Source organism: Kogia breviceps, chromosome 5, assembly GCF_026419965.1.
Source record: "Kogia breviceps isolate mKogBre1 chromosome 5, mKogBre1 haplotype 1, whole genome shotgun sequence".
In the NCBI taxonomy this organism is placed as follows: domain Eukaryota; kingdom Metazoa; phylum Chordata; class Mammalia; order Artiodactyla; family Physeteridae; genus Kogia; species Kogia breviceps.
The window spans coordinates 132,728,605-132,800,693 of NC_081314.1; positions in this window are offsets into that span (position 1 = coordinate 132,728,605).

Sequence of the window (72,089 nt, forward strand, 5' to 3'; positions counted from 1 at the left end):
CTACCTTTTTAAGAATTTGTCCATTTCTTCCAGGTTCATTTTATTGGCATAGAGTTGCTTGTAGTAGTCTATTAGGATACTTTGTATTTCTGCAGTGTTGGTTGTAACTTTTCCTTTTACATTTCAAATTTTATTGATTTGAGTTCTCACCCTCTTTTTTTTGATGAGTCTGGCTAATAGTTTATCAATTTTGTTTATCTTCTCAAAGAACCAGCTTTTAGTTTTATTGATCTTTGCTATTGTTTTCTTTTATTCTATTGCATTTATTTCTGCTTTGATCTTTATGATTTCTTTCCTTCTTCTAACTGTGGGTTTTGTTTGTTCTTTCTCTAGTTCCGTTAGGTGAAAAGTTAGATTGTTTATTTGAGATTTTTTTTGTTTGTTTCTTGAGGTAGGCTTGTATAGCTATACCTCTTAGAACTGATTTTCCTGCATCCCATAGGTTTTGGATCGTCGTGTTTTCATTGTCGTTTGTCTCTAGGTATTTTTTGATTTCCTCTTCGATTTCTTCAGTAATCTCTTGGTTATTTAGTAATGTATTGTTTAGCCTCCTTGTGTTTGTGTTTTTTACGTTTATTTCCCCTGTGATTCATTTCTAATCTCATAGCATTGTGGTAAGAAAAGATGCTTGATATGTTTTCAATTTTCTTAAATTTACTGTGGCTTGATTTGTGACCCAAGATGTGATCTATGCTGGAGAATATTCCATGCACACTTGAGAAGAAAGTGTAATCTGCTGTTTTGGGATGGAATGTCCTATAAATATCAGTTAAATCTACCTGGTCTGTTGTGTCATTTAAAGCTTCTGTTTCCTTATTTATTTTCATTTTGTATGATCTGTCCATTGGTGTAAGTGAGGTGTTAAAGTCACCCACTATTATTGTTTTACTGCTTATTTCCTCTTTTATAGCTGTCAGCAGTTGCCTTATGTATTGAGGTGCTCCTATGTTGAGTGCATATATATTTATAATTGTTATATCTTCTTCTTGGATTGATCCATTGATCATTATGTGGTGTCTTTCCTTGTCTCTTGTAACATCTTTATTTTAAAGTCTATTTTACCTGATATGAGTATTGCTACTCCAACTTTCTTTTGATTTCCATTTGCATGGAATATCTTTTTCCATCCCCTCACTTTTTCTTTTTTTTTTTTTTTTTTTTTTTTTTTTTTAGTGGTTCGTGACCCTTTCACTGTTGTGTCCTCTCCCTTTGCGGAACACAGGCTCCGGACGTGCAGGTTCAGCAGCCATGGCTCACGGGCCCAGCTATTCCGCGGCATGTGGGATCTTCCCAGACTGGGGCACGAACCTGTGTTCCCTGCATCGGCAGGTGGACTGTCAACCACTGTGCCACCAGGGAAGCCCCTATCCCCTCACTTTCAGTCTGTATGTGTCCCTAGGTCAGAAGTGGGTCTCTTGTAGACAGCATATAGATGGGTTTTGTTTTTGTGTCCATTTATAAAGCCTGTGTCTTTTGTTTGAGGCATTTAATCCATTCACGTTTAAGATAATTATTGATATGTATATTCCTATGACCATTTTTAAAATTGTTTTGGGTTTTTTTTGGTAGGTCCTTTTCTTCTCTTGTGTTTCCCACTTAGAGAAGTTCCTTTAGCATTTGTTGTAGCACTGGTTTGGTGGTGCTGAATTCTCTTAGCTTTTGCTTGTCTGTAAAGCTTTTGATTTCTCCATCAAATCTGAATGAGATCCTTGCTGGTAGAGTAATCTTGGTTGTAGGTTCTTCCCTAGCATCACTTTAAGTATATCATGTCACTCCCTTCTGGCTTGTAGAGTTTCTGCCGAGAAATCAGCTGTTAACCTTATGGGAGTTCCCTTGTATGTTGTTTGTCATTTTTCCCTTGCTGCTTTCAATAATTTTTCTTTGTCTTTAATTTTTGACAGCATGATTACTATGTGTCTTGGCATGTTTCTCCTTGGGTTTATCCTGTATGGGACTCTCAGTGTTTCCTGGACTTTGGTGGCTATTTTCTTTCCCATGTTAGGGAAGTTTTCAACTATAATATTTTCAAATATTTTCTTGGATCCCTTCTCTCTCTCTTCTCCTTCTGGTACCCCTAGAATGCGAATGTTGTTGCGTTTAATGTTGTCCCAGAGGTCTCTTAGGAGGTCTTCATTTCTTTTCATTCTTTTTTCTTTATTCTGTTCCTCAGCAGTGAATTACACCATTCTGTCTTCCAGGTCACTTATCCGTTCTTCTGCTTCAGTTATTCTGCTATTGATTCCTTCTAGTGTAGTTTTCATTTCAGTTATTGTATGGTTCATCTCAGTTTGTTTGTTCTTTAATTCTTCTAGGTCTTTGTTAAACATTGCTTGCATCTTCTCAATCTTTGCCTCCATTCTTTTCTGAGGTCCTGGATCATCTTCATTATCATTATTCTGAATTCTGTTTCTGGAAGGTTACCTAACTCCACTTCATTTAGCTATTTTTCTGGGGTTTTATCTTGTTCCTTCCTTCATCTGGTACATAGCCCTCTGCCTTTTCATCTTGTCTATCTTTCTGTGAATGTGGTTTTTGTTTCACAAGCTGCAGGATTGTAGTTCTTCCTGCTTCTGCTGTCTGCCCTCTGGTGGAAGAGGCTATCTAAGAGGCTTGTGCAGCTTTCCTGATGGGAGGGACAAATGGTGGGTAGAGCTGACTTTTGCTCTGGTGGACAGAGCTCAGTGAAACTTTAATCCACTTGACTGTTCATGGGTGGGGCTGGGTTCCCTCCCTGTTGGTTGTTTGGCCTGAGGCCTGAGGCCACCCAACACCAAAGAGCCTACCAGGGCTCTTTGGTGGGCCTAATGACAGACTCTGTGAGGGCTCACACCAAGGAGTACTTCCCAGAACTTCTGCTGCCAGTGTCCTTGTCCTCATGGTGAGCCACAGCCACCACCTGCCTCTGCAGGAGACCCTCCAACACTAGCAGATAGATCTGTTTCAGTCTTCCCTGAGGTCACTACTCCTTCCCCTGTGTCCTCATGTGCACAGTACTTTGTATGTTCCCTCCAAGAGTGGAGTCTCTGTTTCCCCCAGTTCTGTCAAAGTCCTGCAATAAATCCCATTAGCCTTCAAAGTCTGATTCTCTAGGAATTCCTCCTCCCCTTGCCAGACCACCCAGCACATGGTGTTCTATTATAGCAACTCACACTGACTAAAACAGCATATTCATTTTATTTGCCTATTTTTCTCTTGAATTCTTCTACTCTGTATTGTTTATTGGTAACAGCACTTTATATGGTAAGGTAATAAAGAATCTAATCCAGGTATTAAAGAAGCAAGTCTAGGTATTAACAAATCTCTACTCTCATTCAATTTTATACTTTTCCAATACACCAAGTGGTGTAGATGCTTCTGCAACTTACTTCAAAATAAAAGAGGGATGAGAAGGAGGGGAAGGGGAAGAAAACATCTCACGTGACAGGCAAAATTATAATCTGTCATTGTTACACTGAATGCAGTAGATATCTAAACGTCGAGTCTTTCTATCATGAAATGCTTTTTAAGTTACTCAGAGAAAAGTCTCTATTAGGCATTTCCAATAGCAGGTATCTAATGGGGGTAATGGCACCTCTTGGTCTCTGTTGACCCTTCACCTTGGTTTATACATTTAAAATTTTGCACCCAGCATGTGTCGTGCATGGGTAACTTTCTCCTAGAGGGAACTGTTATTGTATGGGTTTTATTTTACAACAGCTTAGAACGAAATACCTCCCACTGGATCCACAACTGAGCTATAGGACACATGCATCCTAGCCAGAAGCTCTATGCACTCCTATAGAAATGTACTGTCTTTTACTTTAAACTCCCATTGCACAGCAGCAAATCATGTACTAACAATCCCTACCTTCTTTAAATCAATGAGAATAGAACTTAAAGCCTTCTGCTCTAGTTATCTATTTTTGCATAATAAACTACTCCAAACTTGATGGCATTAAACAACATTTTTTTTTAATCCTCCCACATTCTGTAGTTCAGGAATTTGGAAAAACCGCCACTGGGATGACATTTCTCTACTCCACAATATCTGAGGCCATAAAGATAATGAATTGAATGGCTGGGGTGACTGGGGCCTAGTGTGGCTTGGGCTGCAGAATCTACTTCCCAGATCACTTTTTCACTCACATGTCTGTTTCCTTCCTGTGGCTGCTATAACAGTAAGGACTCAGGGCAGTTGAACCTCTTACATTACTGTTCCAAGGTCAAATATTCTTAGCAAACAAGGCATAATCTGGAGGGCATTTTTCTTTTTTTTTTTTTTTTTTTTCGGTACGCGGGCCTCTCACTGTTGTGGTCTCTCCCGTTGCGGAGCACAAGTTCTGGATATGCAGGTTCAGTGCCCATGGCTCACGGGTCCAGCCACTCTGCGGCATGTGGAATCTTCCCGGACCGGGACACGAACCTGTGTCCCCAGCATCGGCAGGCAGACTCTCAACCACTGCGCCACCAGGGAATTCCCAAGGAAGCCATTTTTCTTGATGCCACATTTTTAAAATATTCTGTCCTTGGTCCTTCTTGTTCTGTTGTGAGCTGCTGCCAAAGTTCTGAGATGTGAAGAATTCCATTTTAACACCCTGTAACAGTGTATTCTTTAAAGTGCTCTGTCTACAATTATCATCTACAAAATCAATATATGTATATTCAGTTATAATGGTTGATTGTTTATTCCACCCTTTATATATTCTCCACAACTCTGTTGTAGAGCAGAGTTTTCAACCTGGGCTGCCCACTGGAATCATCTGGGAGGATTTTAAAAATCCCAGTGCTCAGGACATACTGAACCCAGCCAATTAAATAAAAATCCTGGGGAATGGACTCTGGCACTGATATATTTTTTTAAGCTCCCTAAATGATTCAAATGTGTAGCCAAGATTGACAGCCAGTGCTATGGAGCCTGGCCATTCTCATCACTGTCCTTGGTGGTAATCCTCCTGGTTATATTCTCGTGTCTTCTAACTGAATCTCATACCCAGTCATATTGTTAGCTTTCAAAAAATAAATCTTTGGAATGTCAATCGTAATGCTTTAAATATATGAAATATTTTGGAGGAGAACTGTCACCTTTGCAAGATTAAAATGTTCCATCCAAGGACAGCCTATTTTTCTTTGCTTATTTTTGTATCTTTTTATGTTACTTTATTATGTTGAGTCTTTATTTAAATAATATTTATTATTAAGTTTACTCCCAGTTATTTAGTTTTAATATTTTTAGATGTTATAAATGGGATTTTCCCAATTTATGTTTTAATTGCTTGTTTGGGGTCTCTATTTAGACTATAGATTTTTAAACATTTTTGTATCCAAAAACAATTGTTAATTTTGTTATAGCTGACATTTCACTGATTATCTTGGCTTTTCCTTGTAAAAATTATATGGTCTGCAAATAGTTTAAAAAGTTATCTTGTTTCCAGTATTTATACTTTTTTAGGTTCTTACCTTATATCATTGGTTCAAAATATAAATGTTAAATACTCATGTCAAACATGGCAAATAACTTATCATTTAATGTGATGAATTTTGGAGTTAGCTTTTTAGGTGATATCTAAAAGAAGTTAGTTAAATGATAAGTTTACTGTAATAGTTGTGCTTTTCTGAACGATCTATAATTACTGGCTTCACCATTAACCTGATGAAGAGATTAGAGACAGGGAGACTTGGGACTGCCAAGAAAATAGCTACCAGAGTACGGAAGGTATGAAAACTTGGCAAATACTCAATGATAAAACAAATGGCATTGAGAATAAGTTGTCTGGAAATGTATTCCAAATCAGTTGAGGTATAACACAGATGAGTATGGAATAGATAAGTATCTAGAATCTTCTGGACACACTGCCTTATGCTGGTCATTTTCTGACTACTTTTACAAAAACAGATTGCTCAGGACAGAAATTTCCAAACTTGAGCACAAGCCACCATATGGAGGTCTTACTAAAATGTGTATTTCTGAGTCTTTATCCAAAAGTTTCTGATCTAGTAGGTTTGAATATTCCTCATGTGCAGGTCTTAGCCTTTAGTGCAAATGGTTGAGAAAAAGGGAACTGTTGGCAATTTCTCTATGACTGAGTGAAGCTCTGCTGTCATGCTGAGAATGTGTTGTTCTCTAGACTGTGAGTCCCAAAGTATATCCACATATACAAAATCCATTTTTACATATGTTCACAGACCTGTTTCCTTTTCCTCTCCTTCAGTTAAATTAGAATTAAACAATATATAATGAAATGATAATTTTCAGTGAAGGAATATAGAATCTACAGTTGGGGACATAAATGATGAAGAGTATAGAATTTATTTAAAGAGAACATGATTGGCAAACAGCCACCACCAAAATGTGTGTGTGTACATATATTAACTTTATTGTAATTAATAGGAAAACGTATTTTTCCATTCACTAGATGTACCTGGATTGAAAGTCTAATTTAAAAGTTTTTACTCATAGGAAAATTTTATCTATGAATCCAAATTGGCAAGTTGAATTGAGCAATGAAGTGTAGTTTAGAAAGAGCTGAGAGTGCACTGATGTTTATTTTCATTAGAAGATGACTATCAGGTCCCAAATTTTAATGTATGTTCTCTAATCTATTACTGTTCACACATAGTTTTTCTTAATCATCTATATAGTATCATCTGGTTCCCATTCGGCTAAAGATGTCTTGAAATATGTCACAGCTGTGTTAGAACTGCCAATGAAAAATTATATTTACTCTTTGAGTTTTAGCTCTTATATATGCTCTGACTTAAGTAAGGTTTACAAATATTCTGGAAGACAGATTTTACACTTTACTTCTTGAGCAGATAGTTAAGTAAGGTATTTTATTTCCTGCTGTTTATCAACAGCTTTCCATTATTTGTCCTTTACTGGCATATTTAGGAGATGAGTAGTTGGTAGATTGGAGTTACACTAGCATCATTGAAAAAATAAAAGTCAAACAACTTTAACTTGTTTCATATGAATTCCAACAGCAAAACTGGATATACATTTAGCAAACCTTCCAGTTTATATTGTTGAAATGCTTCTGAGCTCCTTTCTTTACCTTATTCTGCAGGAGGACACTCCTAAATTCCTGCTACAAGCATATATCTAGCAGTTTGTTCTGGCAATAATATTCATAACAGATTAAAAGAAACATTCAAATTAAGTTCTCATAAATATTACCTCAGAACTCATTCTGCTTTTATCCTTCAAATGAGTGACACTCAAGCCTTGCTAAAAGAAAGAAGGGATTTTTTACTTTTACAATCATGTTTAGTACAGAATGAATATGTATAATATGTATACTGAATGAATATATATATGTGTATATATATATATATATATATATATATATATATATATACACACACACACATTCTCTTTTGGCTCTTTCCAACATGCAATAAAAAGAATAAGAAAAAATAGGTAAAATTTTATTTTAAAAATGTGCAATTATCTAAACCCCAGTTACACATGTTTAGTGGTATTACACATGTTTAATAATACTACACATGTTTAAATGTCCCATATTTTAAAAGCAAACAAGGGCTTCCCTGGTAGCGCAGTGGTTGAGAATCCACCTGCTGATGCAGGGGATGGGTTTGTGCCCCAGTCCGGGAAGATCTCACACGCTGCAGAGCGGCTAGGCCCATGAGCCATGGTCACTGAGCTTGTGCGTCCGGAGCCTGTGCTCCGCAATGGGAGAGACCACAACAGTGAAAGGCCCGCGTACCACAAAAATAAATAAATAAATAAGTAAGCAAACAAAAATAAAAAGTAGGAAAGTAAACAAATTTAAAATGGCTTTCAAAAGCACTTCAGGTGTATTTCATTTACTGTTTAGATAATAGTCATTTAAGATTTTTATTTTTCTCTTCTGATATTATTTTTTTGCAAAAAGACCTTGTGTTGTATTACTTTATTTATGTACAGAGAAGAAATAGCATAAGCATAGGTGAGAGACTGATTTCTTGATGTTATAAATTGTTCTATAATTGCTATAGGTTTCATTTACCTTTCTTTAAATATATTTGACAATAGAGGAAGAACACATGTTCTTCCTCCATTGAAAGCAGACTATCCTTTCTTGCTTATAAAAATTAAACAAGAGGTCTTCCCTTGTGGCGCAGTGGTTGAAAATCTGCCTGCCAATGCAGGGGACACGGGTTCGTGCCCTGGTTTGGGAAGATCCCACATACTGCGGAGTGGCTAGGCCCGTGAGTCATGGCCACTGAGCCTGAGCGTCCGGAGCCTGTGCTCCGCAATGAGAGAGGCCGCAACAGTGAGAGGCCCACGTACCACAAAAGGAAAAAAAATAAAAATAAATTAAAATTAAACAAGAAAACACTTAGCTTCCATTTCTGAACCTGATTATTTCATCAATATAAATTGAAGAGTGACTTTGTAAACATTCATTCTGGTGTTGGATTTAATACATATCTACTTAAAACTTTTTTCTTTGCTTTACTTTTGGTATGTTGACATTCAATTCATTTACCAATTTAAATTTTGGAATCACTTAGTTACTTAGCATGTGATGTTTTTACATTTTTGCTGCGTGTGTGGGTGGGGGACACATGGACAATCAATAGTACTGCATTCTTTCTTATACACGTGCTTAATTTTATAAAATTAATTATGCAGTTTGCATTTTCAATCAACACTGCTTTCTATCCTTCTACCTCTTAGTAATAAATACAAGCATGAATATGGTTTATTCATTTTAACTACTGTAGCTTATTACGTTATATGATGAATCTTATTTTGAAGATGTGTTCTGGTGAGAATATATGGAAATTTATCCATGGAACACCCACACGATCATAATTCTAGGCCTTTTCATCTTCAGTAAACATTGCTGAATGACTATTCCATGTGGCTGTACAAATTTACACTTCCACTCCCTGGTTCCAAGTTATTTCTTTCCCTACCTCCTCTCAATCTGTGATATTAACAGATGGTAGTAATTTAAAAAATAAAGCAGATCAATATACTATAATGACTTGAGAAAAAGATCAGGATATACTTTATTTTTTTTAAATGGGATAGAACAAATGCAAAATTAGAATGTGCAATGTGGCTTGATTTTGGTCAAACTATATAATAAACTTGTACTAACAAATTACAAGATCTAAGGTGATGCATATAAAATGGCTAGAAGTATTACCTCAGGAACGTGAACTCGAAGTGCGAGAATGAAGGACTAAACTTTTACTGTTGATACTTTGTATTTGTTGAATTATTATAGCCAGCAAGTAATACTTAGTCATTACGAAGTAATTGTTTATTGTCAGTTAACAAATAAAGAAAAGAGAACATAAAGAACACTCTAATATCCTTGCACATGAAATATTCCCAAGGGCAGCCCATTAATTTCAAGAACAATCATGCTTTTAAGAGAATAGTGAGGGTTACCAGAGCCATAATGTACAGGTGTGTAAGTTGTACACTGTAAAATTCTTGGGACCCGATTCATGTAGTCTCCTTGAATGACACCTCCTAAAGCTGTGTAGTACATAACCAGTCTAGTGGTGAGTGACATTCCTAATAACAGAAAAAGACTCTGGAATATCCAAGAAATTTCACTTGCTACAGATAAAATTGGTAAAATAGTGTCAGAACTGAAGTTTCTGAGACACCAGGTCTGTCCTCATACTGGTTGAAATCTAGGGATGGTATTCCTGAAATTTAAAAAAAGTCACCAAATGGCATTCCAGTGATCAGTTGGGTGCCCTTCAGATTCTTATCCCAGCTATAGATTCACAGTCACGTTCCTCGGCCCTAAATGTCTGGGAAGCTACTGTCTGACAACTTGCTGTGGTTGTGGTATTATACTAGGTTCTATAGAGAATAAAATGCAACTTATAGAGCTGCATCTTTGGCAGAAATTGACGCTTTAATGGGAAAACGACCAATGGCCTTCATCAAGGGACTTCAGTTTGGATGGTTGGTGACCAGGCTTTTGTGCCTGGAGAGGCTATGCTTAGATTGGCTGTGTGGTTGTCAGATATTTTCACATATGCCTAAAAATTTTTTTTAATTAACTAAATTTTGATTGAAATCGTTTTGCTTTAGGTCTGGGATTAAATAGCCTTTCTATAAATGGAAGCTACATTATAAAGTGGTGGTGATAACTTCAAAGCATAAGACAATCTTTCAGTATTAAACATAGAATGTACTTTTTTAACATGAAAATTTGTCGGTTCTTTGTGAAAAGATCAAACCTCCTTTTTTGTCTTTACAAATGATAATGCAATATTAACACAAATTGTCTTATCATTGATATATATGGTATTTGCTTTTAAAATTTCTGTGAATGTTATATCAATCTTAAGCATCTTAAGTCTTACTAATTTTTAGACCATGAGTGATTTAACAAATACATTCTAAAATATATGATAACATGTCATTTATTTTTATTTTATTTCAAGTATTTATTTGTAGTGGCCTTAAATTTGGCAGAAACAATTAGTGAATAGTTATTTGCTAGTGGTAAGCACTGAGCTGTATATACACATACTTGTAATCTATACAGATTTTATGTAGGGAGAATAGAGAAAGCACATGAATATGTCTGTATTACATGAATTGCATTTACATAGTTAAAACATAATGTCATTTGCCAGAATCTTATTGATCATAGGCAGGTGGAACTTCCTTCATATTAAATTTAAGACAACACATGATATATGACTTTTTGTAGGGAAAGCTACTACCAAACAGGTAGGAGAAAAAAAAGAAACTTTTATTTAAGGTAAATTTCTTAAACAGTCTATTCAGGAATCTAGAAGAACAACCATTTACAGCAATATATTAGCTTCTAAATCTATTGTCATTCTTATGGTAATGCATGCATAATATCAGTGTGTGGGTATAAATGTAATATATATATGTTTAAATATATTCAGTACACAATGATCAATTTTACTATTTATGCAGTTTCTCCTAAGTTTGAGAGTTCAAAATGAAATTTAAACATATATATTTATATCTACATATATATTTTCTATATATATTTGCTAATGATTTGTAGTTTTTTTTACCCACTTTAATGTGATTTTAGTTTGAAACAAGATTACAACTGTTAGTTGCTTACAATGTGTAAAACACTAACCTAATGACATCTGTAGTTAATACATCTTCACCTGACATATGAGAGAAAAATTTTGAAAAGTTTACAAAGAACAAACTTGAGCACTTGACTGGTACTCTGAATGAACGATGGGAGGAAGAATGGTATTTGATAGTGATATAGAACCTAATCTTATCTAGAAGAAGGGAGTGAGTCTTAAATTTGACATCAAGGGGATTTGATATGTTGTGGAAAGGAAGTCAAAACCACTGATATGACTGAGATGATAAAACATGGGAAAAGGAAATGCTTTCCTTAGAGTCCTGCAAATGAGTTTTCAGTGGGTCATTAAATTGAGATTAGCCTTTCACAAAAGAGTTTCTATCACTGCCCACTCTGTCTGATCCTGTTATTAGTATCTCCATCACTAAATTTCAAAACATACATGTATGCCTGCATGTGATACCCTTAGAATCCTCCCAATAAATGCAGATTCCCATGAAAAGTAGCTCAGAAGGAATTAAAAGAATAGGCAATTCCTCACAAAACCAGTTGCCTGATTTTTGTTAGACCCACCCAGATTATTCTTAGGTCCTGGGAAGAAGGAGTGTTGCTCATTTTCATGGATAGAGTACATTGTAGTTTGTGTACATCACATGTTTCTCCTTGATTAAGAACGGTTAACATTCATTTGGAAAAAGTGACCTTGAGATTGATCACGTAGTTCAGTTGACTTCCTGATTGCTTTCAGCTTGTGTATAGCATAGTAGTCCAATTTCCTTTCATCTGGGTCAATTTATCTTCTTGAAACACAAAACAAATGGTTTTCTCCTAAAGCCTCAAAAGTGGTGTGCTAACATGTTTGCTTTCTGCTTTGCATCTGTAATTAATTTAAGCCACAGAAAATTATTATAGTGTTTATCTTATAAATGACGTTACTCAAGTGTTATCTCTATTTTTTAAAGAAAAGGAATTAAATCTATTTTAGTTGATCTGATGGCTTTCTTATTCTAAATCTCTGAAGTTTATGATGAATTACCAATTAAATTGAATTCTATAAATTAAATTATATCAATTCAATCCAAGTTTTGCTCCTCTCACATACTTTATCCAATTTAGCATTAAGTTGAATTTTGCTAATTTTTTCTATTTTATTTAAGCACCTAGTGTTAGTTAGGACAATAATTTAAGAACATTTTTCTGTTTATATTAATCCAATGTGTTACTTAATTTTATATGGATGTCCATAAACTATTTCTAAACATATTTCTTAATATTTTTGGAAATACTAAGTACCATATTGTTTTTCCTGTGGAAAATGTTTTCTCCTGGGAGATTTTACTTACTTTGAGAAATCTTCCAGATATTAAAAATGATGCAAACTCAAAGTAAATTCTGCTGTGATCTGAAATAGTTTTGGTCACTCATAATTACTTATATGTAGAAAGAGTATCATTAACTATAGTTTAAAAGTAAATTAAAATGAAAAAATATATATATTCACACTTTGTTCATTTCATCATCAGCCACACCTGTTTTTCTGCATCATTATCTAGAGCTGTCTCTTCACCATTTTACTTATGCCAGAGGATCTCAGATATTGTGATTCAGAATTCCATAGGGGCTTGCAAATGCATATTTCCAGGCCTGCTTTCAGATATTGGAAATCAGCAGCTCCAGGGTGTGTGTTGGAAATATGTCATTTTAATGAGTATTATGGATGATGTTAATGCAAATTGTATGCAGATTATACATGAGGGGTTACTAATAAGGGCCATTATTTTTTGGAGTATATCTTAGGTAGAATTATAACATAAATATAAGTTTATCACCCATTTCAATATAAGCTCCATGGGGTGTGTGATAGAGGAGAATTTTTATTCATGTTTGCTGCTCTATTCTCAAAACGTATGACCTCATCTATTTTAGGTCCTTAATAAATCATTGTTGAAAAACTAATTTGAGTGGCAAATAAAATATGACTATTTCTGTTTCTCACTCTGCTATTCACAACTGCTTAAGATAGTGTCCTACTTGTATAAACTCCATGAAGTAAAGTGACTTATTTGTAGAAAACCTCCCCAAACAGTTGCTTGATTTATGAATGTGTTTGTAACTATTGGATAACTATCTAAGCAGTGCTGTCACTAGTATCATGAGACCTCCGTGGCATAGTTAAAAATACTCTTTTGAAGTTCAAGCAAACTTGGATAGATCACTTTCTCACAGGGAAATAGTCCCAGACTTGTTTTTCTCCTGCATATCCTTCATTCATAGAATCTATGGAGGAGGAAGTACCTTTAAGGAGGTATAGTAAAAGACTGCTATAGATGGGAGGACCTTAAAGATGGTGGAGGAGTAAGATGTGGAGATCACCTTCCTCCCCACAAATACATCTACATGTGGAACAACTCCTACAGAACACCTATTAAATGCTAGCAGAAGACCTCAGACCTCCCAAAAGGCAAGAAAATCCTCACGTACCTGACCATGTGGCTGACAGGGTCTCAATGCTCTGGCCAGGTGTCAGGCCTGAGCCTCTGAGGTGGGAGAGCTGAGCTCAGGACATTGGACCACCAGAAAAACCCAGGTCCCATGTAATATCAATTGGTGAGATGTCTCCCAAAGATATTATCTCAACACTAAGACCCAGCTCCACTCAAAGACCAGCAAGCTCCAGTGCTGGACACCCCATTCCAAACATCTAGCAAGACAGGAACACAATACCACCCATTAGCAAAAAAGCTGCCTAAAATAATACTAAGTTCACAGACACCCGAAAACACACCACTAGACATGGTCCTGCCCACCAGAAAGACAAGATCCAGGCTCATCCACCAGAACAGAGGCAAAAGTCTCCTCCACCAGGAAGCGTAGACAATCCACTGAACCAACCTTACCCACTGGGAGCAGACACCAAAACAACTGGAACTATGAACCTGCAGCCTGTGAAAAAGACACTCCACACACAGTAAGTTAAGCAAAATGAGAAGACAGAGAAATATGCAGCAGATGAAGGAGGAAGGTAAAAATGCACAAGACCAAACAAATGAAGAGGAAATAGGCAGTCTACCAGAAAAAGAATTCAGAGTAATGATAGTAAAGATGATCCAAAATCTTGAAAACAGAATGGAGAAAATATAAGAAACATTTAACAAGAAACTAGAAGAACTAAAGAGCAAACAAACAATGATGAACAACACAATAAATGAAATTAAAAATTCTCTAGAAGGAACCAATAACAAAATAACTGAGGCAGAAGAAGGGATAAGTGACCTGGAAAGTAAAGCAGTGGAAATAATGAAAGAAGAGCAAAATAAAGAAAAAAGATTGAAAAGAATTGAGGACAGTCTCCGAGAACACTGGGACAACATTAAACATGCCAACATTCAAATTATAAGGGTTCCAGAAGAAGAGAAAAAGAAACTGACTGAGAAGATATTTGAAGAGATTATAGTTGAAAACCTCCCTAAAATGGGAAAGGAAAGAGTCAATCAAATCCAGGAAGTGCAGAGAGTCCTATACAGGATAAATCCAAGGAGAAACATGCCAAGATACATATTAATCAAACAATAAAAAATTAAATACAAAGAAAAATATTAAAAGCAGCAAGGGAAAAACAACAAATAACATACAAGGGAATCCCCTTGAGGTTGACAGATGATCTTCCAGAAGGAACTCTGCAAGCCAGAAGGGAGTTGAAGGACATATTGAAAGTGATAAAAGGGAAAACCTACAACTAAGATTACTCTACCCAGCAAGGATCTCATTCAGATTCCATGGATAAATTAAAACTTTTACAGAGAAGCAAAAGCTAAGAGAATTCAGCACCACCAAACCAACTACAACAAATGTTAAAGGAATTTCTTTAGGCAGGAAACACAAGAGAATAAAAAGACCTACAATAAGAATTCAAAACAATTAAGAAAATGGGAATAGGAACACAGATATCAATAACTACCTTAAATGTAAAAGGACTAAATACTCCAACCAAATGACATACACTGGCTGAATAGATAAAAAAACAAGATCCATATATATGTTGTCTACAAGAGACGCACTTCAGACCTAAGGACACATACAGACTGAAAATGAAGGGATGGAAAATGATATTCCATGCAATTGGAAATCAAAAGAAAGTTGGAGTAACAATTCTCATATCAGACAAAATAGACTTTAAAACAAAGACTATTACAAGACACAGAGGACACTACTTAATGATCAAGGGATCAATCCAAGAAGAAGAACATAACAGTTGTAAATATTTATGCACCCAATGTAGGAGCACATCAATACATAAAGCAAATGCTAACAGCCATAAAAGGGGAAATCGACAGTAACACAATAATGGTAGGGGACATAAACACCCCACTTTCACCAACAGAGAGATTAACCAAAATCAATACAGAAGCACAAGCTTTAAATGACACATTAAACAAGATGGATTTAATTGATATTTATAGGATATTCCATTCCAAAACAACAGAACGCACTTTCTTCTCAAGTGCTCATGGAACATTCTCCAGGATAGATTATACCTTGGGTCACAAATCAAGCCTTGCTAAATTAAAGAAAATTGAAATTGTATCAAGTATCTTTTCTGACCACAATTCTATGAGACTAGATATCAATTACAGGAAAAAAAATATGTAAAAAATACAAACACATGGAGGCTAAACAATGCACTACTTAATAACCAAGAGATCACTGAAGAAATCAAAGAGGAAATAAAAAAATACATTGAAAGACATGACAATGAAAACAGGATGACCCAAAACCTATGGGATGCAGCAAAAGCAATTCTAAGAGAGAAGTTTATAGCAATAGAGTCCTACCTCAAGAAACAAGAAACATCTCAAATAAACAACCTAACCTTACACCTAACACAATTAGAGAAAGAAGAACAAAAAATCCTAAAGTTAGCAGATGGAAAGGAATCATAAAAATCACATCAGAAAATGAAAAAGAAATGAAGAAAACAATAGCAAAGATCAATAAAACTAAAGGCTGGTTCTTTGAGAAGGTGAATAAAATTGATAAACCATTAGCCAGACTCATCAAGAAAAAAAGGGAGAAGACTCAAGTCACCAGAATTACAAATGAAAAAGGAAAAGTAACTGACACTGCAGAAATACAAAGGATCATGAGAGATTACTATAAGCAACTATATGCCAATAAAATGGACAACCTGGAAGAAATGGACAGATTCTTAGAAAAGCACAATTGTCCGAGACTGAACCAGGAAGAAATAGAAAATATAAACAGACCAATCACAAGCACTGAAATTGAAACTGTGATTAAAAATCTTCCAGGAAACAAAAGCCCAGGACCAGATGGCTTCAGAGCAAATTCTACCAAACATTTAGAGAAGAGCTAACACCTATCTTTCTCAAACTTTTCAAAAATACAGCAGAAGGAGGAACACTCCCAAACTCATTCTATTAAGCCCCCATAACCCTGATATCAAAACCAGACAAAGATGTCACAAAGAAAAAAACTAGAGGCCAATATCACTGATGAACATAGATGAAAAAATCCTCAACCAAATACTAGCAAACAAAATCCAAGAGCACATTAAAAGCATCATACCACATGATCAAGTGGGGTTTATCCCAGGAATGCAAGAATTCTTCAACATACACAAGTCAATCAATGTGATACAGTATATTGACAAATTGAAGTATAAAATCCATTTGATAAGTTCAATAGATGCAGAAAAAGCTTTCGACAAAATTCAACATCCATTTATGATAAAAACTATCCAGAAAGTATACATAACTTAGCTCAACAAACTAAAGTCAATATATGACAAACCCACAGCCAACATCATTCTCAATGGTGAAAACTTGAATCCATTTCTCCTAATATCAGGAAAAAGACAAGGTTGACTGCTCTTACCACAATTATTCAACATAGTTTTGAAAGTTTTTTTTTTTATCATCTTTATTGGAGTATAATTGCTTTACAATGGTGTGTTAGTTTCTGCTTTATAACAACGTGAATCAGTTATACATATACATATGTTCCCATATCTCTTCCCTCTTGTGTCTCCCTCCCTAACCCACCCCTCTAGGTGGGCAGAAACCACCTAGTTGATCTCCCTGTGCTATGCGGCTGCTTCCCACTAGCTTTCTATTTTACGTTTCCTAGTGTGTATATGTCCATGCTACTCTCACTTTGTCAAAGCTTACCTTTCCCCCTCCCGATATCTTCAAGTCCATGCTCTAGTAGATCTGTGTCTTTATTCCCATCTTACCCTTAGGTTCTTCATGACATTTTTTTTCTCTTAGATTCCATATATTTGTGTTAGCATACAGTATTTGTTTTTCTCCTTCTGACTTACTTCACTCTGTATGATAGACTCTAGGTCTATCCACCTCACTACAAATAACTCAGTTTCATTTCTTTTTATGGCTGAGTAATATTCCATTGTATATATGTGCCACATCTTCTTTATCCATTCATCTGTTGATGGACACTTAGGTTGCTTCCATGTCCTGGCTATTGTAAATAGAGCTGCAATGAACATTTTGGTACATGTGTCCTTTTGAATTATGGTTTTTTCAGGATATATGCCCAGTAGTGGGATTGCTGGGTCATATGGTAGTTCTTTTGCAGTTTTTTAAGGAACTTCCATACTGTTCTCCATAGTGGCTGTATCAATTTACATTCCCACCAACAATGAAAGAGGGTTCCCTTTTTTCCACACCCTCTCCAGCATTTATTGTTTCTAGATTGTTTGATGATGGCCATTCTGATTGGTGTGAGATGATATCTCATTGTAGTTTTGATTTACATTTCTCTAATGACTAATGATGTTGAGCATTCTTTCATGTGTTTGTTGGCAATCTGTATATCTTCTTTGGAGAAATGTCTATTTAGGTCTTCTGCCCACTTTTGGATTGGGTTGTTTTTTTCTTACTGATCTGCATGATTTGCTTGTAAATTTTGGAGATTAATCCTTTGTCAGTTGCTTCATTTGCAAATATTTTCTCTGATTCTGAGGGTTGTCTTTTGGTCTTGTTTATGGTTTCCTTTGCTCTGCAAAAGCTTTCAAGTTTCATTAGGTCCCATTTGTTTATTTTTGTTTTTATTTCCATTTCTCTAGGAGGTGGGTCAAAAAGGATCTTTCTGTGAAGTGTTAACCAAAGTAATCAGAAACAAAAAAAAAATAATAATAAAAGGAATCCAATTTGGAAAAGAAAAAGTAAAAGTGTTTGCAGATGACATGATACTATACATAGAGAATACTGAAGATTCTACTAGGAAACTATTAGTGTTAATCAATGAATTTGGTAAATTAGCAGGATATAAAATTAATGCACAGAAATTTCTTGCATTCCTAAACACTAATGATGACGTATCTGAAAGAAAAATTAAGGAAACACTCCCATTTACCATTGCAACAAAAAGAATAAAATACCTAGGAATAAACCTACCTAAGGAGTCTAAAGACCTGTATGCAGAAAACTATGACACTGATGAAAGACATTAAAGATGATACAAACATACGGAGAGATATACCATGTTCTTGGAAGAATCAACATTTTGAAGACGACTATACTACACAAAGCAATCTATGGAACCAATGCATTCCCTATCAAACGACCACTGACATTTTTCACTGACATAGAACAAAAAAAATCACAATTTGTATTGATACACAAAAGACCTTGAATAGCCAAAGCGATCCTGAGAAAGGAAAATGTAGCTGGAGGAATCAGGCTCCCGGACTTCAGACTATACTACAAAGCTACAGTAATCAAGACAATATGGTACTGACACAAAAATAGAAATATAGATCAGTGGACAGGATAGAAAGCCCAGAGATCAATCCATGCACATATGGTCATGGATTTTGATAAAGAAAGCAAGAATATACAATGGAGAAAAGACAGCCTCTTCAATAAGTGGTGCTGGGAAAACTGGACAGCTACATATAAAATAATAAAATTTGAACACTCCCTAATACCATACACAAAAATAAACTCAAAATGGCTTAAAGACCTAAATGTAAGACCAGACACTATAAAACACTTTGAGGAAAACTTAGGCAAAACACTCTATGACATAAATCATAGCAAGACCCTTTTTGACCCATCTCCTAGAGAAATGGAAATAAAAACAAAAATAAACAAATGGAACCTAATGACACTTAAAATCTTTGGCATAACATAGGAAACTATAAACAAGATGAAAACACAACCCTCAGAAGTGGAGAAAGTATTTGCAAATGAAGCAACTGACAAAGGATTAATCTCCAAAATTTACAAGCAGCTCATGCAGCTCAATATCAAAAAAACAAACAACCCAATCCAAAAATGGGCAGACAACATAAATAGACATTTCTCCAAAGAAGTTATACAGATTGCCAACAAACAAAGGGATGCTCAATATCACTAATCATTAGAGAAATGCAAATCAAAAGTACAATGTGGTAGTGGTATAGCCTCACACCGGTCAGAATAGCTAGCATCAAAAAAATCTACAAAAAATAATTGCTAGAGAGGCTGAGGAGAAAAGGGAACCCTCTTGCACTGTTGATGGGAATGTAAATTGATACAGCCACTATGGAGAATAGTATGGAGGTTCCTTAAAAAACTAAAAATAGAACTACCATATGACTCAGCAATCCCACTACTTGGCATATACCCTGAGAAAACCATAATTCAAAAAGACACATGTACCACAGTGTTCATTTTAGTACTATTTACAATAACCAGGACATGGAAACAATCTAAGTGTCCATTGACAGATGGATGGATAAAGAAGATGTGAGACATATATACAATAGAATATTACTCAGCCATAAAAAGAAACGAAACTGAGTTATTTGCAGTGAAGTGGATGGACCAGGAGTCTGTCATACAGAGTGAAGTAAGTCAGAAGGAGAAAAACAAATATCATACGCTAACACATATATATGGAATCTAAGAAAAAAAAAATGTCATGAAGAACCTAAGGGTAGGATGAGAATAAAACACAGACCTACTAGAGCATGGCCTTGAGGATATGGGAAGGGGTAAGGGTAAGCTGTGATGAAGTGAGGGAGTGGCATGGATATATATACACTACCAAATGTAGGGTGGATAGGTAGTGGGAAGTAGCCACATGGCACAGGGAGATCAGCTAGGTGGTTTCTGACCACCTAGAGTGGTGGGATAGGGAGAGTGGGAGAGAGGGAGATGCAAGAGGGAAGAGATATGGGAACATATGTATAACTGATTCATTTTGTTGTAAAACAGTAACTAACACACCATTGTAAAGAAATTATACTCCAATAAAAATGTTAAAAAAAATCTACAAACTATAAATGCTGGAGAGGGTGTGGAGAAAAGGGAACCCTCTTTCACTGTTGGTGGGAATGTAAATTAATACAGCCACTATGGAGAACAGTATGGAGGTTCCTTAAAAAACTAAAAATAGAACTACCATATGATCCAGCAATCCCACTACTGGGCATATACCCTGAGAAAACCATAATTCAAAAAGTCACATGTACCACAGTGTTCATTTCAGTACTATTTACAATAGTTAGGACATGGAAACAACTTAAGTGTCCATCAACAGATGGATGGATAAAGAAGATGTGACACATGTATACAATGGAATATTACTCAGCCATATAAAGAAATGAAACTGAGTTATTTGTAGTGAGGTGGATGGACATAGAGACTTTCATACAGAGTGAAGTAAGTCATAAACAGAAAAACAAATACCATATGCTAACACATATATATGGAATCTAAAAAAAAAAAAAAAAACTTTTTGAGGATCCCATGGGCAGGACAGGAATAATGACATAGATGTAGAGAATGCACTTGTGGACATGGGGATGGGGAAGGGTAAGCTGAGACGAAGTGAGAGTGGCATGGACATTTATGCATTGCCAAACGTAAAATAGAAAGCTAGTTGGAAGCAGCCACATAGCACAGGGAGATCAGGTCCATGCTTTGTGACCACCTAGAGGGATGGGGTAGGGAGGGTGAGTGGGAGATGCAAGAAGGAGGAGATATGGTATTCTATGTATACGTATAGCTGATTCACTTTGTTATACAACAGCAACTAACACAACAATTTAAAGCCATTATACTCCAATAAAGTTGCTAAAAAAAAAGTAGTAAACAAGAAGAAAGACTGAACTGATGGGGCTTTCCTGGTCGTCCAGTGGTAAATAATCTGTCCTGCAATGCAAGTTCGATTCCTGGTCAGGGAACTAAGATCCCACATGTCACTGGGAAACTAAACTCGCATTCCTCAACTAGATTGCCCCACATGCTGCAAACTACGGAGCCCACGCACTCTGGATCCCATCCACCACAACTGGAGAGAGAAAACCCTCACACTACCATTAGAGAGAATCCTGCACACCCAAACGAATGATCCTGCATGCCACAACTAACGACCCGACACAGCCAAAAATAAAAAAATAAAATAAATTTTTAAAAAGACTGAACTGAGAGAGTCTTGTCAACAGCCATTTTAGAAGGGCTACAAGCTCTTCCTTCAGTGTGTGTTCTAAGAACACACGGCAGAAAGGTGGAAAGAAGTAGCACAATATGTGATCTGAGTCTCTAAGCCTTCAGGGAATGTTTCCCATCAGATATGACTTACAAAACAAAAATTCAAAGATAAAATTATTAAGAATTTTTCAGATATGCAACAACTTCAGAGCATCCAACCCCAAGCATGTGGCTCTTGTTAGGACAATAATTTCTGTGCCAGCCACGGTCACACACCCCTGAGGGTTAAGATTTTCTACATTCTATTTGTGTACCTATGGGGTGTCTTTTCACTGTTCAAAGAAATATTTCTACACAAGGTAGCTTGTATGCCCCATCAATGTACACCATTTTTTGGACAGCCCACAGGCGATAAGCAGGCAGCTATTGATGTAAGGCCCATACTCCACAATTAACAGATGAACAGCTAATTTGGATCTTTGACGTTTCCCTTGAATGGAGGTGAATGATCTGTAGATACGGACTAAAGTGTCCAGGTGTTGACTAGGCTGCCACAGAACTGCTAGTCACTGGGCAAGAAAATAACCAGGGGTCTCTGCGGACTGAATTCCCTCTTTTCATATTCCCTCCTTCTTGTAAATCATTCATCATCTCTGGTCCCAGGGGTGCAGATGACATGAAGTTGTCTAATTCTTCCTCTCTTCTATTTCCAGCTCCACATTATGGTATACATTTTTTGCTCTGCTCCCATTTTGCCCTTCTTTCTCCTAAGCCTGTTTCAGAAGTAATAAAGACATAAAACAATGATTGCTCTCTTATTATTCTTGTCATAATAATCTTACATCTCCTTGAGGCACTATGGCTTCCTCTGAATTGAAAAAAGACATCAAATAAGGTGGTTGGAAAAATAGGCAAAGATTAACATATCAAGACGTAATCATGTTAAACACATATGGTATGTGAAGAATATTCAATTTTGAAAAAGAAGATTTAAAGTAGCAGGAATCAGTCTGCCCAATTTCATGACATATTATCTAGCTACAGTAATGAAGACTGGATGATACTGGTTAAAGTATAGACCTATAGGTCAATGGAAGAAAGTGGAACCCCCAAGTAGACCTACCCGCTATTCCTAACATTTTTTTAATAAAGGTGAAAAGCAATTTAATGGAGAAAAGATAGCCTGTTCAAGAGATGATTATGGAGCAATTAGGCATCTGTAGGCAAAACAAAAAGAAAATAAATAAAGTGAACCTTGACCTGAATCTCATACCTTATACAAAATAAACTCAAAATGAACCATGGATTTAAATGTAAAACATAATGTTATAAAACTTGTATTAAAATATAGGAGAAAATCTTGAGGATCTTGAGGTAAGAAGAATTTTTTTAATTGGATGTCTAAAATATAATACATAAAAGGAAAAGTTGATTTGGACTTTCTGAAAATTAAATAACATTTACTCTGAAAATGCTCTTGTTAAAGGGATAAAGAAAGAAGCTACAAACTAGGAGAAATATTTGCAAACCACATACCTGAAAAAAGTCTAGTTTCTAAGATTATATAAATCACAATCCAGCAGTAAAAAAAAAATAATAATCTAATTAGAAAACAGGAAAAAGACATGAGTGACGATTTCCATGGGATATACAGGTGGCACATAAAACGCATGGGAATTCAGTTCAACACCTTTAGCCATTAGGAAAATTTATATTGAAATTACAATGAGTCATTGCTATATGTCTATCATAATGTCTAAAACAAGACTTTTAAAAGTGAAAACAAATGCTAGTGAAAATACAGAGAAATTGGATGCACATACATTGCTGTTGGCAGTGTGGCAGTGTAAAATGGTACAGCAACTCTAGAAAACACTTTGGAATCTTCTTTAAAGAACTAAACATTAAACTACTATATGACCCAGCAACTGCACTCATGGGTATTTCTTCCAGAGAAATTAAGACTTACATTCACACGCAAACCTATACAAAATTTTATAGCAGTTTTACTCATAACAGAACTGGAAGCACCAACTATGGTACATCCGTACCATGGAATACAATTCAGAAAAAAAAAAAAAATGTGGACTATTGATATGCATGATAACTTTTATGTATCTGCAGAGAATTATACTGTGTGAAAAAAAAAAATCTCAAAATGTTGCATGCTATGTGATTACATTTATATAACATTCTGAAAATGACAAAATTGTGGAAATCGAGACCTGATTCATGGTTGCCAGAGGTTAAGGATGGAGGGAAGGGAGTGAGGCACGATGGAAATGACTGTGATTATAGAAAGGCAACATAAGGACTTCTTGATGATAAATTGTTCTGTATTTTTACTGTATCCTATCAATATTCTAGTAGAGATATTTATATTACAGTTTTGCAAACTGTTACTTTTAAGGGAAACTGAGTAAAGAGTATATATAAGATCTCTCTGTATTATTTCTTATGATAGAATATAAATCTATAATTATCTCAGAATAAAATTTAATTAAAAATTATGCTGTCTTGCATGAAAAAGTAATATGACTTTGGATAATACACTATAGCTTATGTTAAAGTCCTAGAAAGAAATAAATGGAGTTTACAGAGATTTGGAAAATACCCTAGTGCACCACTGTGTCAGAAGAGTTAGCTACACTCTTGCATATACTTTTCCATTACAACAATAATGTGTTCCTTTCACCATATATTTTGTAGTTAGACTATTTTTATATCATTATTAAATTCAATTTCTTTGGATAATTTCTTTGGACTTCAACATGAAAGGTATTTTAAGCTTACATATATACAACCAAACAACATCTGATTTCATAAAACAGAATATTTTGTAATCCTTAAACTCTGAAATGAATTTTTCTCTTTTAAATCTGACTATACACTGAAAAAGATTAAAATACTTCAACCAAGTTAAGGGTAAAGTCTGATTTTCTTATAATTATGTGTGGTAGTTTTTAACTTAGTTTAGCATTTTGCTTTTCCATCACCATTTTAGCATAATAGATCAAAGATAATCTTCACCAAAGATGTGGCTAGTTCCTGTTTTGCAAACTTGGGACTCTTCTTCACATTTAAAGTTTACTCCTGTATTAGGTCTTACTTAATGAGATGAATTATAACCAGAAGAGTAGAAAACAAACAACAAACAAATGGAAAAAAACAAAGCAAGACAAATATTTATACAATAAAAGCATGCATAAAGATGGTGAAGCTCACTTAATTTCTCATTATTTTCAGGGAAGCCTACTATATTATATATACTGATCCTTGTTTTTATAGGATTTGAATCAGGATTAAGAATTTTTCAATAATGTGTTGCTGTTACACATAAGCAACTGTAATCAAAATATTATGAAGTGCTAGTTTTTTAATGAAAATATTTATGAAATTTATAATAATTTTGTTGGTTGAAAACTCTGAAGAGGGCAAACAAACTTTTCAAACAATTTGTGTGCCTCCAAATGGAGGTCTTAGGGCACCTTCAAAGAATCTAAATGAAGACTAACATTAGGAAATTTTTGATTTAATAAAATTAGAGTTTCTGAAATAGTTATGCTTTATATTGATGTATCTTCTTCATGGTTACTTTGAGTTCAAGATGTGACAATTATTTTTTCAAGTGTGTATTAACTCATTTTAAATAATAAAAGTACATATTTTCACTTGTCTTACTCAAGAAAACTAAACTTATAATTACAACCTCAAGGAATTGAAATGTGTAATTATATTATCAAAATGAATTTCAAAGGATATTAGTATTTTAGTGTAAAAATGCTTCTGAATGCAGAAAAAGAAACATTGGGACAGCAAAACATAGCTCACTTGAAATATCTTGACTAATTAAATTGAATTATACATCTATTTTTAAAAAGTGATGCTTAAAATAAAAAAAAAATCTGTGTCATCTCATTCAGTGATATAAACTTAAAGGAAGCTCAGCACATATGCTGCAGCATAAATTACAGGTTTGGCATCAGAATCCCACTCCTACACTTATCAACACTGTTACTTCATGATATTACTTAACATCTCTAAGTTCCAATTTCTTCAGCTGTAAATTTGTAGTAATTACCTCACTGAGTTACTAGAAGATAGAATAAGTTGATTCATTTAAAGCACTTACCACTGCCTGGCTTTAAGTAGGTGCTCCGAAACAATATGTAATATGAGTATAAATATAAAGGGAATATGTCTGGTCTCTCTATTCAGATAAATCTGCCTTCTTTCCCATCAGTTGGCATAGGGAACAGTCATTTTATTTTTGATTCATTAATAGAACCACTTTTGTAGCTGGTGAAGAAACAGGATCGCTGTGGGAAACCCATTTTGGGTTTAGAAATAGGAAAAGAGGCAAAGAAGTATATGCTAAGGAAAAGATATAAAAATATTCAGTGCAATTTAACATCAAAACACTAAGGGTATATTTTTCATTCCTTGCAAAGAAGCTACAGAGAATTAACTATGGTGACATAATACATGTGCTAGAGTTAGTCTCATTTGTTAAATATAAATTTGTGACCACCTGCTAGACTCTTTACTATTGAGTTGTTTAAGGGGGATCACTTTGAATGTACTGAAAATTATGTTCTTTTCATAACTGTTCTCCATGAATAAAACCCTTTTAAATTCTGGAATCCTTTCCTTCCTGCCAATTAGTGCCAACTCTAGGTAGAACCACCTACACACAGAATCATTAGCCAGCTATGCACAACTCTTTGCCCTTAGCCATCAAAAAGACCAAGTCTCTGAACAAATGAGTTCAGGACTTACCTTAAGAGACAGCTATTGAAACTTGGATGTACACCAAACCCCAAATATGCTAGCTATGGACTTTGCTTTATTTATCAAGAATGCATCATCTTGATCCAAGCATTTTCCAAAGGGATTCTGGGGTGAAACTCAGAGGAAGAAAAGTGTTTTCTTCCCAAAATAAACAAATGGATTTGGCACTGAGGGAGAAATATTGTAAGTTTAAGCCTTTCCCAAGTAAGAAGTCACAAGTTCAGAGAAAATGATTTGCTATCCATTCTGACTATGTTATTTAAACTAGAAGATGACCTAGTGACTTATTTTTGTTCCTATCTTCCCAAACAAAGTTCAAGAAGTTATTGTAAAAGGAAAATTTGAACCAGTGTCGTTGTGCCACCTGTGGAATAATTAACCTATCAATTCTCATTCTAACACTGAATTTGTATGGACTCCCTATATTTTGAGATGTGAAATATAAACAAACTATACACATATGTAACATGCCTGATAGCAATTACCAAGAGAAAAATGACTTAACTTCTGAAGCATTTTAAATTTCTTTCCATTTGACATAGTATACATAAATCTTAGAAAACCTATGATGTTGTGAACTAGATGGCTTAATTATGTACATGAATGAGAAATAAGGAGTCAATAGAAATAGGCTGGAAGCAAAAATAGTTATTAGGATCAAAAGAAAAATTTTTGCTTAAAGGAAAGAAAGTGGGAAAGAAGAAGATGAGACTGGAAACAGAAAACTGAAACTAGCCAATAAACAAATTGCTAGTTGTAAATCACTGTAAATTTTAGGATTTGGCAAGAAATGTAAGCAATGGAAGTTGAAATTGGGAATTGGGAGCACAATTAAAATATTTCAGCTAAGTAGTCCAAGCTCATAAATGTCAAAATCATTCATTCAGTATATATATATATATATATATATATATATATATATATATATATATACACACGCATGTATACACACACATATATGTAATATATATACATAAAATAAGGAATAAGCATATTTTGGTGGAACTACTTTGAGTTATATGTTTAAAATTTTAATACTGATATGTTTTCAGTAAACATAATAAATAAGTAGACATAAATCTTGAAAAAGTTCAATAATTATATTCAAATAAAGAATTTCTTTTTCTGGGTTTAAGATAGTGGCACAAGAAGAACCTGAACTCACCGCCTCCCATGGACATACCAAATCTAGAGCTACATAAAGAATAATTCTCTCTGAAACAGATCTGAAAATTAGCTGAGCAGCTTCTCCACAACAAAAAAGAAAAAGTCACATCAAGATGGGTAAGAGAGGCAGAGAAGTGGTCTTGCCCAAATCTCCACCTCCAGCTCAGAAACCCACAAAAGAGAAATATCTCACAAATACAAACCATACCTCTGAGGAGCAAGAAGTTTGAGCCCCACGTCAGGCATCTCAACCCTTGGGACATGCACCAGAGAGAAACCCTCTAATGCCTGGCTTTGAAAACCAAAAGTGCTTATGTCCAGGAGCCCCAAAACGCTGTAGGAAACTGAGATCTTGATCTTAAAATGCTTGTGTACAGACTCACTCACCCTATGACCCAGTGCAAAAGCAGCAAGTTGAAAAGCACCTAGACAATATGTGAAAGACATTCATCAGCTAATCTTAAAGCATCTGCCAGAAGGTCAGGGGTCTGTTGGAACTCTTTCTGGGGATGCAGGCATAGGTGAGTGCCAGTTTTGGACTGTTCTTCCACCTTGCTAGTGTTGGTTCTGGCAGGCACCATTTTTTCTTTCTTCTTCTACTTTGCTGGTAGCACTTGCCTTACCCTGGTGCCCTCCTGCATCTCTGTCTCACTAAATCCAGCTGAAAGTCATGCCTTACCTGGTGGACACCTAAGGCCCCACAAAAGCCAGTGGGTTCAGGCAGTCCACCCAGGGAATGCTCCACAAATGCTTGGCTCTGAGGGCCAGAGGGGCTTACCTTTCTGGTTCCCATTCCACTGAAACAGTAAGAGAGACAGTTCTTGGCAGGCTACCACCCCCAGAACACTGCACAGACAGCAGACAAACACATTCCCCCAGTCTTTCTGTTACCACTGTTTCAAAATTGGAAGAGACTGTTGTTTAGCTTAATACATAGAAGAGTCAAGCAAAATGAGGAAACAGAAGAATATGTTACAAATGAAAGAACATGATAAAATACCCTCCCCTTGAAAAATCTGAATTAAACAGAGATAAGTAACTTACCTGATAAAGAGTTCAAAGTAATGGTTATAAAGATGCTTACTGAATATGCTCAGGAGAAGAATAGATGATCACAGACAGAACTTCAACAAAGAGATTAAAAATGTAAGGACCAAACAGAAGTCAAAATGTGAAGAATACAATAACTGAACTGAAAAATACACTAGAGTGGTTCAACAGCAGACTACATGAAGCAGAAGAAATGATCAGTGACCAGAATAAAGGGCAGTGGAGCTCACCCAAACAAAGTAGCAAAAAGAAAAAGTATTTTTAAAAAGTGAATATAACTTAAGGGACCTATGGGACATCAAGTGGAACAACATTTAAATAATAAGGGTCCCAGAAGAAGAAAAGAGAGAGAAAGGGACAGAAATTTATTTCAAAAAGTAATGGCTGCAAACTTCCCTTACTTGAGGAAGGAAACAGACATCTAGATCCAGGAAACTCAGAGAGTTCCAAATAAGATGAACCCAAAAATATCTAAACCAAGACACACTGTAATTAATATGTCAAAACTTAAAAATAGAATCTTAAAAACAACAACAGAAAAGCAACTTGTTATATACCAGAGAACCCCCATAAGATTATCTACAGACTTTTAGCAGACACTTTGTAGGCCAGAAGTGAGTGGCATGATATATACAAAGGACTTAAAGCAAAAAACGTCCAACCCCAAATACTCTACCCAGAAAGGCTATCATTCAGAATTAAAGGAGTGATAGTTTTCTAGATAAGCAAAAACTAATGGATTTCACCACCACTAAACCACCTTACAAGAAATGCTAAAGAACCTCCTTTAACCTGAAAAGATAGGGCATTAATTAGAAACAAGAAAACATATGAAAGTAAAAATCTCACTGGTAATGGTTAATATATAGGAAACATAGTGGATTAACCACTTATACAGCTAGCAGGAAGGTTAAAAGTCAAAATAAGTAGTAATAACTATAGCTACCCCAATAGTTGAGATACACAAAATATAAACATGTAAAATGTGACATCAAAACCATAAAATGAGAGGTGTAAAAATATAGAGTTTTAGAATATTATCAACTTAAAATAGACTGACATATATATAGGCTGATATATGTAAACTTCTTGAGAACCACAAAGCAAAAACTTGCAATAGATATATAAAAGATAATGAGCATGGAATCCAAACATGATGCTAGAGAAAGCCATCAAACCACAAGAAGAGAAAGCAAAAGAAGAAGAAAAGAACTGAGAGGAACTACAAAAAAGAGAAAGCAGTTTTTAAAATGGTAATAAGTACATATGTATCTATAATTACTTAAAATGTAAGTGTCCCAAAGTCTCCAATTAAAAGGCACAGAGTGGCTGAATGGATAAAAAAAAAAAAAAAAAAAAAAAAAAAGACCCAGCTAGAATTTTCCTACAAGAGTACTCACCTCAGATGTAAGGAAAAACACAGACTGAAAGTGAAGGGATGGAAAAATATGTCTCAGGCAAAAGGAAACAAAGTGAAAGCTGGGTAGCTATACTTATATCATACAAAACAGAGTTTAAAACAAAAGCTGTAATAAAAGACAGAAATAGGTATTACATAATAAAAAGGGGCTCAATCCACCAAGAAGATATAATATTTGTAAATATTTATACACCCAACATAGGATCACCTAAATGTATAGATATTAATATGTAAACATATAAATATAGAGAAGCAAATACTAACAGACCTAAAGAGAGAAATCAAAGCAATACATTCCACATAGGAGCACCTAAATACACATTCATGTGAAGTGTGCATGGAACATTTTCCAAGATGGGTCATATATTAGACTAAAAAACAAGTCTCCATAAATCCAAGAAGTTTGAAATCATATCAAGCATCTTTTCTGATGACAATGATATGGACCTGGGATTCAATCATAAAAGGAAAACTGGAAAAATCACAAATATGTGAAGATTAAACAACATACAACTAAACAACAAATGTGTCAACAAATATATCAAAGAAGAAATCAACAAGTACCTTGCGACAAGTGAAAATAAAAATACAGCATATCTAAATCTATGAGATGCAGCAAAGGCGATTCTAAGAGAAATGTTCATAGTGATACAAGCTTACAACAAAGAACAAGAAAAATCTCAAATTAAAAATTTAACTCTACGCCTAAAGGAACTAGAAAAAGAAACAAACCAAGCCCAAAGTTAGTAGAAAGAGAAAATAATAAAGATCACAGTGGAAATGAATAAAAAGACAACAGAAGAGATCAATGAAATTAAGAGCTTTTTTTTGAAAAGATAAGCAAAATTAATAAACTTTTAGCTAGATTCATGAAAATAAATGAAGAGGGCTCAAACAAATAAAATCGAGATGAAAGAGGAGAACTTACAACTGATACCACAGAAATACAAAAGTCCATAAGAGACTATTATGAACAATTATATGCTACTACTTTGGACTACTTAGAAGAAATGAATACATTCCTAGAAACATACAATCTTTCAAGACTGAATCATGAAGAACTAGAAAATCTGAATAGATTGATCACTGGCATGGTGATTGAATCTATAATCAAAAACCTACCAATAAACAAATGTCCAGGATCTAATGGCTTCACTGGTGAATTCTACCAAACATTCAAAGATAAAATACCTGTACATCTCAGACTCTCCCAAAATATTGAAGAAGAGAGAATGTTTCCAAACTCATTTTATGAGGTCAGCTTTAACCTCATACAAACACCAGATAAGGACTTCATGAAAAAGGAAAATTACTGGCTAATACCCTTGATGAACAGAGATACAAAAATTCTCAACAAAATGCTAACAAACCTAATTCAAAAATACATTAAAAAGATCATACACCATGATCAAGTGAGATTTATTTCAGTGATGCAAGAATGGTTCAACATCTGCAAATCTATTAAAGTGATACACCATATTAACAAAATGAAGAGTACAGATCATATGGTCATCTCAATAGATGCAGAAAAAACATTTAAAAAATTATCATCCACTTATAAAAACTCTCAACCAAGCAGGGAATGTACCTCAACAAAATAAAGGGCTTATATCACAAGCCCACTGTTAATATCACACTCTGAAAAGCTGAAAAGCTCTTCTGCTAAGATTAAGAACAAAAAAAGGATGCTCACTCTCACCACTTTTATTCAACATAGCATTTGAAGTAATACTATGCTGGAGCAATTAGGCAGGAAAAATAAATAAAATTACCCAAATTAGAAAGGAGGAAGTAAAACTGTTACTATTTGTAGACCAACATGGTTTTATGTATAGAAAACTCTAAAGGCACCACCAAAAAATTGTTAGAACAAACAAAGTCAGTAAAGTTTCAGGATATAAAATCAACATACAAAAATCTGTTGTGTTTTTATACACTATAAACCAACTATCACAATGAGATTTTTTTTCTATTCCATTTACCATTGCATGAAAAAGAGTAAAATGCTTAGGAATGAATTTAACCAAGGAGGCAAGACCTGTTCACTGAAAACTATAAAATATTGATGAAGTATGAAGAAGACACAAATAAATGGAAAGATATTTTATGCTCATGGATTGGAAGAATTAATATTGTTAAAATGTCCCTATTACTCAAAGCAATCTATATATTCAATGCAATCTCTATCAAAATCTCAATGGCATTCTTTTACAGAAATAGAAAAAACAATTCTAAAAATTTGTATATAACCCCAAAAGACCCTGAATGACCTCAAGAAATCTTGAGAAGGAACTAAGGTGGAGGTGTCACACTCCCTTATTTCAAACTATATTACAAAGCTATAGTAATCAAAACAGTCTGGTACTGGTATAAAAATAGACACATAGACAAATGGAACAGAAAAGAGAGCTCAGAAATAAAGCCATGTATACAAGGTCAATTAATTTACAACAACAACAAAAAAGGCAGGGATATACAATAAAGAACAATCTTCTTAATAAATGATGTTGGGAAAACTGAAAATCCACATGCAAAAACATGAAACTGTATCAATATCTTACACCACACATATAAATTAACACTAAATGGATTAAAGACTTGAATATAAGAACAGAAACCATAAATCTCCTAGAAGAAAATACAGGCAGTAAACTCCCTGACATCATTCCTAGTGCTACCTTTTTTTTTTTGATCTAACACCAAAGGCCATGAGGACCAAAGCAAAAATACACAAAGAGGATGACATCAAACTGAAAAGCTTTTGCATAGCTAAGTAGACCATCAACAAAACAAAAAGGCAACCTACTGAATGGGAGAGGATATTTGCAAGTCATGTAGCTGATAAGAGGTCAATATCCAAAATTTGTAAAGAACTCGTGTAACTCAAAAGCAAAAATACAAATGATCCAATTAAAAAATGGGTAGAGGATCTCAATAGAATTTTTTTTCCAAAGAAAATGTCAACGGGTGGCCAAGAGGCACATGTAAAGATGCTCAGCATTACTGCTCATCAGGGAAATGCAAACCACTACCAAAATGAGAAATTACCTCACACCTGTCAGAATGGCTATTATCAAAAAGATAACAAATAGCAAGTGTTGACAACTATGTGGATAAAAGGGAACCCTCCTGCACAGTGGTTAGGAATGTAAATTGGTGCAGCCACTATGAAAAAGAGTATGGAGTTTTCTCAAAATACTGAAAAATAGAACTACCATATGATCTAGCAATTCCCCTTCTGGGTATTTACTTGAAGAAAATAAACATTAATTTGAAAAGATACGTGAACTCCTATGTTCATTGCAGCTTTATTTACAATAGCCAAGATATGGAAACAACCAAAGTGTCCAACAATGGATGAATGGATAAAGAAGATGTGATATATATAATATCATATATATAGAATAGAATATTACTGAGCTATATAAAAGAATGAAATCTTGCCATTTGTGACAACATGGATAGATTGAGTGTATTACGCTCAGTGAAATGTCATACAGAGAAGGACGAATACTGTATGATTTCACTTATATGTGGAATCTAAAAACAAAAAAAACAAAACAATAAATAAAGCAAAACTCATAGATGCAGAGAAGAGATTGGTGATTGCCAGAGGGAAAGGAGGTTGAGGATGGGAAAAATGAGAGACGGTATTCAAGAGGTAGAAAGTTCCAGTGGTAAAATAAACAAGTCATTGGGATATAATGTAGATCATGGCTATAGTCAGTAATATTGTGTTGCATATTATGTAACTTTATATGGTGACAGGGGAAACTGGACTTATTGTGGTGATCATTTCATAGTATGTACAAATCATTATGTTATACACCTGAAACAGATATAACACTATATGTTGATTATACATCAATAAAGAAAAAATTATTTATGATAAATTTTTTTGTGTATTTTATCATACAAAATATGCTGGCATGAAAAACCAATGTTAAAAATACATTTAAATGCTTAATAATTGTTTTATTGTTGAATAGACCAAAGAACAAATAATTCACTTAAGTCTATGAAAAGTAAATTTGTGATTTCCAGCTTGAAAGATGATTTTCACTGATGAATAGACGTTTATCACCAACATTATCTCACCAAAAAATATTATATGGTTTGTTATGCTCTGTTGTCTGTTCAAAGTACATTTTGGAAACTCCTCAACTAGGATTTGAAAATTCTACCCCTTTAGGATGACCTACCTCAGTTTTAAGTTATGCTGCTCTGTTATTTTGATTCTTATTTATTTTCATGGATAAATTTTTCCTCTATTCCCAATAGTGTTTGTTTCCCCAGTGACTTTCCCAACTTCTTGATAGCATTGATTCTGCTCCATCTTCCCAGGGGCCATCAGATACTGTTAGGTGTATGTTAGATCCTGACTGGATAAAGTAAATCAGGGCTTGCTTCAGAAACAAAGGTTAACAAGGAGCTGTGAACCATGGGTTGAGGCATAACAATATCTCTCAGGTGATCTAAATGTACATTAAATACTACTATTAATTGTTAGTCATTAATCTTGGGTAATTGTTTGAAGATTTAAAACATGAAGTCTTAACTTGTTCAAGTTAGTTACTGCATGATGAGCAGTAATCTGAAATCTTTTTGTAAACAGAGGGTTTTTTTTTAATTTCAAAGAGGCAGAGTCACGAAATACTAAATATAAATTAAAGCATCTTAAGGATTTTATTATTTTATGATTTTTTTCTTTGAAAACTACATAAATACAAATAATATATGATCAATAATATATGATCTATAATAGTTCTGTTGTTAAAGGTTTTAATTAAAGAAATTTGTGAATATAATTTCATAGATTTTCAACCAATCCTAGTATTGACATAAATTTGGCATATTCATTTTTTATGACCTGTTTTCTTGTGATTGGTGGTTGTGTTATTTTTAGCATCTTAACAGGAAGTCTGGAATGAAAAGATATGAGACAATATTATTGATAATAAATTAAACATTTGATTGGTGGAACAAGTGTTGGTAATAGCTCTTCACTTTTAGAGTGGGTGTAAAATGATAACATGGTAAAAAGTCTTAATTTCAAATATAAATGATCAAAAGAGACATGGTTTGGTGTTCAGGATTAGTATGTCTGAGATACATGAGGTTACACTCGTACATTGGGGTTTCCTGATCGACGTCTCTGCAGCCAGTGGAGAAGTTGTAAAGATGAGACACTTCCAGGAGATTTAATTCTAAACAACTCAAATGACTTCACTCTTCTGCCTCACACCACCATCAAAACATTTATTAGATTTATAATATGGCTGATTGGATTTCTATGAAAAATTAATAGTTTTTAAAATTATTTCAGAATAGAACTCTTGATGGAAAAGAATATAGTTGCAAAAATAAGTTTTCATATTCACCACTTTTACACGTAAACAGTTTTTCCAAATTTCAGCTGCAGTAAGAAAATTGCTTTGTGTTTATAACTACTGAATAAATGTAAAAATTTATTTTTTTGTAAGATGAATATCAACTGTAGAGGATATTAAACCCTGTTTTATTTAAGTAGTGTTAATGTCTGTTATGTCTGTTCTTACATATTTTCCTTCTTAGAAACAGGAAACAAAAATCTAGAAACAAAGACTTCAGTGTAATATAAGAAAATGGTACTATGTATGTCTATACTCTTACTGATTTAATAGTCTGGTATCCACACACACACACACACACACACACACACACACACACTCTCTCTCTCTCTCTCTCTCTCTCTCTCTCTCTCTCAAATAGTCCAAATATAATCCTAGCCAGTGGAAGAAGGAATGAATGGTGCAGTGGAAATAGTATTGGTTTTAATCTTAAAATACCCAAGTTGCTTCTGTCACTAACTAGTAGTACCATGACTTGGTCATAATTCTCTGAGCCTTGGATTCCTCAGATGACAAGGGAGAAATTGGATTTATGGGATTTCCTTTATTTTTATTGTCTTATAAACTTGAGTTATCTGGTTATGACCAGCAATATATGCCAAACATGTGGCTGGAAAATGGTTAGGCTTCACAGACAAGCATACTAGGGAGACTGTACTTGGGATTTGAGAAAAATATTTTCTTTCCACAACTCTATAAAAGCTTTAAGAACAACAATGTGCTGTTAAATACTAAGAAAATACCCATTTCAGTGTTTTTTTTGGTTACTGAAGCAGGAATTTTTACTTTACAGAACTTCAACAGTTGCAATGCGCTCATCATTTTATTCATTTTATCTTGCTTTATGATTAAATGTTGGAATACCATATCGGACACTGGGAATCACAAGGTTAGCTCAGGTGGCCAGTGGGTGCATCAATCATGGTGAAGAATGAAAACCAAATAGTACATGATTACAGGATGATAGGTAAAGATTTGTGTGCAAGTCAGTTTTAGTGACTTAGAAATATTTGAAGTTTTTTTTTTTCTGCAGAAGATAATGACTTGCTTTCAAATCCCTATGTCACATTGCAGTTCTCCATTTCAAAAAAAAAAAAGATCAGCTTATGCCATCATTCTTTAAGAAATGTACTAGTGCATGCTACAAACCTAGAGAGAATTTACAAAGATATCTTTTTTACAATAAGGGATAGAGAATTTTAACTGAAGGAAAAAATCATTCAAACCATGTGTATGAGCAAACTGTTACTGCTAGTGTGTTTTAGTTTGCTCAGGCTGCCACAACAAAATGCCATAGACTGGGTGGCTTAAACAACAGAATTTTATTTTTTCACAGTTCTGGAGCCTGGGAAGTCCAAGATCAATGAGCCAGTTGATTCCATTCCCAGTGAGAGCTCTCTTCCTGGCTTTTAGATGTCTACCTTCCAGCTGTGTCTTCACATGTTGCGGAACGAGAAAGTGAGCTCTCTGCTGTCTCTTCTTAAAAGGACTCTATTCATACAGGATCAGGATCCTACCCTTAGGACCTCTTTTAACCACAATTACTTCCTTACTCTAAATATAGTCACACTGAGGATTAGGACTTCAACTTATGAATTTTGTGGAGACACACATCAGCCTATAGCATCATGCTTTCTTATTCAGACATGACCTTAGTGTTTTATTTGTGGTTTGTCTTTAAGCACGGAGTTGTCATTATCGCTACCACTTGGAGCAACAGGTTGCTTAATCCCACACGACACTCTGATGTGTATCTCAGAACTATCAACCAAGGGAGAAGAAAGCTGGAAGCTTCTGTTGAGCCCTATCTCCCACTGACTTGCTGCAGTGTGTTAATTCTCCTGCATGTCCATGCTAAACATGGGTTCATGCTGAGTAGGGTTCTCATGAGCCTTCCACAAAATAGTACCACAAATGCCCAGGGAAGGAAGTGAGAGGTTCACAGAAAGATGTTTTCAGGTTGTGCCTGTGAAAAACTAGATTTGTTCCTGTCTGGAACAAATCAGCACATCAGTGTCTGGAAAAGGAAGTGAACTGGAGCATCTCCGAATTGGTAACAAAAATGTTTGATTCAGGATGTTGTAGGTTAGAAATGGCCACAAGTCCTTTCACATGCCCCACTCCCCATTGAAAGGAAGGAGTCTATATACCCCCCTTGAATCTGGGAAGCTCCCTGATAGAATATGGGAGAAGGGAAGCTGTGTCAGTCTGCAGAGTTTCAGAGACTGGCAGCTTCCATAGGCTCTGACTGTTGGAATCCTAGTTCTTGGAAACTAACCATCATACCAAGAGCAGACCTTGTGATGTGGAGAAAGTACATGTAGACACTCTGATCTGTAGTCTGAGCTAAACTCCCAGCCAAAGCCAACATCAACTGACAGCCAAGTGAGTATGCCATCTTGGACATTCAGCCCAATTCCAGCTGCCATCTGATGTCAGCCACACGAGAGGTTCCAAGTGCAAATAAATACCCATCTGAGTCCACTCAACACACAGGTTGTGAGAGAAAAAAACAAGTCATTGTCTTAAGTCAAAATATAAGGGCAAAGAATTGACATGGTATTAATAATTCTACATTATATTTAAATGTGGAAGTTCATTGACAAGCAAATTTTAAAAATTCTTCTTATGATTAATATTTTTATGTTACTCTTATTGCAGCAGTTCTATACAATTTTTAAAGAGTACACCCCATTTACAGTTATTAAAAAAATATTGGCTCTATTCCCTGTGTTGTACAATACATTCTTGTAACCGATCTTACATTCAATAGTTTGTATCTCTCACTACCCCACCACTCTATTGCCCCCCCCCTCATTCCCCACTGGTAACCACTAGTTTGTTCTCTATATCAGCAGTCCCCAACTTTTTGGCACCAAGGACCAGTTTCGTGGAAGACAAAGTTTCCATGGATGGGGCCGGTGGGAGGGATGGTTCAGTCAGTAATGCGAGTGATGGGGAGTGGTAAATGAAGCTTTTCTTGCTTGCCTGCTTCTCACCTCTGCTGTGAGGTCTGGTTCCTAACAGGCCACGGACCGATAGAGGTCCATGGCGGGGAAGCTGGAGACTCCTGCTCTATATCTGTGAGTCTGCTCCTTTTTTGTTATATTCACTAGTTTGTTTTATTTTTTAGATTCCACATATAAGTGATATCATACAGTATTTATCTTTCTCTGTCTGACTTATTTCACTAGAATACTGCTCTCCAAGTCCATCCATGTTGCTGGAAATGGAAACATTTTGTTCTTTTTTTATAGATGAATAGTATTCTACTGTGTATATATATATATATATATATATATATATAATTCTTTTTTACACAACATCTTCTTAATCCATTAGTCTGTTGATGGACACTTAAGTTGCTTCCATATCTTGACAGATGTAAATAATGCTGTTGAGTCATGTTTTGAGAGAAATGCAAGTGTATTCTGAGTTCTTGATGACAGATATTTTGCCTAATTTTTTCTTTCCTTTGTATGTCCTTATTACCACTCACCAATATTGGCATATATTAGACATTAAAGATGCACTACTTAAAGCAACTGACAAAGGATTAATCTCCAAAATATACAAGCAGCTCATGCAGCTCAATATCAAAAAAGCAAACAACCCAATCCAAAAATGGGCAGAAGACCTAAATAGACATTTATCCAAAGAAGATATACAGATTGCCACCAAACACATGAAAGGATGCTCAACATCACTAATCATTAGAGAAATGCAAATCAAAACTACAATGAGGTATCACCTCACACCACTCAGAATGGCCATCATCAAAAAATCTACAAACAATAAATGCTGGAGAGAGTGTGGAGAAAAGGGAACCCTCTTGCACTGTTGGTGGGAATGTAAATTGATACAGCCACTATGGAGAACAGTATGGAGGTTCCTTAAAAAACTAAAAATAGAACTAGCATACGACCCAGCAATCCCACTACTGGGCATATACCCTGAGAATCCATAATTCAAAAAGAGTCGTGTACCACAATGTTCATTGCAGCTCTATTTAAAATAGCCAGGACATGGAAACAACCTAAGTGTCCATCGACAGATGAATGGATAAATATGTGGCACTTATATATATATACAATGGAATATTACTCAGCCATAAAAAGAGAGAAAATTGAGTTATTTGTAGTGAGGTGGATGGACCTAGAGTCTGTCATACAGAGTGAAGTAAGTCAGAAAGACAAAAGCAAATACCATATGCTAACACATGTATATGGAATCTAAAAAAGAAAAAACTGTTTCTGAAGAACCTAGAGACAGTACAGGAATAAAGACACAGACATAGAGAATGGACTTGAGGACACAGGGAGGGGGAAGGATAAGGTGGTACAAAGTGAGAGAGTGGCATGGACATATGTATACTACCAAATGTAAAATAGATAGCTAATGGGAAGCAGCCACATAGCACAGAGAGATCAGCTCTGTGCTTTGTGTCCACCTAGAGAGGTGAGATAGGGATGTTGGGAAGGAGGTGCAAGAGGGAGGAGATATGGATATATATGTATAGCTGATTCACTTTGTTATACAACAGAAACTAACACCCCTTTGTAAGGCAATCATGCTCCAATAAAGATGTTTTAAAAAAAGGTACTATCAAATAAATAAATAAATAAATAAATAAATAAAAGATGCACTACTTAAAAACTGTAAAAGTTCACCACAATATATTAGTGTTTGAAGTGAAATTGCAGAAGACCTGCAAGTAGGACTGCCATGGAAAAATTCAAATCATATTTATCCAACCTTTGCTTATAAAAATTTGTGAATATTTTTCTCTTAAATTTTCCCATGATTTTAACTACTCTTTGTAATTTCCTGATCTTAATCAGTAATTAAAAGTCCAGTCAGTGAATTACAGATTGTTCAGAAAAACTATCTGATTTGCCCACACTTCTCTAAACATGACTAAATTAGGGGGCATTCCCATTGCAAACCAACTTTATCCAGACTACCCATAATATGACCATTGTTTTACTGGTAGCTTTAACAATAAGATGCTTTATACAAATATTTTTACATTTTTATTATGCAATGCATTATTATTGCTTTGAGCTACATTTAAATAATGGGGGTAAGAAACTAGGATATGGTCTACAAAATGACCTGAGGCATTTCTGTGGAAGTCAGAATTGTTGTCAATTAACATTGCTTTCCAAACTGAGTAAGAAAATATCTGTAAGAAAATACCTATCTGTAAGAATAAGCTTCTGAGTCCTCAAGTTTTAAACATAGAAGTATGCCTCTATTTTGTTAAATGTTTGTATTGTGTTATGATTAATCACACCATATTTTTATTTTATATTTCAAGATGGCACACAGAGGGAATTACCATATTACTTATATACAATCATGCCATTTAATGGTTTATTCTACAGAAGGAAACTAGTACGATCTTCACACCAAAGTACTCCATAAAACCACTTATATTTTAGGAATTCTAAGAATGGTGATTATGACATCCTTTTAAAGGGAAAAAAGTTACATTGTAGGATGTGCATTACTATGGCATTAACTCATTTATAGATCATGGAAGTATGTACTGCTAATTTCACAATAAATAAAGCCTCTATTCACTGACACATTAACAATAATTTTTCTTTTACTAAGATTTTTCTATTTACTAATCATTTTGTATTTACTAAGACATTTGTGCACTGTAAAATCCAGTACATCACACATGCTCTGCAGATACTGACCGTGCAAATGGTATACTTTTATAGTTCCCTCTCTGGCTCTGATCCTCTGCAAGTAGATGGACCAATGGGGATTGTCTTCTACTTTAAGAACCAAGGTCCTGTTTCTGGTTGCCCTCCTGTCCCCAGTATTTGTCAGGGCCCTGGAAATCAAGGCTTCTCAGAGCATTTATGGCCCCCGCGGCAAACCTCAACTGTTAGATGACCAATGTCTGCTGTTAGAAAGGGTATGCTTGTGCTACCTCAGAGCTTAATACTGGTAGATAAAATGGACAATTATAAGATAAAATCAGAAAATGATTGTCATAGTGTAATTGCCGAATTTTGCATGTTGTACTGCCTAATAATATTTTGATATTAAGATGTGGTTAGACTAGAAGTCTCATTTTTTCAGGAATATTTGCTGCAGCATTTTCATCACTGAGAAAAAGAAAATTAAAGGGAAGATAATAGTTATTAAGAAAAGAAACTGTAGATAGGGATCTAGGAGTAATTGAGAATTATAATCTTAAGGAAGGAATACAGTACCAGCCCTTCAGCAAAAATTAAATGCTATGCATGTTTGAGAAAAATATCTTTGCTTGTTGTACTACCTGGTACATCATGTTATAATTAAGATTGTTTCACTTTTTCCATTATAAATCACTATTTTAAAGACTCATAAAACAGCTGTAAAAATGAACTCTGGGTTCTACTTGACATGTAAAATATTAGCCCCAGAGAATTTTTGTTATTTTTATTTTTTATAAAACTGTCTTTCAGGTCTTTTTATTTTTATTTTTTTATTTTTTTTTGGTACGCGGCCCTCACTGTTGTGGCCTCTCCCATTGTGGAGCACAGGCTCCGGTCGCACAGGCTCAGCGGCCATGGCTCACTGGCCCAGCCGCTCTGCTGCATGTGGGATCTTCCCGGACCGGGGCACGAACCCGTGTTCCCTGCATCGGCAGGCAGATTCTCAACCACTGCGCCTCCAGGGAAGCCCTCGGGTCTTTTTAAAAAGAAACAAAATTTCAAGTAGATATTTTTTTCAGGTGCCTTTTTTGTACTTCATAAATCAAAACCAGTCTTGCTTTTTAAAAAATGTAATCTTGCCAGTGCTTGGTGAATTAGGAGATGTAATCATTTGGAGTGCTTCAAATAGCTCCTTTAAATATGCCTTAAATATTTTAAACATTACATGTGATCACTAAATATCTTAAGAGTTTTATAAGCCACCTACTAGGAAACCTTTTGCTCCTTTCCTTTCCAGATGGTATTAAAGACTTCAATGATGCCAAAGTACAGTGTAAGTCACTTGCTGATTATAGGTGTGATTCACTATTTCAGAAATTCGGGTTCCATAAGACAGTTCCCAATGGCAAGCTTTGCCAGCCTATTTGTGGAGTTCTTTCCACTTGTGCCCACAAGGTATGCACAGTCTCAACCAGGCTGATCTACATTTGCTAAATTCACCCTGTAAACTTCAGCCAACTGAATATTTGGAGTGAAGACTTTACAATATTTTAACCATTATGAAGAAAATACTCGGCCACTGATTCCTGTAGACCAAATGCATATTAAGAGGCTATTTGGCCCAGCAAGACTCAATCACAGAGGCAAATGAAGAGTAAACATGTAAAAATCACACTTTAAGTAGAGCCAATATCTAAGACATTCTATGAAGCCAGACTTTGTTCTCAATGATATTGGAATTTGTTTTGTTTCAAATAAAAGTCTAACCAAATTTAAGGTGAGAAAACTTTTTCTGTAAGCTCTTTTCTGCATAGATACCTTTCTTTCAAATCTGAAGAGAGAATGTGCAAGGTTGGCTGAATTCTAGTATTTATCTGTGCTCATTAATATAATTTCTCTTGCTAAGGGAATCATATTGTTGACCCAGGAAATGCCCCTATTGATTGTGCTCTTTCCAAGTACAAGGTGCTGTGCTAAGTGCCTTTAATACTATCTCATTTAATCCTCAGAGAAACCCTGTATTTAGTACTAATTTGGCTTCCAACATAATGGTGAGGAAATTGAAGAACAAAGAAGTTAACTTTTCCAAGTTATTTTCCAAGCTGATATTTAAACTCAGAGAGTTTGACCCCAAATAAATAGCCACTATACTATGGTTATTCCATCTTTGTAGACAGCTCCCAAAACACCTTCAGGCCAAGTAATCTGGCTATTTATTTTTGTTGCACAAATAGATGTCAAGAAAGTAAATATTTTTCAACTTTGACAGAAAAACAACTCATGTGGTGGACAGAACAAACACATACAACAGCATAAAAATTTATATTATTCCAGCTCTGGAGGGCTAATCAGTTTCACAAATAACATCTTCTGCAAGTGTTGAATAGAAAGAGTATGTATGTTTCACAGCATGGTCAGAAATTGACACTCTTCCTATCTAGAGGTGGGATTTGTGGCCTCTCCCCTTGGATCTGGCTAGGCTTATAAAACTTCAACCAATAAAGTATGACTGAAGTGACATTATGTGACTTCCTAGTCTGAGCAAAAGCCATTCAGCTCTATCTTATTTACTGGCACACTCACTCTTTGAGCCTAGGGTCATGATATACAATATCCAAATAACTTAAGTCTGCCATGCTGGGAGGAGCCTATAAGCAAAGACCACATATGGGTGCTATGGCAAAGAGTTCCAGTTGAGCTCAGCCTTCAAAGTATTCCAACCCAGTCAGTTGACGAGTGAAAATACTTCTAGATCATTCAGCCTCCAGATTTTTCAGCCACATCCAGGTATCTGAGTCTTCTTCTGTGTTAAGGCCCCAATCATTATGGAGCAGACAAAATCCTATCTTCTTCCAGACAAAGTCCTGCCTGTCTTCTATGAATTCTTGACCCATACAACGTATAGGCAAAACATTATTATTTTAAATACCATTTAGTTATGGGGTGATTTGTTACACAGCAATAGGTAACCAGAGCCATTATTCAACCCTTCGTAAATCAAAATTATTCAACAGTGTTTAGAAATTAAGTTTTGCTTTTGATCAGACATTAAATCATTAATTCATTTTGGGCATCAAGCTTCTTCAAAACTGTGTAACTGTTGGAGTGTGGATTTCTGAGGATGAGAAATTCAAATATACAGGCTTTGTGTTTAAAATCACACAGAATCGGTCTACTAAAGACATTTCCATGTGTAAGCTCCTTGAGGGAAAAAATCAAATATTTCTCTTTATTCACTTTTTAAACTGCAGTCCCCTAGCACAGTGCTAAGTACATCTCAGTAAAATCTTAATACAGGAACAAATAATAATAGTACTGATTATACACACACTGTGGTAAAAATTAAAATCAACATCTTTTCTTTAAGCTATATATATTGATTGTAGTTCCTAAAATCATACAGTCTAAGAGTTGAGCAAAATAATATAACAATTTCCTCTACAATTTAAGGAACATTTTAAATTTAGCTCATTATCTTAGGCTTTAAAAATAATGTGAACTTTGAGATCTATGCAAATGAACAACTTTTTATGTGAGATAGACTTATACAGAGGTATACTGGTACACTAATAATTAAATACTTCGATCTAGGTCCATGACATTGACAGAGGCTGTGATTTTTTTCACATGCACCTTAGATCTATAAATCCACTTTACTCTGGGAATAGTATAAACACTTTGCCTACTCTCATGCAAGTATAATTTTCTGAACAGAGGCAGTTTGGATGCTAAAAAACAATAATTATTTTTAATAATTTGAAAATTAAAATAACAGCCTGAGCTTTTTATAATGTTTTTCTTCTTGGTCTTCTACATTTCTGATTTTCTAGATCAGAAATACATCTTTATTTACTTATATCAATAATATTTTTTAAAATGCTTTGCTAGGAAGAAATATACACAATTTAACTTAATGACTTTTCATTGTTAAAATGATTTATGCATAGTTTTTTTCTTTTAATATTTCTGAACTAAAATGTGATTTGTCACATGAATTATGCCTTGGGACAATAAATGCAGAGTGAAGAAATATTTCTTCAATTTAAAATATAGCAACTCTTTTCAAATACACTTGAACTAGTAAATAAAATATTTTAACAGTGCAACTAAAGTATTACTAAAGTATTAAATACAAATGAAAAGGTTTTAAAAAGTATTTGCTGGGCTTCCCTGGTGGTGCAGTGGTTGAGAATCCGCCTGCCGATGCAGGAGACACGGGTTCGTGCCCTGGTCCGGGAAGATCCCACATGCCGCGGAGCAACTAAGCCCGTGAGCCATGGCCGCAGAGCCTGTGCGTCCGGAGCCTGTGCTCCGCAACGGGAGAGGCCACAACAGTGAGAGGCCCGCATACCGCAAAAAAAAAAAAAAAAAAAAAAAAAAAAAAAAAGTATTTGCTGCTATACAAAATCAAGACTTTTTATAATCAAAACAATATAATATCATAAAAATGACTCCTTACCTATACAGACTTTCCAGCAAACTTTTCTGTTTAATAATAAAGACCAATTAATTCTCTCTTAATTGTTGCTAAACTGGTTTATTTATTTATTCATTACAAACATTTATTAAGTACATTGAAAAATGTCTTAGACTTTTTTAAATGCTTCCATTAAAAACAGAACATGGTCTTTAACTTTGGGAAACAACAATCTTATTGGTGACCCCTGGTCTCTGGCCATTATCTTTTCTTATTATTAACAGTTTCCATGGAGAGCCTAGCTGCTTCTGTATCCACTTGTTTATTAATATTTTTCAAATCTCTAAATAGAGCTCTTTACTTCTTATTTCCATACACATATGTCTAACTCAAAATGTTCTCAGCTAGATTTTCAAAACAGACTTAAAATTCAACAAGCCTTAAATCTCTCCTACCAATTTATTCTTGCCCTGTGAAGACCTATATTGGTTGATGGTCCTATTATGCATTTAGCCCAGGGCTTTTGACACAGTAGTTTAAGACTTATCTGAATCAGTTTGTTTGTGCACATCTCTTAGGTTTTATATGGAAGATAATGATATTCCCGAAAGACTTTGGAGATGAGATAGAGATTACCACAACCTTACTAGAAGGTTATAAGGAAAGAAACTTGAAGACCATATTCTGCCTCATGTGAAGACTAATACACAAACTAGTTCAGAATATGTGTTTTGTGAGCTCTGTGAAGTTACAGGTCTTTGTCCTTCTGTGGGGCTCCATCCATATCCTTACATTAAAGGTTCACTAGAGACAGTATTTTATTACCCTATTCTCTGCATCAGGCATCCAGAAATCCTCGTAATTCAATGACTTGGGGAAAAAAAAAAAAAACAAAAAAACTTAGAGACATAACCCTAATGTTCTAGCTACACATCTCATTGGAGATTGCTACCCCGTTCATGCAAGAGTAGAAAATGCCTTTAAGATACTTTAACTAAAATTCATATTTCGAATACATGTTTAACCAACAATAAAAGCTCTTTTTAAATAATATACTTCTGTAAAATGTGAAGTATTATGTGAATATGGTAGCTGAAGCTTCATGTGTGTTGGGTTTCTGATATAATACTAATTGTCCATTCTGAGACTGGGAACTCCCAATAAGACAACTAATTACTTTAGCATTGAAGTTTCAATTAATGAGCACAGATTAAAATCATTGTGTCTATGTCAAAGCATTTAAAAATAAAGATATCACGACCAATTAGTGTTTGAGGTGGAATCACACATTAACTAGCTTAGAAATTTAATCAGGTAGTTGTGGATGTAATTCCTGGTTCCACTACGTATAGCTACATAACCTTGGGTAAATCACTTAGAATCCCCAAATCTCCTATTTTTTCTGCATAGTGATTCTGTTCATTTTGATTAGGTGCTTTATATGTGACCATCATTGTGCTTGGTGCTTACGTTATAGGAAATCACAAAAATCAGAGACGCTGTCCTCATGGACCTGTAGTCCTTTGAGATGACTAGCTCTTACTCAATATTTTTTTTAACTTAACTACAACTGCGATAAATAATATGAAGGTAAAAATAATGGCATATAATTTAGAACACTGCCCCAATCTAATGAGTCAGAAAAAGCTTTCTTGGAAAGTGACATTTGAACTAAAATTTGAAGGTTTAATACAAATGAGCTGTGGATGAGTGTGAAGTAGAGGCCAGTGTACTGAACCTTCAGAGATGAAGGCAAAGTAGGTGCCAATTTGAGTTTAGAGATTTGGTCACGAATCAGAACATGTATGTGTGTCAGGAATTTCAACTCTTATCCTGAAGGCCATGAAGAGCTATAAAAGGAGTTTGCCAGAACTGTCACATGATCAGATTTTTCTCTCTTATAAAGATCACTCAGGCTGCATGGAGAGAACATGTGGTGAGATTGCAAAAATAGGTGATAGGAGGCCACTTAAGAGGAAATAATTTAAGCACAGTATAGGGGTGGATAAGTCCCTCAAGGGAGAATTGTTCTACTCCTCATTCCACTAGGGTGATCCTTTCAAAAGTTTCCAGTATCAGTCATGTAATTAGAAATGATTAAATAGCAGTTGGTTCTTCATAAGAAATCATCAGAATGTTTTTTCTTTAGAGACAACAAAATATTCTACCTGTTGTTTAGATATATTTGATTAAAGCGCACACACAATATGTAGAAAATAATTAAGTAAAAATATTGTCTCAATGGTAACAGAGAGAAATGGCCAATAAGTATAACATTATTAAGTTATACACTTGGAACACACCTTAGAGTCAGTCTACATAAAGCATCATGTTTTATTAAATTCTAAAACCACAGCCCACCATTCTTTTCAGTAAGAGAAAGTTTGGCTTTTAATTATTTGTTTACTGTTTTGTTCCTAGGATTCATTCTGAAATCACAGGAACTTCATGATATTTTAAATTAAGAAACGTGTATCTTCAATGACTTTAGTATATTTCATTATCTAATTTCCATCTCATACTAAAAAACATGCTGATACAAGTAAATGAGTGGAACAACTTCATGCCATGTGTTACTAGTTTATAAACACTTGGAAAAGTTTGCTTTACTCACACTGTCTTTAACATTGAACAAAAACAAGAGTCAGTTGCATCCATTTCAATACACTATAAATCTATGATGTCTATACAATGCTACATGGTAATACAAGAAGCTCTTCTGTCAGAATATAACCTCCAGATGCACCTGACTTTCAGAAAACATAAAATCAAACTTGGGAAGCAGAGCACACTCAGTCTGTATCTGGCATGATAAAATGTTTTCAATTAGGAACAGATAACATATGGCTCTAGTGATCTTTGAGGGTGATGTCATTTTGTATACTTCCTGCCAGCACCTCTGATGTTATAAACTTGGGGGTCAAGAAATTGTACCAAAGTAGTAAAGAAAATAAATACGTTGTGTCAGTCAAAGTGAATGAATCATAAGTTTAGATTGTCTTAGTGTGAGTTGAAATGCCCCCCAGAAGATAAGTTGAAATTTAAAAAATCTAAATTTAGAAGATCCAGGTCCAAGACATTGAGAACACAGCAGGCACATAATAAAACAAATATAAAAGAAGAAAAGCAACAAATTATCATATTCAGTGAACTTTATATGCAGCCAGATATAGAGCCATCCAATGTTTTTCCATCTTTTGTAGCAGGACAGATTGCATTGCTGGTAATGTCAGTCATCCCTAAAAGAAGAAAAAAACATAGTTAATTCTCTATTTTCATACTAAACAGTAAGAACACAATGATTCAAACCTACAAATGGTGCAAATTGAACTTTGCTTTAGCAAGAGTATATTTAACATTTGGGCAACCTAAGCTATTTAGTGGAGACTGATGCAGTCCCAACCCTTTGCTACTCCTCAGTGACTGCCACTTTGGTTTTATTTTTCCCACTCTATTTTAAGGATGTCCTTTTATTTTAAAATGCTGCTATCAATTTAAAATATTTAAAAAGGAACAGAGTGGGTTAGATTAACCATTTGGTGCTTCAACTTCTTGACAAACTGGAAATATCCTTGGAATATAACTTTTCCTATGGAGTCAGTCTCATACAGATTCAAATATTATGTGTGTATATATCCTTTAATGAGAGGGTAGGGAACGCTTCTAATTTTTATTTCTGCTCTTAAGAGACAGTTGTTTCAAGCTTGATCATCCAGGAGGCAATACAGTATGGTAGTTGAAGCAAGACTGAGTTTGAATCCCAACTCTATCTTTTCATCTTGGACAAGTTATTAACCAACATCCCACTCCACCTCCAAACCTTTAAAGTGGGGGCAATAGTAGTTGTTACCTTATAGAGATATATGATGTATGATGATTAAACGAACTAATATTTATAAGGTTTAGAACAGTATTTGTTCTACATAAGTGTTTATTTCAATTTTAAAACTTGAGAGCATTTTTCATATTATATACCATAATGGTTAATTTTTTTTTTTTTTTATAAATTTACTTTATTTATTTATTTAGGGCTGTGTTGGGTCTTCATTTCTGTGCGAGGGCTTTCTCTAGTTGGGGCTAGCGGGGGCCACTCTTCATTGCGGTGCGCGGGCCCCTCACCGTCGCGGCCTCTCTTGTTGCAGAGCACAGGCTCCAGACGCGCAGGCTCAGTAGTTGTGGCTCACGGGCCCAGTTGCCCCGCAGCATGTGGGATCTTCCCAGACCAGGGATCGAACCTGTGTCCCCTGCATTGGCAGGCGGATTCTTAACCACTGCACCATCAGGGAAGCCCATAATGCTTAATTTTATGTGTCTATTTTGCTTGGTCATCGTGCCCAATTTTTTTTAAATCAAATATCAGTGTAGATGTTCCTGCGATAAAATTTTTTAGATGTAATTCATATTTAAATTAGTGGACTTTGAGTAAATCAAATTACCCTCCATAATGTGGGCAGCCCTTGTCTAATCAGTTGAATCCTTTAAGAGCAAAGACTGAGGTCCCTGGAGACGGCAACGTAGGACCCTTACCTGATGTTTTAGCCTTTTCGGTCTGCCCTGGGTAATTCTGTCTCAAGAATGCATTGCCAGCAGGTGCATGAAAAGGTGCTCAATATCAGTAAGCATCAGGGAAAATCAAATCAAAACCACAATTACATATTACCTCACACCTCTTAGAATGGCTATTATCAAAAAGACAAAAGAAAACAAGTGCTGGGGAGGCTATAGAAAGAAGAAGCACACACTTGTGCACTATTGGAGGGAATGTAAATTGGTACAGTCACTGTGAGAAACAATACAGAGGCCACCTCAAAGAATTAAAAATGGAACCAACATATGATCCAGCAATTCCACTTCTGGGTATATATCTGAAGGAAATAAAATCTCAATCTTGAGATATCTGCACTCCCATATTTGTTACAGAATTATTCACAATAGCCAAGACATGAAAACAAAGTGTCTGTGGATGGATGAATGGATAAAACACACACACACACACACACACACGCACACACACACAAATATACTCAAGTCTATTATATATGTATTATATCCATATATATAGCTGTGTTATATATAATAGAAATTGTATATACATATATTTATATAAAATAATACAGAGCCATAAGAAGGAAATCCTGCCATTTTTGACAACATGGATAAACTTGGCATTAAGCTAAGTGAAATAAGTCACAAATACTGTATGATCTCACCTATGTGTGGAATCTAAAAGAGCTGAATTCATAGAAACAGAGAGTTAATTGGTGGTTGCCAGGGGTGGGATAGGGGCTTTGCGGGGAAATTAGAAGATGTTGGTCAAAGGGTACAAACTTCCAGTTTTAAGTTGAATAAGTTCTGGGGATCTAATACAGTATGATGACTGTAGTTAGCAATATTGTGGTTTATATTTGAAAGCTGCTCAGAGTGATCTTAAAAGTTCTCACCACAATAATCAAAATGAAAATTATATGAAGTGATGGATATGCTGACATTATTGCGGTAATCATTTTGCAATATATACATATAACAAATCATGACATGTATGCCTTAAACTTACATAAGGTTGTATGTCAATTATATCCCAATAAAACTGGGGAATAAATAATGTGTTGTCAACTCATATCTGAATTTCCAGCCTGCTCCTGGCTTACCTTACATATTTTGAACTTGACAATTCCCACAGTCGTGTGAATCAATTCATTTAAAGTAAATAATCTCTCTCTCTCTCTCTCTCTATATATATATATATATAATGTATATATGTACAAGATATTATCTTTAAAGTAAATAATCTATATATTATATAAATAAATATATATACATAATCTCTATTTGTATATATCATACTATGTCATGTATGTAGCATTTTCCAATTGACATAATTTTTTCACTCAATAAAGCCTTATTGAAAGCCTACTATTTACCAAAGAAACTGCTCTCTGTGTTGAAAACCCACAATGGATAAAGTTTCCACTGTCAGAAAGTTTTAATTTTTAAGAAAAATTTTACAATAAATGTATGAGTAAATAATAAACCAAAGAAAATATTAGATAGTTATGAGAGCAATGAAGGAAATTACTAAAAGAGTGACATGATAATTTGGCCATGCATGGTCTCAAAATATATTTTTTAGGAATTAACCACTGCCTGTTGCATGTTTTCATTCTTTTCCACTCTTAACTATTATATGCTTATCACAAGTGTGGCGTTTATTAGTATACATACTCATCCACAGTTATTAATTTCTTAAGAGCATGGTTTCTGCTTATGTAAATTTCTATTTCCAGCACTGATATATTGCCTTATATATGTAATATGTATGCACTAAATATTTATTTACTAAATGTTGATTTATTAATTTAATAGAGGACTCTTTCCCACTCTGTCAACCTCTGGGAAAATCCAAAGTAAACCATTCATCTGCCAAAATCTACCTCTATAACATTGTTTAAAATAGATCTTTATTGGAGTATAATTGCTTCACAATACTGTGTTAGTTTCTGTTGTACAACAAAGCGAATCAGCCATATGCATACATATATCCCCATATCTCTTCCCTATTGAGCTTCCCTCCCACCCTCCCTATCCCACCACTCTAGGTGGTCGCAAAGCACCGAACTGATCTCCCTGTGCTATGCGTGTGTGCCTGTGTGTAAATGTTTGTGTATGAAATCAAAGCACACAGAAAATTTCAAAAATATCCAATAATACAGAACAGCTTGTAAGCAAATCAGTAGTTTCCTAATGCTTATTCCTGTTCTACAAAGCCATCCATACTTCACTTTTGTTGTTGTTTATATCCATCTAGCTAAAAAATATGTTGCTATCACTGTGTATGATTTATCAGTTTTTGCCATCTTCTATTGCCCTATCACATAGGCATCTATATTCTTACTTTAGACTTTTGCGACTACCTTTGAAAAGTTAATATTATATGTAAATATTTTTCTATCAATTATAGACAGAATCTAGAGTAGATCTGTAAGATGAAAATAACAGGTCCTTTCATTCTGTTTTCACTTCTTCCCACATTTTCTTTCCAACTTCTATGAAGTAGACATTTTGTTGTTGTAATATTGTGATTTATAAGAAATATATATTTGGTCATTCAGATGACCAAAATATATTCCTCATATATGTTTGATCTTCATCCATGGTCCCTGGCTCTTGACTTTCAAAACCCTTGGAATTCCCTAAGTGCTAAGACTGATAAAGGTGTCTTTTGTTATATGAATGAGGTGACTTTTGGAAGCCTTTTAAGAATGCAGGCTGGTTGCCAATGGAGCCAACCATGTGATTAGAGAAAGTTCCAACCCCTGACCTCTGAGGAGGAAAAAGGCACTGGAGAGTGAGTTCAATCACCAATGGCCAAAGATTTAATGAGTCATGCCTATGTAATAAAACCTCCATAAAAACCCAAAGGGCTGGCGTTTAGAGAGCTTTGGGGTGGGTAAACACAAGACCTCTGGGGTGGGAAATGGCACTGGAGATTGAGTTCAATCACCAATGGTCAAAGATTTAACGAGTCACACCTATGTAATAAAACCTCCATAAAAACCCAAAGGGATGGTGTTTGGAGAGCTTTGGGGTTGGTAAACACATGGAGATTCAGGGAGATGGGTGCACCTGGAGAGGGAATGTAGGCTATGAGCCCTTTGCCACACTGCTTGCTCTATGCATCTCTTCCATCTGTCTGCTCCTGAGTATATCCTTTTATAGTTAATTGGTAATCTAGTAAGTAAAATGTTTCTCCGAGTTCTGTGAGCTGCTCTAGCAAATTAAGTGAACCCAAGGAGGGGGATTTGGGAAGATCTGATTTATAGCCAATGGGTCAGAAGTACAGCAACAACCTGGGATTGTGAATGGCATCTGAATTGGGGGAGGGGAGCAGTCTTGTGGTTCTGAGCCCTTAACCTGTAAAATTGGTTCTATCTCCAGGTAGATGGGGTCAGAAGTGAATTAAATTCTTAGACACCCTGCTGGTGTTCAACTCCAAACACTGGAATTGGGTCTAGGTACCTAATTTTTTTATGTGTGTGTGGTACACGGGCCTCTCACTGTTGTGGCCTCTCCCGTTGCGGAGCACAGGCTCCAGACGCACAGGCTCAGCGGCCATGGCTCACGGGCCCAGCCGCTCCGTGGCACGTGGGATCTTCGTGGACCGGGGCACGAACCCGTGTCCCCTGCATCGGCAGGTGGATTCTCAACCACTGCGCCACCAGGGAAGCCCAAGGAACCTAATTTATTTGTCAAGTTTGATAACACTTCATTTACACTGTGTTCTATAAGCATAATTAAATCTTCCATGCTTTTTTTTTAATGAAGATTCCAAAACTTGAAAACTAATTATCTTCAGTATTGCTTAAAGGTACTAAAAAATGAAAGAGAGAGAGAGAGAGAGAGAGAGAGAGAGAGAGAGAGAGAGAGAGAGAGAGAGAGAGAAACAAAAATCCAAGAAGTCAAATGAGAAAATTATGATACAAAAATTAAAGAATCAGTCAAATTGTCAAGGAAGCCCATTGGTCTATAAATTCCAAAGAAAAGAAGGAATGGTTAGGAGATGGAAAGAATTGATGTTAAGATGAAATAATATTAAGAATTTGGTTAAGAAAGCAAGCATTCCTTCTCCCAATATGACAAAGAAAGTCCATTAGAAATCTTGAAAGTAAGAAAAATCCAAAATATTGTAGAATAGACCAGATACATAGTTAAATTAATTGTTAGTGATTCTGAGCAACTGGTGGATTTTAAGAGAGAAACTACTCAGTTTCAACATTGTCTTTTAAGTGGGAAAGTCATTCTAAAATTTGAACGGTATGGAAGAAAATGTACATGTATCCAGAGTTTGCTCTAAAGTGTGTATTTATGGAGTCATGATGAGAGCTCGTTTTTCCCCCATTCTACCAAATACATTTTTTTTTTTTTCATTTAGGAGTAATGATTCTGAAATTTTGAATCAGTTAATATCTTCTGTTTAAATTGAATTAAATTGTAATCCTAATAACTGTGCCATCTTAAGCATGGGTATTTTTAAACTGTAATTTTAAAAGTTGTGTTGGTTAAAAAAAAAGGATGAAAGATTTTATTGAAATCATTTGTAAGACTTTATTTACATAGTTTTTGTACCAGTGATTCTTATTACTTAATCCCTATTAGAGAAAGACTGGATTGAATTAACAGTTGGACAGAGTATTTATGACTTTATTTTCAGTGAAGTGGGATACCATTTAAATTGGCTTAGTGGCAAATTAATTTCATATGAGCTCTTGCTGATTCTCAGCATCCAATTTATTGACATGATTTTCTTATTTTTTCCTCACTCTAAGTACTACCACTCTTCTGAAACGTCTACCCCTTATCCACACCAATTCTGAGCATGTGACCATACTATACAACTTCTTTATATAACTAGCTAGATATCTTCTGCTTAGAATATTCTTCCCTGAATTTTTATATGACTGAGATCTTGTCCTTCAGATTTCAGCTTAAATGTCACCACCTCAGTGAAAACTTTCATGTTTATTCAAATTAAATTTTATTGGAATATATCCTCAAATATCTTCCAATGAAAATGCATGGGGGAAATGTTCATATTATTCCATCCCTGCACTTGATTGATGGTTTATGGAATTCTTAACTGAAAACAATTTACTTTTAGAAATCTGAAGGCAAAGCTCTTTGGAATTATAGCATTCAGTTTGATGATAACAAATTTTACACTAATCTGTTTCTCATTTCTTTGTAGCTGACTTGTTTTCTCTCCAAGAAATGTTTAGGAGTTTTTCCTTAATTAATTTTTTTATTGAGTCTAACAATAAATCTGTAGAATATTTATGTTTGAAGATTCATGGTGCTGTAGGAGGTTTTCTTCTTTCATTTAATAATATTCCCTTTTTTCCTCTTATCTCTTTAGATTTCCTGTTATTTGGATTTCTAAAACTATTAGTTAATCTTTATAAATATTCTATTATTTGATCTTTCTAAAATTACAGGTTTACAATATGGAATTATTAGATGGCATTTCTAAAAATCTTATTAGTTGGATTAATCTTTAAAGAACTTCTATTCATTAGAATGACTGTCTATTTTTAATTAAATTGTAATTTTTTCCCTGTGTCTTATTCCTTTATTTCCCAGTTCCATGCCGAGCTGTTTTGATGTACTTATCTTTAACTTTTCAATTTAATTTTTGTTTAATCAATTATATTTTAAATGTATGTATTCCTTTCTATTCTCCGATAGTTCCTTTTCATCTTATTATGACCGTATATTTACTTTCACAAGTGTAATTAGTTGAAAACTCATGTTCAGCTGGAAGTTCAGAATGATCAGAATATTATTTGGAAATATAGTCTTTATAGACATAATTAGTTAAATTAAGATGAGGTTACAAAGGATTAAAATCGTCTTTAGGTCCAATGACTGGTGTTCTTATGAGAAGGGGAGAGGACAAACGGATACATACATACATAAAATGTCCATGTAAATGCAGACGCAGACAATAGAATGATGCAGTCATAGGCCAAGGAACACAAAGGATTGCCGGGAATGTTCCGAAGCTAGGAGAAGGCAAGGAAGGGTTATTCCTTCATAGGGAGCATGTCCTAATGATACCTTGAAATTGGATTTCTAGCCTTCTGAACTGTGATGAAATAAATTTCTATTGTTTGAAGCCACTCAGTATGTGGTAATTGGTTATAGCAGCCCTGAGAAACTAATATGGGAAGACTCTATTGGATATTATTTGCAGGTATTTTGAGTTATTTTCTTTTGTCTTATTTCTTTTTTCACTGGGGTCATTATTTTCATGTTAGGTTATTTTGGTCTCTGAGGACAGTCTAACACATATATCTAAGAATTATTTTTTTTTTTTCCTTTCAGACTAAAGGATGAGATGGTGTAAAGGTTAAACAGAGTTCTAATTATATGGCAAGAGTTTGTCAAATGTCAAAATTCATTTTTATGGGCAGGAGAGCATAAGGGCAGGACAAATGCCATATGATGTCTGGCTGTGATCTGGGCACTGATATCTATAATAGTTTTCTTTGTGTATCCCAGTGAATTCCTCCAATTTCTCTGGAGAGAAGACCTCCAGTTTTCCCCCATCAATAGCATCATTGTCTCCCCAAGCACTTTACTGCAGAATCAAGGATTCTTCCTTGAACCCTCCTGTGTCCTTTTATTCTCCAAACCGAATTTGCATTTACTTTTCCTTTACAATTTTTCTCACCACTGTTGGTGCATTTAATTTCCCAATTTTTCCACTTAAAATTTTAAGTCTGTATTACTTGATGTCTGAATACTATTAGTGCATCTAACATCTTCTTATAGCATATTATTGATATATTTTTCCTTCTTATCACTTATTTCAACCTGACATATGTATGTATTTTGCTGTTGTTTAGTATCTGTCTTTACTAACTAGAATTCAAACCTCAAAAAAAAAAAACAAGGAGTGTCTGTTTTGCTAATGAATGGATCCTCACTGCTTATAACAGTACTTATTTCTTACATACTAAGATCTTAAGAAATATATGTTAGAATAAATCTATGTAAAATTAGTTGAACTAATTAATACTGGCCAATAGAACATCTTGGGCAATCTGAGAAGAGGGATTCCATCATAAAAAGTAAGAAATATGCAAGAGCTCATTTCCCTCCTACATTTAGATATTGGTTTTTGAGGGCATGATGCTTAGAAACCCTGTAGCTTTTTTAAAACCATATGCAGAGGCATTAAGGATACCTTAAGAATGGGAGCATCCAAAGCTCCAAAAAGCCTGGTTACTTGTTGTCATTATTGCACTGCTAACCAACACAATAGTCTTTACTAGTCATCAAATAGAGTTTTCATGCCACTCTTATATCAGTATGATGTTACTTGCAGACCAAATCATCCTGGGTATAACTAAGAAAAACTGGATCCTAATGTCTGATAGAGTGAGATGAGAAACAACCTCAATGGAGCCAAAAGGAATGAGAGAAAACCTGTGAAAATCATGAAGAAGTGTGGTTGCTAAAATTTTGTCAGTGGGAAATAGAACAGTATGAATAAAGGCACAGAAGCTCACCCTGATGAAACTAAACCAGACAAAATCTGGATTCTAAACTAGCTCTGTCTCTCATTAAGTTTATGATTAACTAAGTTTCCTAACCTATTTGGGACTCAGATTCCTGAAAAATGGGAATAATAAGAGTATCTGCCTCAGTGTGTTGCTGGGAAGATCGAATGTGGTGAGAACCATAAGGCACTGGCTACACTGCATCCTCTGGCAGTTACTTGTAGTTTAGGACCTTAAATGTTAAGATGGTGGTGGAAGAGGTGGGGGTATGCATTTTATTTGCTAGGCAAATAGAAGTCATTAACAGAGAGACATTATATAAAAGCAGTGTAGGATAAGAGCTATCAATCTTTTTCTCTTCCTCCCCTTCAAGGGGAGCTAATTAGCAGTACATTAAAAACACATTGTTCAATATGGATATTATTGGAAACCATGAGGTGGTCTTTTTTGCTTACTGCATAGACAGTTCTCAATAGGAAAGAGGCGTGAGAGGAAAGGAAGAGTTCTTCCTTTTACAGCCAAGATAGATCATTCCTCATACATGATCTAATGCCATAAGTGTCAGAAGCTTATAAGATAAGGGGAATTAGTATAACAGTTATACTTCATTGTGTTTATAAACTTAGCTTACATCTCTCAATGCACCACATATATAATCATATTTATAGTGAAACCAAATTATTATTAAAGTTTTAAATATAGAAAAAAATATGTCATTTGTTATAAATGTTCAACAGCATTTAAAACTATTTATCCCTTAGTTACATTCTGGGGTGATAACTCTTACCTCATCTAGTGTCTCTGCTAGTGACAGTTAATGTAGCAACTATGCTCATTTCTTCCTAAAATTGTTTGATGGCTGAACACTTTGAGGCTTTCTCAAGACTGCACAGAGAGATTTTTCAAGTTCAGAAGCGTTAGAAAGCCATTGGTTCCATTACTCTTCTGAACTTGAAAAAGTTAAGGTTGATGTGTGAATGTATTTAGTTGTCCCATTCCATGTAATAATATCCAGCTCCAAGGAGCTAATCTGCTTTTCAGAAGCAATTTTTATAAAAATAAAACTGAGTACAATGATTTACTACCTTGAGTTTGTTATAACTGAGTCTTTGATAATCTAAGAAGTAAGGAGTCATGAATTTCCCTAGATATTCATTTATAATCCTTTAAATAATTTACAATAATACATGTTTTCAGTGATAAAATGACACTATAGAGTCTAAACTTCCCTCTGCCTTCCATATTGTATAAGTTTGATTCCACTGAATATATATTTATTTATCTTTTCTATAGGCTAAAGAATTTCAGAACTTGATCAAAATCAGCACTTTTTGCTATTGGTGTTCTAATTAAATATGCATAGTTTACTATAAAAGGGTAATTTGAGAATAGTTCAGAGGAAATATTAACATATTTTATAAGCACAGAGAACAATCACAAAAACTTTCCCTGCTTGATAAGATCTGGCCATTCCCTTCAGTTTATTAATCCCTAGTAGTTGGAGCTAGTCTCATGTGGCTGCTTTCATGAAGTGGTTTTATTGGCAATTACCATTTAATCAAAATTTAATCACTGCCTCGAAAGGTAAGATCATTTAAAGGAATGTTTTCCCTAAAATTCTATTCACATTCATCCAGGTCTCTATTTCCCAAGTGCTCATGCATCTCACTCTTAAGAATTGTTGGCTTACTTAATAAATCCCTTGCACTGTTGCAAAGACAATGTATTTTGTCCCTCAAATATTTTAAGGTATAAAAATGCTGAAAACCAGAGTTCTAAAGATATTATCTACCATTTTGTCTTTATCAGTCTTTGGTCAGATTATTTTGCACATAATATAACAATTCATGTGTCTACTTCTTATCATCCATTATTGACATTCTCCAGCTTACAGTCCAGCTCTAACTGCAAACTTCCCATAAGATTTTTAACAAATGCATAGACTTCTGTATATGTTCAATCATATTGAGTTTAATACCACTTAATATTTTTCTCCTTTTCCTCTGTTTTTGTTTTTTTTTTTCTTTTATTTCTGTCATTTTCCTGTAGAGCTTTTTGTACTGCCATTTAAACCATTAGGAAGTCATTACTTCAGTACAATAAGAGTGTGATTAGTATAAAAAATAAAATAGAATCAAAATAGAATACAGAGCACATGGTAAGAGTATCATTGCTTTGTGAAGAGTGTGTGTGTGTGTGTGTGTGTGTGTGTGTGTGTGTGTGTGTGGTCTATTGTGTGGTGTTTGTATGTGTACTGGCTGTGAAAGGAAAATCAAAGTTGAATAAGTATTGCTAAGATAGCTCACTAAAATAGAGCCAAGAAGCTATTAAGGAAGAATGACTTATGGACTTCTCAGCCTGAATAGAAGCTGAACTTTTTACATGATGAAGTTATCCAGAATATCTGCCAGAAACTCATGATAGTTTACCTACTTATCAGACCCCTACACTAAAACAACTTGTGATTCCTTAAGGACAAATATTTCCAACTTGCATCAGAGTCAATCACAATACTCACTAGGCAACTTTTAATAACCTTGTGTTTTTTTGTCTTAAAAGCTCCTGACTTTTTCTCTTCCTTGAAACACTGTTTTGGGTTACCCAAGTCTTTGTCTCCCAAACTGCAATTCTTAAGAACACAAATAAACTTTTCTTATTTGCATCCTTATGCATTATTTTTTTGTTAACATTATATAGTGTCAGAAGTGTGATACAGAGCATTCTGTGTACCGTCCCCCATCCCACCCCAACCCCTGTACTGGCACCACCTTAGATCCGTGTAAGCTACCTACTAGAGCTCATTGTGCTATATTGTCTCCTCAGTGGTCCCAGACTGTGTCATTGGAGTCCTCCTATTCTCAAACCTCCTGCTTTGGAAGAGGTTGTAGTTTATTTGGGTATCCTCTGTTTCTGGCTATTGTACTCTGGAATCTAGCTTCCTGTTTTATTTAAAGGTCCTTTGGGTTGTCTGTTTTGTTTAAGTGGCTTCTGGGATTTCACTTCCCATTTTGTTTTTATGGCCTTCGAGATTTTACTTCCTGTTTTGTTTGTCTTGTGTAAGTGCCCTTTAGGATTTCAATTCCTATTTTTATTTGAATGGCTTTCTGTATTTTGCTTTCCATTTTGTACATTTTGTTTAAGTGGCTTTTGGGATTTAGCTTCCAATTTTTGTATGAGTGGCCTTCAAGATTTCTTTTCCCATTTAGTTTTTGTTGCCGGCTTCTGTTCTCAGGATTTCATTTCTTGTTTTGTTTAGTTTTTTTCTCTTGAAATATGGGAAGTTCACTCTCTAGAGGCAAGGCTGCAGAGCAGCCTCCTTCTGGAACTTCTGCTGGTTTTATGTATAAGAAATATGAGCCCCAGTCTTTCAAGTTTTTGTCTTGCTGGACTATGATTACTGGAATGATTTACAATTAAACTGGCTGACTTGGGGCTCCTTTGAAATTCCTAAATTACTTTATCTGTGTAGTCAATTAGCAAAATAATATTAGACAATAATGGAAACATATTTCAACTGGTATTTTGAGGCCCACACACATAACGAAGAATCCACATTTTCTTCCCTCAGAAAAACTAACTCATAATTATCTCAAAGGTTTCCAAATTGGAAAAATTTTCTGAGGTTTCTGAGACCTCTATCTCTCCCTCTCTTCCTCTGCTCTTTCCTGTTCCTCTGAAGGCTCTCTCCTTGCTATCCATCTTTCTCTGAATTACCTTTATATAACATTAAGATTGATCTTCCACAGAAGGTAACAATATATCTGATGACTTGATGGAAATGTCTATGATTATTATAACCATTCTGAAAAAAAATTATTTTTTCAAAATTATGACTCTAAGGGAAAAAAGTCCTTCGAGAAGGAGCTTGCATTTCTTTCTCTTTGCCTTTGAGATGTACATGTTCTACCTGGTCTTCTCTGGGAACTCTTACCTAGATCGTTTCTAATTCCTAATGAAAAAGGAAAAGTGGAAAAGAAGCCTTTTAAACTAAAACTGCTCAAAGAACTCTCTTGCCCAAACTGCCTCCTTCAAATTGCTTGTCAAGGGCAAATACAAATCTTAAATGGCTTCTCCATAAATAAGAAAAGACGTTAGCCATCTGAGCGAGTAGACTTAATTTATTCCAACTGTTATTTATAAACTAGTGAGTTTTATATTGTACCTGATTTATAACTAAAGTTTCAAAATAAAAACTATGAGATTTCTGTCTGTGTCTATCCGGATGTATGTAAATGCATTGTAGATGTGATATGTTTCAACCTTCAGACTGTATTAACAAAGTTAATTTGTAAAAGAGCTCTATTTAATTGGCTTAAAAAGTAAGTGCTTATATAAATTCTCAGAAATAAAATAGAAACTAACAAAAATGAATTTTATGTTCACATGAAATGAGAAATATTAGGTATTAAATAGAATCCAGTATTAAAGCTAATTTAACTTGTTGGCTTAATTAATACAGGCAGTCTTTAGAAGCATTAATATTAAGTATAATACTTTTATTGTACCTAGGTTTACTAAAAGTCGAGTAAGTTCATGTTATCTCTGTTACAAAATTTGTCAGCAAGAAAAATGGTAAGATATTTTTCTAAGTAAATTAAATAAATGTAAATGGATTAAGTAAACATAAATGTAACAAATGTTTAAGTGAACTCTTTAAAAACAATTATGTTTTATTTAAAAATATTTTCCTCAAACCTTTTTGGTAAATTAAAACTTTAGAGTTTTGCTAAATTAAGTTAAATGATGAAAATTTATTGAATATCTATATCATTCCCAAGTAAAATAAGATACTGAGAGATTAATTTCTGAACATAAGCTCCATTTTACAGAGAACTAAAGATATTTGGGAACATTAGTACATATGTTTGGTGTCACACTGAGAAATTTTCTATAAGAAACCCTGTTTTTAGAAATTATAAAAAGTATTTATAACTTTACCAATCTATAGATTGCTAATGTAAGAGGCTTCATAATTGCTTACTTCTTAGTTTTCACTAGAAATTAAGGTTTCTAAGGGCTAAAATTTTTCATTAATATATGTCTTGAATATTGCTAAAATTAATAAGAAAATCATTTTCATATGCAAGGAAAATTTTTTTTTTTAAGTATAAGAAATGGAAATGCATTTTGTTAATGGAAAAGAAAGTAATTTTGTCCCAAAGCTAGTTATTTCTAAATGAGAAGCATAACAAGGGACACATTAAAATGGATATAGAAAGTTGAAAAATGCTTGTGAGAAAAAGAAATCTTTAGAAAGGACCTGTATGTTTTGTGAGGATTGGTCAAGATTGGAATTAATTTAATTAAGTAAATGAGATTTAATGTGAAAAGTAAGCTAATGCAAAATTAAGTTTAGTTTTTGTTTTTCTCTCTGTTAAAAGGACAAATTTTTCTTACATTTTGTCTGGCCTTAATGAGAAATTGTAAACAAAGTTTTTTTTTTCTTTTACCTTTCGTGTGATCTGTCTAGAAAAACAAAGAGTCTATATTTTGTAGCTAGGGTTTTTACAACTATATAACCTTTTATATTTGCCCTATGAAGTCTTTAATCTTTACTTTAGTAAAATGGGAAACTCAACATTGTTTTACAATGACCTATAATCCTATTTAACCAAGCACTTTCAAAAACTTTTTATGCCCCTGAAATATCTCAAATATTTGTTTCTGTCCTTATAAATAAACTAATCAGAGTTATTTGATATATTAAATTACATAGGAAGCATTGCCAAATAAGAGGTAATACTAAGGCTTCTTTATGTTATATCTGTATAGGTATATTGTATAAATATTTCAGAAACTATGTGAAATTTCTAGAAATCTGATATGTCCTGGTATAATGTTATCAGTCATAATTATAGTTATCTCAAAACGTTGTATATCACAGAAATAGCAATTTCCTTGCCAGTTGCATTGTAATCAGGTCTTTAACCATGCCATTTTAAGTCTTTTGTCATTTATAGACAGTTATTGTTTTATTCTGAAGCATTTACAAATATATTTCATCTTTAGAAAAATTCATGGAAAGGACTCTGACACTCTAGAATACAGGTTTCTAATAAACTTTCAAATCATATCATTGAACTGGGTGAGAATTACAGAACTCTAATGAAGAAACTGATGTCTTCATAAACTGCTAACAAATGATCAAGATCAAAAATTAATTCCATGGGAATGAATGAACTGATGAGAATGATTAAAATTTTAATGGCTTTTTATTTTAAACATTGTTCTTTTATGTTTTGCTTTTCCTGATTTATGGAAACCCTTTCTCTCAAGCAGGAATTTGATAAAGTAACCTTTGTAAACAAAGGTTAAACATTTATATTTTTTTCCTACTTGATCCCTCCAGAATTTGGAAACTCTTAGTGAGTTTTCTTATTTTCATGGCAATATAGTTATTTGTGTAAGTTCAATAAGAATCTGCTCTCCTTTTAACAGGACACACTTGGAAACATTGGTTATATCACCAAGGCTTTGACTGGAATGTTTTATTTGAGAGAGATACACATAGACTCAGATATGACCATACAGCTTTAAGGAATTAAGACTGACTTTATGGAGCCAAAGAAGACACTTGGAAAAAGAACCTGATATGCACAGGATTCCAAATAGCCTTACCAGTTAAGTAAAAATGGTCACTTCCTGGCAGGTGCAGGAATCTCAAGATACTTTGGAGACCTTGCGAAGAGAGAAATTTACCCAAATCTGTTGTTTTTACCAGTGAATACGATGGCAAGGCTTTGACATGGCTTCCTGGCTTCAAGAAGCCTTTTAAAATTTCAATCTTAGATTCCTTATGAAAAGTTCCAGTAAAGCAGATTTAAAAGAGCCTATATGGTCAGTCACTATTCCTGTTAACACTTATCTAAATAATCAGGCCACATTTACCGAAAACAGACTTACTTTGCAAATGAATTAGTTTTAATTTGGTTATATATGGTAAAAATGAGGGTGATATTAGAGAAAATAATATGTTTTAGTAATATACCTTTGTGGATATTAGGTTCTAGTGCTGTTAATTGTCTTTAAAATTTTGGTATTTACCTATAAACCAGACTACATCCTGAATTCTTCTATTGATAGATTTTCTTCAATATGTGGCTATTACTCTCCAAACTAATGTTTCCAGTCTTCATTGCATTTTTGTACTGGAATCATTGAGAATTAAAACCGCCCTTTAACTAAACATTTGATGATGTTGTCAGACATTTCAAATTGCAAAAGAGGGTTCAACCCTGACATCTGGAAATCTTCAGCTGTCTCCCCTCTGGACTTGGTGGCTTATTGTGATCCAGATTGCAACTAGTTATACTAATGATTGTTTTAATTTGTTCTCTCTTTTTTGTTTTTAAACAGTTTACACTTTGTATCTCTTGCTGCTATACTAAGAAACCCTCCACAGGAATAATGAGAGTTTGATGTCTGGGGATGATTGACCACCCTTATATAATTCCTCTTAATGAAGATCCATGAATTTCTGCCATTTCAAATGTTGCCTAAGACCCACTTCCTAGATGGCCCCTTGTTGCTCAAATGTGGACGTAAACTCTCTAAAAGCATATCTCTCTCACAACCACATCTTTCTCTCCTCCTTGGGACATGTCTCTCTAGGAATGAGCCTTCCCAGTGCCAAGGGAGTTGATGCTGATGCCATATAACCAAATGATTAATAATCAATGCTTTCTAAAGAAAGATCTCAATCAAAAAGGAGAAATGTAAAAGGAAAATCAAAATGGAGTCAGTATTGATAGGAGAGCTCTCTCAAATGAAGCTAGGAAGACCATTAAGGAACTGTGACTTACGCACCTCTCAGCTTGGATGAAATCTAACTTTTTGACCTAATGAAGTCATACAGAACATCTGCCAGAAATTCGTGACAGTCTTTCTCCTTATTGAATCCTTACCCTAAAATAACTCATGATTCCTTAAGGACGAATATTTTCTAACTCACATCAGGATCAATCACAATTCTTGCCAGGCAACTTAAAAAAATCTCATGGCTTTTTGTCTTTATAAGCCCCTGACTCTTTCTCCTCCTTGAAACACTCTTTTGGGGTTACACACACATGTGCCTTCTGAATTGCTATTCTTAAGACCCCAAACATATATTTTTTTTCTTGTTTGCATTATTTTCTCCTGCATAATTTTGTTGTTTTTGGCATGCATCAGGATGTAAAATGGATTTTTTACAGTGGATTCTGGTCTAGATGAGAAAGCCACTACTCTAAATATTACATTATTATATTTCCTGTTTTTATATTTCTATTTTCAGGTAGGAAACTATATTTTTTGAAAAAATAATTTTATCTATTCCTATTACAATTTTGCATACATCTATGTTTTTTCCTAAGTAATTCACCATGACCTATCCATGCTTTCACCTATTTTGTTTCAAAACTGACATGGATAGAAATGAACATCAATCTTCTCAACATGATATTTCCCCAATATTCACCTGATCTTTCTTTTGCTACGATCCTGACTTTTTCCAATTCAAGAATGCTGAATTTCTTAAGAATTAAGAAATTCTTAATTTCTTTTTATTCATTATTTTGTTACCCGTAATAATGGGTTTTATCACTCAAAGATAACTCCTTTCTGAGTGAAACCTGTACCATTCCAGTCTTGCTTTCCATTGTGCTTGAATTTATCCTCTTCTGTCTAATTTTAAGACTATAAAATCTGTGTATCCTATATATATATTTAAGCACAAAAATAACATACAGTGTACTGATTAGAACCACACAAACTGCACAAGTCAATTTAGCTTTAAAATCTGTCCTCATCATTTACAAGCTGTATGAAACATGGAAAATTAATTAATTTTTCTGTACTTCATTTTTCTCATTTGTAAAACGGGGCTGGCAATAGTAAACTTCATGATAATGATGAATAAATGAGTTATTAGAGGTAGAGCAGTTAGTGCAGTGTCTAGTACACAATAACAAGTTAGTAGTATTTAACTATTATTAGAATTTATTGCAGTGATTTTTTTTTCCCTTGAGGGAGCCTTGAAAAGTAATTTTGTAGTAATAAAAGACTGAGTTGTGATGACCTACTTATTTTGTCCATGTTAAACATTTGCCAAGAAAACTTCTGGACATCAGCTGGAGTCTCAATAAAAGAAATCGGAGGGCAGCAGACAGTAGAAATCCACTATACAAACAGAAAATCATTTACCAAGATGATTCTGATAATCCAACAAAAAATATTTAATATAAGCATTAAAAGCAAACAAAACAAAACAAAATCAATAATTATAGCCTCAGGATTGAAATTTTAAAAGACTTGAGAATATTGGTAAAACTGCTATTTTCTTGGATTGGAGGATTTAATATTAAAAACACTTTCCAAAATAGATTTAATGTAATTCAAAATGAAATCCAGACTTTTAAAACATAACATCCATATACAATAAAAAGGTGAAAGAGCTGATAATTATTTTAAGTGAGAATAAAACAAGGACCGTTGTTATAGTATGACTATATAATAAACATTACTTAAATGACAACAATTAAATACTAAAGAATATGTTAAAATTACAATAAATAAAATTATGTGGCTTTGACTCATAGATGTATCATTGAAATATAAGAAATAGTCCTGAAACCTTATGAAGTTCACATAAAAAGTTAACAAAATAGTGGAGCCAACACAATTCGGAGGAGTATAAATTGTATTTTCATAAATGATGTGGTAAAATTGGTCAGCTATTTCAGAGAAAATTTTAGAGTATTTTTCTCTGTAGGAAAAAATTGTAGGGAGAATTAAGAAATCAAAATAAAATAGCAATAGCTATTTGAATTAAAAGAAAATATTGATATTGATTTGACCTTCATATAGTAGGCTCTTAAAGAAAAATCTAAACATGTTGAATTAGTCAAAAGGAAAAGACTGAGGGATTTGACTGCAAACAAATAGTCAACTTAAAAATATGATTTAAAACCACTACACACTCATGAAATGATTAAAAATACGGAGCATCTGTTCTCTTACTTATTGCCAAGGAAATATAACTGACACAGCCACTTGGAAAATATTTTAACATTAGCCACTGAAGGTGAAGATACATAGTTCTTAAGACACAACAGTTCTAATGAAGACCCCCAACAGAAATGTGGGCATATGAACTCAAGTTATTGACATGATTATTAATAACAATTTTATCCGTGATATCTGCATACAGCAGCATATATGAGTCTACAAAAATAATGTTAAATGAAATCAGTCAACCCAGGAGAATGCATGCTTTATGTATAAAGTCGCATAATAGCTGATAAAAATGCATAGGATTGAAAATCAGACTTGAGGGCAAGAATAAAAAGATAGTGCTGGGGTGGGGACACAGGAGGTTCTCTAAGATGCTGGCAAAGTTCTAGTTCTTGAACTAGTTGTTTTGAAGGCATTCTTTTTTTGATTATTCACTGAGCTGTTCCTTTGGTTGTGTTGTTCACTTTTGGGTAAGGAAGTATGGAAGCTATGAAAGTATGCTGCTCAGATTTTTAAGAGGAAACCCCACTGTGAAGAATGTAATCAATTGATTGCCTTTGGGTACCCTCACCTCCAGCATTCACTGAAGCCACGTGGTGCCTGAGCTGCCCCCAGCCAATGTAGTCACAGTGGGGTGAAAGAACCTGACCATTTCTACCCCACTAAGGATGCCTGGAGTTGGCAATATTTGCTTTGGCGCTTCTTAGAAGCCTGCCCAAGACTTTCTCAGAGCTGCAGTCTGAGACTTTCACGACCCGACCCTTGATTTTTTCTTTCTTTCTCCTGTCTCAAGTCTCAGGTCTATATCATGACCTATGGAATATTTCTGTTTATTCTTTTTTTTTTCTCTTTCATTTATGATTTTATTTTATTTTTTTAAATTTTATTGGAGTATGGTTGATTTACGATGTTGTGTTTGTTTCAGGTGTACAGCAAAGTGACTGTGTTATACATACACATATATCCACCCTTTTTCAGATTCTTTTCCCAGGGTGTAAGGGGAGAGGGGATAAATTGGAAGATTGGGATTAACATATACACAGTACTATGTATCAAACAGAGAACTTTCTGTTTATTCTTGCTTCCTCTCCCTTGGACCCTTTACAAACATCTCTCTGATAAATTTATTTTACTTCTCATTTCATTGTGGAGTCTGCTTCCTGGAAGACCAGCATTAAGGCTTTTGGAAGCAAAAGTGACCAGACAGCTAGTAAGAGACTTTTTCTGCAAATGGATCACTCATCTTCCAGCTTGAAAAGTTGGAAAAAAAATATCCTAATTCTATAAAATATGCTGAAATATTACCTTGGGAAAATATCCCCAGGAGCAGAGAACTTCCTTCCTGATGCAGTGATTCAGGCATTTAAAGGGTGTGGAGGGAAAAAGTTACACTGACATCCTGCAGAGGAATAATGAAGAACTGAAGACACTTAATTCCTTAAAGACAAAATGTGAGCTCCAGAGGGCATTTTTTGTGTTTTACAAAGAGTTGTAGTGTTGTAGAATTCCAAGGAGTATTGAATGCCTTGGTAAGACCGATCTCTTCTGCTCTAAGGCTAGAGCCCAAGTTGGAAAAAATCTTAGGTTACAAGCATAGAGAGAGGGTAGAGTAGAAGACTGTTTTGAAAAGCTGCAACATTGAGTTTGGTCTTTAAAACGGCATACAATTTCAATTGTCTACAAATAGAAAAAAAAAATTTTAATTAAGCCTCAAGGAAATTAATAAGTAAAGGTGAAAAGTCAACATACATTTAAGGGCAGGTTGAATCATCTATTATGACAAATATTGCTTAGAAGGTGAAGTAGTTAAAATGCAGAGAATACAGAGAATACACTGGCTTACAAGATGCCAAGGCACACAACAGAAAATTTAGGAGCCCTTGCAATTATTTTGCAGTCATGTATATATGTCAAATATGACCAAGAACAGCAGTAGTCCTCTATATTCTCCTCCAAATCCGTACTCAATAAAAGAGTGCTATGGGTACCTCAGTCCTTATTATATCCCCTATGAGAAATATATTCCTCTTAAAGATATAACATGGGAACAACTTAAAAATGCTGGTGTTTGAATTAGGTGCAGAGGTATGTTCTTTGTTAGCCAGGGGTGAGAATGTATGGTTTAGATTAAAGAGTATGATGACATTAGGACAGCAACTGGTCTCTGGTGTTTTGGTCTTGTTGTATATGCTTTGAGTATCTTTCTCTGCTGAATTATAACACAGCTACATCTATGATCATATGACAAATAAATCACTGGGTACACTTCTTTGTTTCCCCCTCTTCAATCAACTGTCTTCAGCTTCTGCACTATGTTTAGTGTAATTCCTTCCTGTCTACTGAAGATGTATTTACATCACTAGTTGACATAAAGAGGTGGAAAAGTATGAAGAGTGTGATTAAATGGCCTTGTGAACTATTTGTCACTGTATGATTCTAGCCCAGCCAAGGAGAGGAATGTGGAGTTTTCTTTCCTTTTTTTTTCTTTTTTTTTCCAGAGAAAACCAAACCAAACCACATGTTTTATTTCACTGAAGATCTTTCTATCTAGCCATGCTAGAAAGCCAATTTTCTGAAAGGCAAATGAACAAATACTTTGGAACATATTATAAAAATGGAAGGTTAAATAAATGTATTCTTATTTTTAGGGAACAAAGTAAACAGTTTTTTTAAAAAAGAAAAGGCCATAAAAAGTTGGATGCATTATGTTCATCCCTGAGATATAGTGTATTTCAAGCTGACTCACTTATTATTTGAAGTAAAATTCCAGGACTATATAAAGCCTTTGAGCCTATAGAAATGTAGGAACACTCCCCAAATTGTTTTATAAAGTTAGTATAGTCTTGATACACAAGTCAGAAAAGAACTACGTGTAATTAAAAAGAAGTGAGGTCAATCTCACTTCTGAAAAATAATTAAATATTCCACATACAAGAAAAATCAACAATATTGACATAAAAATCCATGCTAACCAATTTGTTTTAACCTAATAATTCAAGGATGGATTTGTAGACTAGTTATATACCTCCCTACTATCCATTCCTCTCTTCTTGCTTGCTAATAAAAATATTATTTATTTAGTAAGTAATTTCTCCTTTAAATTTCACTTTCATATCTTTCCTTGCAAGGATGCCATTTGATATAGTTGTATCCAATGAAATGTTATCAAATCCACTGGAGCATCTGAGAAGAAAACTGTTTCTCTCTCAAGAAAAGGGATAGAGGTTTCAAAGTTATGACATGATGCCTGAATCTCTAGTAGCTACCCTGGAACTATTAGGTAAAAGCATGAAAATGAAACTCAATAAGCTAAGAATGGCACAGTGAAAAGGTGAAAAAAGCCTGGATCCCTGACTCCATGTTTAAGAAATGAATCACTTTCATCTACTAGCCATCTCTTGATTTATTCTTATGTGAGAAAAAAAAATTGCTTAAGTTGTTGTTAGTTTTGTTTTCTGGTTATTTGCAACTGATAGCACTCCTGACTGATATATTTTTTAACATGAATAAATGCTTTTCACCACATTAATAGACCTAATGGTTGAAACACAGGTGGTCATCTCAATAGATGTAGAAAAGACATTTAAAAAAAGAACACCTTTTTATAATAAAAAAGTGCAAAGTAGGATCAAATGAAACTTTTAAAATCTGAAAAAGAGCAGATTTTTCAGATTTTTTTTTCAACATCTTTATTTGAGTATAATTGATTTACAATGTTGTGTTAGTTTCTGCTGTATAACAAAGTGAATCAGCTATATGTATACATATATCCGCATATCCCCCCCCTCTTGTGTCTCCCTCCCACCCTCCCTATCTCACCCCTCTAGGTGGTCACAAAGCACTGAACTGATATCCCTGTGCTATATAGCTGCTTCCCACTAGCTATCTATTTTACATTTGGAAGTGTCTATATGTCAATGTTACTTTCTCACTTCATCCCAGCCTACTTTTGCCCCTCCCCAAGTCCTCAAGTCCATTCTCTAAGTCTGTGTCTTTATTCCTGTCTTGCCCCTAGGTTCATCAGAACAATTTTTTTTGGTTTGTTTTTAGATTCCATATATATGTGTTAGCATATGGTATTTGATTTTGTCTTTCTGACTTACTTCACTCTGTTTTTTTGTTTGTTTTTTGTGGTACGCAGGTCTCTCACTGTTGTGGCCTCTTGCCTTGCGGAGCACAGGCTCAGCGGCCATGGCTCACGGGCCCAGCCGCTCCGCGGCATGTGGGATCTTCCCGAACCGGGGCACGAACCCGCGTCCCCTGCATCGGCAGGTGGACTCTCAACCACTGCGCCACCAGGGAAGCCCTTACTTCACTCTGTATGACAGACTCTAGGTCCATCTACCTCACTACAAATAACTCAATTTCATTTCTTTTTATGGCTGAGTAATATTCCATTGTATATATGTGCCACATCTTTATACATTCATCTGTTGATGAACACCTAGGTTGCTTCCATGTCCTGGTTATTGTAAATAGTGCTGCAGTGAACATTGTGGTACATGACTCTTTTTAAATTATGGTTTTCTCAGGGTATATGAGAAAAACATACATTTGAAGCTAACATAATTAGTGCCAGAATACTTGAAGCATTAGCTTTAAACTCATAAAGTAGATTTAAACAAAACATAATACATGCAGCA